The 72,089-nt window shown below is 38.3% G+C and overlaps 1 protein-coding gene and 1 long non-coding RNA gene across 3 annotated transcripts; both read left to right on the top strand.

Moving 5' to 3' along the window:
* The first annotated feature begins 24,786 nt into the window (after nt 1-24,786).
* LOC136675355 (uncharacterized) lies at nt 24,787-34,006 on the top strand. Of its 2 annotated transcripts, none has more exons than XR_010796174.1 (4): nt 24,787-24,838; nt 31,734-31,781; nt 32,310-32,342; nt 33,643-34,006. It is a non-coding gene; the product is annotated as an uncharacterized lncRNA (long non-coding RNA). The 2 variants fall into 2 exon arrangements; XR_010796175.1 differs by lacking the exon at nt 24,787-24,838 and adding an exon at nt 31,094-31,165.
* Nucleotides 34,007-46,482: 12,476 nt separating this feature from the next.
* LOC136675481 (salivary glue protein Sgs-3-like) lies at nt 46,483-63,357 on the top strand. The gene is made up of 14 exons (XM_066652031.1): nt 46,483-46,519; nt 46,946-46,996; nt 47,737-47,781; nt 48,592-48,642; nt 48,808-48,939; nt 52,064-52,114; nt 53,493-53,543; nt 54,282-54,329; nt 55,035-55,085; nt 56,465-56,515; nt 57,253-57,300; nt 59,274-59,459; nt 59,556-59,709; nt 63,303-63,357. Exons 1-14 carry the CDS (start codon nt 46,483-46,485, stop codon nt 63,355-63,357), a joined length of 1,011 nt encoding a protein of 336 aa, XP_066508128.1.
* The last annotated feature ends 8,732 nt before the right edge of the window (nt 63,358-72,089 follow it).

Here is a 72,089-nt window from a genome sequence, read left to right as displayed (position 1 = left end):
CAGCCCGGTCACCTCCCTCCTGTAGGCCTCTTCATCTCCATCAGTGATGCGTCCTATCACTGCAGTGTCATCTGCGAACTTGAGGATGATGCTGTCCTTGTGATAGGCGACATAGTCATGGGTGAACAGGGTGTAAAGGATGGGGCTGAGGACACATCCCTGTGGAACCCCAGTGTAGGTGGTGATACTGGCTGAAGTCCTGTTGCCAAACTTGACTTACTGGGGCCTGCCAGTCAGGAAGTCCAAAAGCCAGTGGCAGAGGGTTGGGTGCAGGCCGAGAGTGGACAGGTTGTGGGTAAGTTTGTGAGGGATGACCGTGTTAAAGGCGGAATTATAGTCCACAAAGAGCATCCTGATGTAGCAGTCTTTGATTTCCAGGTGAGAGAGAGAATAGTGGAGAGCAGCAGCGATGCAATCCGAGGTGGATCTGTTGGCAGGGTAGGCGTACTGCAGGGGGTCCAGGGTATCCGGTATACTGTGCTGGATGTGGGTCAGCACCACTTTCTCAAAGCCCTTCATAATGATCAGAGTGAGTGCCACTGGCCTGTAGTCATTCAGGCAGGTGGTGGTGGTGGGGGGGGGGGGGGGGGGGGGTTGTGGTTTTGTAGCAGATTGGAACGATGCTCTGGCTAAGGGACAGGTTGAAAATGTTAATCCTTCTTAGAGCTATGCATACCTGGCCAGATGATACTGAAGGTGGGGAGGAGAGGGCTTGTAAGGACTCAGTGTGTGTATGCCTCTCGGTGCAGCTGCTGGAGGTCTCGAACCGAGTGTAGAAGATGTTGAGGTCATCCGGTAGGCTGTCTGTGGAGCTGATGGTGTGGGTGGTGGTCCTGTAGTCTGTGATATGCTGCAAGCCTTGCCATATCTGCCTGGAGTCAGCAGTGGAGTAGAAGCTGTCCAGTTTCTCCCTGTACTGCCTCTTGGCTGCTGTGATGGCTTTCCTCAGTCTGTACTTCGCAGCTTTGTACTCAGTTTCATTGCCTGATTTAAATGCCAGAGAGTGAGCCCGCAGCATGTGTCGTACCTGACTGTTGATCCAGGGCTACCTCTTCACCTGTATGGTAGGCATGAAGTTGTTCCCACAAGTTCTGATGTAACCAGACACGTGCTCGGCATAGTCCTGTATATTGACAGTATAGTCCTTCATAGTGGCTGCAGCTTTAAACACATCCCAATCTGTTGTAGCAAAACAATCCTGCAGAATGTCCTCAATCTCCGGCGTCCATAGTTTAACTGCTTTGGTAACAGGGTTTCTTTGTTTAATTCTTCTAATCATCATTTTCTTCTTAAGATAAAAAATTATTTTTAGAGTATTACTCAGTTGTATTCATTTATTTTTGTATGAAACAAACTGATTTTTCCCATTAATTTTCTACTATATTTTTTTGTGATTTTGTTTTCTTACGCTTTAAAACAACTTATTAGTTATCAATAACACAGACGCCTACAAGTAAATTCTACGCAGCTTATGTTAAATTCACTTGATCTCATGACCTGGTCATTTTCATTACTACAATTATAACAACACCATCTCCTACTGGTAAGTTCTAAAATATAATTTAATTTGAAAATGTTCTACATGCTTGGAGAAGACTATTTGCCATTTCTGGTACATCAGATAAGCAAATGCTCATGGTTTGACCAGCACTGTTAGAATTTAAGGTGAGGGGATGATAGTCTTCACTTTATGACATTTTCTTCAGTAAGACCCTGTCCACTAACTATTAATTTTTGTGTTTACTTAGGTTTTTAATGATTTGTTAGATACATAAGTTTAGGTTTTAGAACATACTTGTAGGAGTCTGTGTTGTGTCCCTGTAATAACTACTGAGATAGCTGAAAAAGACATATCAATTCTATTAGGAATTTACTTTCACTTTTTTCTGTTTTGCTTATAACCTTCCAATATTTCTTGGACTGTATGCAAGCTGCTCTAATGCAGTAATACTCCTGTGGGGATTCAACACAATCAACACAATGTTTAATGTTTTTCTGACCAAAACAGTGTAATTGCTAAATAATAATTTATTCTTTAGAACTGCAATGACACTTACAACACAGCCTCTTATTTGTTAGTTCAAAAATGTCATTTCAAACATAAATATTAAACAGTGTCAAAGGTGAACACTTAAATCGCTCTACACATGCATCGTGTTGTTAAGCATTTTTTTCACTGTTGGGGGCATTTATACTCTTTGCTTCATAATTACATTCTCACTCATATGCAGTGAAGTTGCCTTAATAAAGATTTATGTTTTTTGTTTTCATTCCGTTTTCTAATTTTTTAATCAATTTGTCAGATGTATCAACAAATGCGACTACACTGTCAACTACAGCAGAGACTTCTACTGGTAAGGTTTTAAGACTGATATTAAGTGATAATGTTCTGTTCTGTTTATATTCCTCTTTGGTTGCATCAGCTGACACATGCTGGTTTTAGTGATGAGGCAGTGGGAAATTATACTGCTTAGTTCATAGTGTTTTCCTCAATAAAATACAGATTCATTGCTAAACAAGTAATCCATTAATGTTTTGGACTTTTTATGTCAATATGTACAAAAAGTATATATAAAAATAAATAAAGTGTGTTGCCATTCTTACCCACTAACACCCTCTCTGTAATATGACACTTCAAGGACAGCCTTGAAGGAATAGTTAGAGGTAACTGAAAAGTCAGTTGTTGTAAATAAGTGGGCACAGGTTTGATGGAGAAGTGCAGTAAGTGATTGTGCATGTGTAGTGTGGTGGGTAATAATGAGATATGATATATCAGAAATGATAAGGAGTAAGTGTTAAAAGCTGACTTTGAATTAACAAATTAAAAAGCATAATTCACATATGATCTTCAGTTTTATAAATAAATATTGACTATTAAGGAATAGTTAGAGGTTCCTTTTTACCATGAAAATGTTCTTCAAATTGATGGAGAATGTGCAATAGATGGCTCTATATAGCAACATTTAGAAAAGGGTTCTATACAGCACAAAAAAGTGTTCTTCTATTATTATGATTTCAAACTGGTGCCATAAAGAAACATTTTCTACAAGGTGCTATATAGAACCATCTATAGCACATTCTCCATCAATCTGAAGAACACTTTCATGATGCAAAGGAACCTTTATTCATGCAAAGTTTCTTCAAGTGTTCTATATAGAACCATTTTCTTTACTAAAGAACCCTTGTAGAACCATTTTTTAAATGTGAGAATAGGGCACAAACATATAGCAGTTGTTTTCTCACAGATTTCCCCCCTCTCGCTCTAAACTGTTTAATTACTACAGGACTCACACAGAGGTAAAAAAAAAAAAAAAAGTTCAAACAAAGGATGAAAAAAGACAAGTGGCGAAAAGAGTACAACTGGCACATTATCTGTACCATTTGTGTGTGTGTGTGTGTGTGTAAAAAGATGCTATCATGTTGGTATAGACTACAATATATATATATCAGAAGAGGCAATGTAGAATACTTTACAATACTTTAGTGAATCAGTGTTTCATCACTGAGAGCTTCAGTGGCTGTTATAAAAACAACACAATGAACACTCTCGGGTCTCGAATCCACCTCTGTGTGACACAGAAATGTGTGGTTTTCACGTGTAGCCCACTGCACCACTGAGGAACACTGCTGAGAGTTCTCGCCGTCATATTTATAAACTTTTCTGACATATTTAATATCGATTTTTTATAATGATAAATACACTGAAATTTTTTTGTTACAAAACAATCTTTGTCTTTTATTACTGTTATTTCTTTTACTTATAAATATGCATTTATTTTTAATTCAAGTAACGTTATTATTTTTGCTGCTGAGAGTTGCGGTCACAACTCGCATAATTTTACAAAATGTGTGAGTTTTTGCAAGTTTCCCGCTGTGAAAGCCAGACCAAACACGTCTGGAACCATTGTAGTTTGGACTATGGTGGTTTAAACTAATATGGTTCAAACTACTGTGGTACTAACAAAGTATGATGGTTTTGGGAAACAGTTGGACTTCAGATGTTGGTTAGTTTAACAATGCATCGTACCACATTAGTTCAATGCCAGTCCTGTTGTTGTACAGGAAACGTACCCCAATGTGACAGTCTGTTCTCCCCGTGTCCGCATGGGTTTCCTCTGAGTGCTCTGGTTTCCTTTCATGGTCCAAAAACACACATTGGTAGGTGGATTGGAAACTCAAAAGTGTCCATAGATGTGAGTGTGAGTGTGTGTGTGTGTGTGTGTGTGTGTGTTGCACTGTGAAGGACTGGCGCCCCCTCCAGAATGTATTCCTGCCTTGCATCCAATGTTTCCCGTAAAACAATACCATAACACAGTGTTAAGGGAATGAAAGCTGCTAATCTTTAAGTATTGCTCTCCTGTTCCTTCTATACAAAGCTCACACAATGTTCACACGTAATGGTCATTCTTAGTTCAAAACATCATATATATATAAAAAAGGCATGATGGGCTATTTAAAACTAGGGTTTAATTTAAAGCAAAATATACATATAATCTTGGATACAATATTATCCCCAAGAACAGAAAAAAACTGGTGTACAGGTTATTGCAGTAAATACTTACAATTTGTTTATTTATTGTAAAATAAAAGAAACAATATCATTGTTATTACTATGCACCATTCATTCATTCATTCATTATCTGGAACCGCTTATCCAGTTAAGGGTTGCGGTGGGTCCAGAGCCTACCTGGAATCATTGGGTACAAGGGAATCATTGGGAATACACTCTGGAGGGGGTGTCAGTCCTTCACAGGGCAACACACACACACAGACATTCGATCACAAACTCACGCCTTCAGTCACTTTTGAGTCGACAATCCACCTATCAACGTGTGTTTTTGGACTGTGGGAGGAAACCCACACCAACTGGTCACAGACAGTCACTCGGAGCGGAATTGAACCCACAACCTCAAGGTCCCTGGAGCTGTGTGACTGAGACACTAACTGTAATAATTCGGGTGTGTCTGAGTGGTCAAGGAGTAAGGGAAGGGGGTTTATGCAGGATAGATTTATTAACAATAAACAAAAGGTAACTAGACAGATGTAAGCTAACACTAAACAAGGCTAGAGGCTAAACACTAAACACAGGTAAACACTAAACAAAGCAAAACACCAAACAAAGCTAAACCCAAAACAAAGCTAAACACTAAAAAAAGCTAAACCCTAAACGAAGCTTCTAAACATCAAACACGGCTAAGCATTAGACAAGGACTATACAGAACAAAGGGGCGAAACACATAGCAAGCTTAAACAGAGCAAGGCTAAGGACCATTTACATAAGGCAAAGACTGCAAATAAACATACAATGACCCACAAACAGGAAACACTGACAAGGACTATATAAAGACAACACCAACACCAAGAAACACCTGGGTATGAATTTAGACACATGACACTACAAACACAAGGGAATGATATCACATGACCAGGGAACAAGCAGGAAGCAGACACAAGACGGGGGGGGGGGGGGGGGCAGTACCATGACAAGGGGAGCACAAACAAGAACAGAACACAAAGCTAAGCACATTACACTACCTGCTGTGCCACCATGCCGCCCTACTATGCACCAGTTACTATAAAATAAAACATCAGTGGGAGAAAGGTTGCATTTTGAATTAAAACGACACATTAAGAATTTATTAGTACATTGTTTAAAAGTAACTGAAGTATATATATTGTATATTGAAGTATAAAACAGCTGACATGCGGATACATAGCAAATAGCAGAGATGCCACCTCCTCAAAACTCTCCTGTCTTTGACTGTGCCTGTGCAAGAATATCAGGAATAGGACCAAGCACAGCCCAGACAGTGTCCAATGACCACACTGAACAAGCTGAACTTGCAGCTAAGTAAGAGCATACAGAGCTGATCTATGATTCAAAAGCAAGGCTAAAATCTGCATTAATCCTCCAACATTTTAATTTTTTTATTATTATCATCGTTCATTTTTTTTTACTTTTACATTTTTACAATCCATTTAAGAATATGTTTTAACTTAGGGGTAATAGAATTGTTAAAACCAGAAAAAACATCTACATTCCTCAGCTCCTCAGGGTAATTCCAGAATATTTTCTTGAGCACTCACTTCCTTGTAAAACATATTTCTAAGTAGTCATGAGAAAATCATTTTAACTACTTCAGTGCCCCGATCAGTATAATATGAACAACATGAGGAACACATGTTAAAATTCATTATGAAACCTATTATTTACTCATCCTTGATGATGAGTATTGTTTACTCATCCATGATTAAACGTATTCATAATGCATTATAAATGCATTATTAATGCATTATATGATAATCATGTAATATTATGAGTGCTATAAATCTGTAAAATTACTAATTACAATCTGTGAAGGGCTCTCTATGCATGCACTACAGCCTCCCTCTGTTCATTTTACTGTGGTTTTGTGTATTTGGTGTGTGTTATGTGGGTGGGGGATGATTTTTGTGTGTGTGTGTGTGTGCACCAGGTGTGTGATTATTGCCAGGGGCAGAGCAGTATCCACTGTGTGGGAGATGTGTGGTGATGAATGAGGCTCAGGCGTTCATCATCATACACCAAGTCCAAATACTTCCTTGTTCCCTTCTTACCTATTGCCCTAATACTGTAATAAATTATATTTAAAGGCAGAATTGCAGAATTGTTTATGATGAGCCGTGGCTACCACTACACAATTTTTTTTCTCCCAAATTGTCACACACACACACACCCTCAAACACACAAAACAACAACCCATGAGAGATATTTTACCCTCCCACCTTAGCAAATACTTTCAGTTAACAACCACAGATTTACTTCAACACGCTGGCTGTAAGTCAGAAATATGGCAGTCTCTACGTATGTGGTTTTTCTGCTGCTTTTCATCAAAATTAATAGCCAGACAGGTAAACAACTTCCAAACTTCATTTGCATTTTACATTTAAGGATTTTAGCAGACAGTTGTGTAGACTGACATCAAACTTTTACGTGTGTAAAGATAAGCAAATGTATTGTTAGGATTCTTACCTAAGGACTGTTACTGGTCTGTTGTGTGCTTCCCTGAGCAGCGAATTAAAGATAGAATGGTGTGTTTGAAGAAAAATAATCACTGATGTTTGTATGTTGCCAAAATATAACTTCTCTATACGTTTTTATTCATTGTTTGAATTACCACAGAATTTCATTTGTAACATAAGTGATCTCCTGAATTTGGAGGCTTTTCCAAAATAAGTCATCTGATTATATATATATATTATATAATATTTTTAATTGCAATTAAAATCATACTCCGTTTCTTAAGCATTTAAATGTTGCATTTTATAGTGAATGATTTTATCATTTTAATATCATTATATATAATTATGCTGTCATGGACTGCTAGCCATGATTGACTTCAGCATATTCATCAGTGTTTTATTCAATATGAATTATTTCAGATACCTCAGCAGTTATTACTACAGGGACACCAACACAGACGCCTACAAGTATGTTCTAAAATATGATTTTATATGAAGATATAAAAAAAGTATTCATAAAATGTTGTCTGTTCACTTGTAGTCTTCATATTACCTGTCCGGTTTTACAGGAATGCGGCCTGTTTTGTTTTATGAGGTATATATATGTAAAAGTCACATAAAAACTATATTTTACAAAAAGCAGAGCAATGAACATCTCGATTTGTGCTTTTCAACAAAATTAAAAATATATAATATATTTTAATTGCTGCAGTAAAAGACACGGAACTAGAACACATTTTAAATCAGTTCAGATAAAATTCCTTGTAACTTCAGTTGTGCAAACACCAGTTTTTCAAGACTTTCATTTCATACTTTCATTTGTTTGTTATCTGTATTTCTTGTTTAACGTCTTATCTTTTCCAATTCAGTGGCTGCAACAAATTTGACAACTTCAATTTCTGGTAAATTCAAATTTCTGGCTAATTTCTAGCCCTTTTGTAATTAACAAACAGTGTAATTGCTGAACTAACTAATAATGGATATATATATATATATATATATATATATATATATATATATATATATATATATCAGTGGCGATTGCTCTAAGACTGCGAGGGAAGCTCAGCTTCCCCTAAAAAGTGGTTACCACGTTCGCTTCCCAGCGCTGGGATCTTGGGTTCAAGTCCCATCTGGGTGGAGTTTCCATGTTCTCCCCGTGTCTGCGTGGGTTTCCTCTGGGGTCTCCGGTTTCCTCCCACAGTCCAAAAACATGGAGGGTAGGTGAATTGGCTTTTGTCTAATAACTGTCCTGGTTTGTGAGTGAATGAGTGTGTATGTAAATGGATGTCTGTTTGTGTGAATGAATGTGTGTGAGCCCAGATATGGATTGGCACTCTGTCATGGGTGAAATCCTAGTGCCCGATGCAGTCCTCCAGGTGGACGGTCGTTCCTGGTTGAGAGTACGCTGTGCGCGTTTGGCTGCCGCTTCTCGCCAGTGTCTGGATTGAGTGTTCTGAGCAGTGTGGATTGTAAAGCGTCCTTGGGTATCTAGAAAGGCGCTATATAAGTGTAACGGTTGTTGTTGTTCTTTTCCGCAGTTTCACAGTGCTTTAAACAGCGCGGACGCTGAGCGTCCACAGAGTTCAATAGCGAAGCAGCGAAGTGCAGCGAAACGAGACGAGTCATTGGATAAATGCTGGGCTTTGTCCCGCCCATCGGACGCTCTGCGTCTCTGGGGGTCTATGGGGCAGTGGGCTGGCCTCGGCTGGCCCGGACACTCAGCTTCTGCATGATGATTGGATGATCTGTCTGAGGCTGAATCCCATTTTGATTGGCAGCAAAATGAGCGAATCAGCGATCCTTTGGTGTAAAGATCCATGGGAGCACAGGCGGACACACTTCACATGGGCCAAGGCCGTTTAAGCAGCCTAGCTCTGCTGGCCATTGAGAGGACACTAGTCAAGTCCATGGAAAAATGCCTTGTTGGTACGACAGGGTCACAGATCATTTTCTGAAAATGAAAAGGAACGGAGGGTAGAATTTACGTATAAATAAACCGACACATTTTATGATGTAGGCCGAAATTGAGCTTCCCTTCCTTGAAAGACCAGCATCCGCCACTGATATATATATATATATATATATATATATATATATATATATATATATATTAATAACTACAGCATATTCATCAATGTTTTATTCAAAATGAATTACTTCAGACACTTCATCAGTTATTACTACAAGGACACCAACACAGACTTCTACAAGTATGTTCTAAAACATGATTTTACATGAAGATATAAAAAATGTATTCATAAAATTTTGTCTGTTCACTTGTAGTCTTCATATTACCTGTCCAGTTTTACAGGCATGTAGCCTGTTGTGTTTTATTAGGTATATATGTAAAGATAACATTAAACTACGTATAACAATAGAGTCAATGCAAATGTTTGACAGCTGTAGTCTAGTAATGTTTTTCTCTAAGGAACAAACATATGTGGCATTTTTCTATTAATTTAGTTTTCCATGATTTAAATGGAACTTATATTAGGCCAACTTTAACTTCTGACTGCAGATGACGGCAGCATTATTCAAATAATTTTCTTCATCAAAATACAGTTAAATTTTTCATTAAAGACTGGTTTAGTTTGTGTTTTTTGTTTTCTCCCTTTTTAAATTTGTCTTATACGTAAACTGTGCCTACATTTGTTAGCAACTTTTATAGGAAAGCGACTCCTATAGGAAAATTCTAAAACCTGATTTTTAATTAATATGTTAGTATTCAATGTTGTAGTATTCAATTGTTCTACATGCTTAAACCCCTCTCCACATCTCTTGAAACAAATATTCAAGCCGATAAAATTTAAACATATACCACATTTAGGAACATGTCTGATGATTCCCCTAACAACAGCTAATGAAAAACTAGTGCCATATTAAGTTAGCATCTTCCCAATTTACATTATGCACAACTAAGAAAACATAAAAGATGGTTTTACAGCTTGGGACAATTAGGATGTTTTCTTAACAAATTTTGGTTTTTATAGTGTTAATGTTATTATATTATATTACATTTAAATATTTGGCTATGGCACCATAATCATTGTTTACTTCTTGAAAGTACTATATAATTGCTAGATTAATTAAATAATCAATTAAAAATTGTGTGTTTTTTGTTTGTTGTCATTGATTACTACAGTGACATCTACAACACAGACACCTTCAGGTAAATTCTAAAACTTAAATTTATAGGAGAATATTCAGCATGCTTGATGGAGAATATTTACCAATTCTCCTTTTCTGGCAAGAATTGAACTTAAAAAAAAGTGCAGTAGGTCATAGTTTTCACAAGATACAAATATACAAGTTTTAAACAAAGACACATGTTTTCACACTCACAAATATTTTGATGAAATAACAATTGATTGTTTTTGTTTAAATGTTTAATTTTGTTTTAAAATAATTTATCAGATGCAACAATAATTACTACAGTGACACCTGCAACACACAATCCTACTAGAGAGTACATTCATTATCTGTAACCGCTCATGCAGTTCAGGGTCGCTGTGTGTCCAGAGCCTACCTGGAATTGAGTGCACAGTATCGAGTGCCTTCAGTAACTCTGGGCGGATCTCATTCACTTCTGTAGCTATGCCACGGCAAAGCTTTTACACCACCTCAGTGACTTCAGCCAAGGATATGGAATCTGACACTCCAGACATTTCTGGCCCTACCTCACAGCTTGGACAGTACATCTTTTTCTGGAGATGTTTTCCAGAACATCTTAAATAGCATAATTCAAATATTATCTTCAGTCTTATGAATAAATATTGAAGCACACCCCACATCATCATTTTCTTCATCATGCAGTAATAATCCTGTGGGGATTCAACATATCCAACACAATATAACTGTTTTCCTGAGAGTGCATCATAATGTTTTTCTGACCAAAACACAGCGTAATTGCTAAATAATGATTTATTCTTTAGAACTGCAATAACACTTACAACACAGCCTCTTATTTGTTAGTTCAAAAATATAATTTCAAACATAAATATTAAACAGAAATGAATGTGAACACTAAGTGCTAGTTCTGTTACATCGCTCTATACATACATCGTGTTGGCAAGCATTGTTTTTACTGATGGGGCATTGATACTCTTCACTTCATAATTACATTCTCACTCATATGCCGTAAAGTTGCCTTAATAATGATTTATGTTTTTCATTTTTATTCCGTTTTTCATTTTTTTATCAATTTGTCAGATGTATCAACACATGCGACTATACTTTCACCTACAGCAGAGATTTCTACTGGTAAGTTTTTAAGACTGATATTAAATGAAAATGTTCTGTTCTTTTTATATTCACCTTCGGTTGCATCAGCCGACACATGCTGGTTTTAGCGATGAGGCAGTGGGAAATTATACGCTTAGTTCATAGTGTTTTCCTTAATAAAATACAGATTCATTGCTAAACAAGTGATCTATTAATGTTTTGGGTTTTTTATATCAATTTGTACGAAAAGTAAATCACTACATACTGAATATAAATTCAATTATTAGATCATTCATGCAAAATAATTTCAGTGTAAGTAAGTGATTGTGTATGTGTAGTATGGTGGGTAATAATTAGATATATGAGAAATGATAAGGAGTAAGTGCTAAAACTGACTTTGAATTAACAAATTAAAAAGCATAATTCACATATGAGCTTCAGTTATATTAATAAATATTGAAGCACACCCCACATCATTTTCTTCATAAAATAAAATGTTATTTATGGAGTATTACTGAAATGTATACATCTATTTTCATAAGAAACAAACTGATTTTTCACATTCATTTTCTACTATAATATTTTGTGTTTTTTATTTTCTTACATTTTAAAACACCTTATTAGATACATCAATAACACTGATAACTACAAGTCAATTCTATGCAGCTTATTTTAAATTCACTTGAACTCATGACCTGGTAATTTTCATTCCTTTGTTAATTAGCACAGTTTTATTGCTACAGAAATAATTTACTCATGTCTTTTTTTCCGTTTTTGTTTCAAAATTTTAAATCAACAATGACACCTAAAGTAGTAACAACACAGAATCCTGCAGGTAAATTCTACCAGATTTTAAGCATTATTAAGCATTAAACATTACTTGTGTCCAATAGTAAACTTTCTAAGCCACTCCAAAGCCCTTCTAACAAAATTCAGGTGCAGGTCAATTAAATAAATATCTCAATTAGGAACATGTCAGGTGACCTCTACTATTGATCATGAGTAAACAATGTCATAATAAGTTACTGACAGTTCTTCTCTATTAGCTTTAACACCCCAACTTACATGACGTTAACTAACAAAATACAATACTAAACTGAAGGAACATTGTTGATAGCTCCTATTTTTAAAGAAACAAGTTGAATCAGGAATGGTCTGTAGCACATTTATTATCAATTTATTTTTCACAAAATGCAGTGTAACAGCTAGAATATCACTGAATTGGTGTTTTGTGTTTTGATATGAATTTGTTAGATACATCATCAGTTCTTACTTCAAAGACATCTACATCCCAGGCGCCAACTGGTAAGTTCTAAAACCTGATTTTATGTCAATCTTTTAAAATGCATTAAGAAAATAAATTGGTCTCTACTGATCATCTTGTTTGGGAGTTGTATTTTTTATTTTTTTTGGGGGGGGGGGGGGGGGGTACTATGTATAAACTGAAATAGATTTGAATTCTTAATATAGAGTTGAATATATTTTCTTGAGTAAAGAACTGGAATGTGGTATATTTCAGTGAGTGTGTTTTTAATAAATTAAATATAACTTGTATTAAATGATGCCCTCTTGAACTCCTAGCCATAAATGGCTGCAGCATCATTCTGTCAGGTGGGGTGCAATGGTGACCAGGGGGTGGAAGCATGTGTAGAAAATGTTTAGTGAATACTAACAGAGCAAATATGAGTAAATAAAAGTGTTACAAAAGGAGCTGGAATGACACTGAGCAAAAGTAAATACAGGAATATAAACACAGCAAATACAACAAAACACAAAGAAAATGAGTAACAATGACTAACAGGAGAGGGCTTACATCGAGGACATGAACGGTAGCATCTGTGAACACTCGGGGATTATAGGTGTAGGGTATGGCTAGGGAACAGACTGAGAAAAGACACATGACAGGGAATGCAAAACTGAAACATGATCAAAAACTTAGAACATGCCACATTTTTTCATTTTCTTCACTAAATATTTCATTCTAATTTTTAGACTAATGTGTGATTGATTTTTCATGCGTTTTACTTCAACTTCTCAGATACATCAACAACAATAAGTACAATTATAACAACACCAGCTCCTACTGGTAAGTTCTAAAATATAATTTAATTTGAAAATGTTCTACACGCTTGGAGAAGAATATTTGCCAGTTCTGGTACATCAGATAAGCAAATGCTCATGGTTTGACCATCATTGTTAGAATGTAAGGTGGGGGCGGGGGGGGGGGGGGGTGATAGTCTTCACTTAATGAAATTTTCTTCAGTAAGACCCTGTCCACTAACTATTCATTTACATGTTTACTTAGGTTTTTAACAATTTTTTAAATACATTAATTCAGTTCAAAACAGGTTTTAGAACATACTTGTAGGAGTCTGCGTTGTGTCCCTGTGATAACTACTGAGATAGCTGAAAAAGACATACATTCTATTAGGAATTTAGTTTCACTTTTTTCTGTTTTGCTTATACCTTTCTAATATTTCTTGGACTGTATGCAAGCTGCTCTAATGCAGTAATAATCCTGTGGGGATTCACCACAATGTAACACAATGTAAGTGTTTTTCTGAGACTGCATCATAATTTTTCTGACCAAAACAGTGTGATTGCTAAATAATCATTTATTCTTTAGAACTGCAATGACCCTTACTGTCAGGCTCGCAGAGCGGACTGACGGAGGCAGACGCACTTGCTAAAACACAGAATACTTTTATTTCTATAACAGATAACAAAACAGAGACATAATAGGATAATGAGACAGGATACTGATACAAAGAAAGACCAAGACAGAGACTTGAACAGAATGACCTGGACAGAGAGACTTCAACAGAAGGACAATACATGGAGAGCTTAACAGTGGCCTAGACAAAGAACAGAATAAACAGAATAAACTTGAACACAGAAAGCTAAACAGACAAACAAACAGAGGGAACAAAACAGACTAACCTGAACACAGAAAGATAAACAGACTAAAGATACAAACAGACCTGAGACAAGAGACATACAAAATCTGACTTAAAGGGAATGAGTAACAGACAAGACAGATAGACTGGAGAAAGCAAACCGACGGTAGAAAGCCAACCAAAGGTGGAATATACAACAAAGGAGTCAGACAAAGGAACTTAAATATACAACACAGACAAGGGACACCTGAAACAGATAATGAGGGGGCAGGATTACAAATGAGATTTGGATGAGGAGGAGGAACAAAGGCAGGACTAGGGCAGAGACATGAACAATAACAAACAGAGCCATGTGCAAGAGCACATGGCGGGAAAAACAGACAAGACAGGACAGGGGCTTGACACTTACAACACAGCCTCTTATTTGTTAGTTCAAAAACATTATTTCAAACATAAATATTAAACAGAATTGAAGGTGAACACTAAGTGCTAGTTCTGTTACATCGCTCTACACATGCATTGTGTTGGCAAGCATTGTTTTTATTGATGGGTGCATTGATACTCCTCACTTCATAATTTCATTCTCACTCAAATGCAGTGAAGTTGACTTAATAATGATTTATGTTTTTTGTTTTTATTCCATTTTTTATGTTTTAATCAATTTGTTAGATGTATCAAGAAATGCAACTACACTGTCACTTATAGCAGTGATTCTTATTGGTAACTTTTTAAGACTGATATTAAATGAAAATATTCTGTTCTGTATATAGTCCTCTTCAGTTGCATCAGCTGACACATGCTGGTTTTAGCAATGAGGCAGTGGGAAATTATACAGCTTATTTCATAGTGTTTCCTCAATAAAATACAGTTTCATTGCTGAACAAGTAATCCATTAATGGTTTGGGCTTTTTATATCAATTTGTATGAGAAGTAATTCAGTACACACTGAATCTAAATTCAGTTAATAGATCATTCATACAGAATAATTTCAGTGTCACCCAAATAAATAAAGTGTGTTGCCATTCTTACCCACTAACACCCCCCCTGTAACATGAAACTTCAAGGGCAGCCTTGAAGGAATAGTTAGATGTTGTGAATAAGTGGGCACAGGTTGGTTGGAGTAGTGCAGTAAGTGATTGTGCATGTGTAGTATGGTGGGTAATAATGAGATATGATATATCAGAAATGATAAGAAGTAAGTACTAAAAGCTGACTTTGAATTAACAAATTAAAAAGCATAATTCACATATGATCTTCAGTTTTATAAATAAATATTGAAGCACACCCCACATCATTTTCTTCAAAAAATAAATTATTATTTATAGAGTATTTCTCAGTTGCATTCATTTATGTTCATAAGAAACAAACTGATTTTTCCCATTTATTTTCTACTATAATATTTTGTGTTTTTGTTTTCTTATGCTTTAAAACACCTTATTAGATAAATCAATAACACTGACGCCTACAAGTAAATTCTACACAGCTTATGTTATATTCACTTGAACTCATTACCTGGTCATTTTCATTCCTTTGTTTATTAACACAGTTGTATTGCTATAGAAATAATTTACTCATGCCTTTTCTCCTTAAAACCTGATCTTTTAAAATGCATTAGGAACATAAACGTTTCACTACTGATCATCTTGTTTGGGAGTTGTACTTTTTGGGGGGGAAATATACATAAACTGAAATAAGAAAATAGAGTTGAATTCTTAATATAGAGTTGAATATATTTTCTCGAGTAAAGAACTGGAATGTGGTAAATTTCAGTTCATTTGCTTTTAATAAATTAAATGTAACTTGTTTTAAATGATGCACTTTTGAACTCCTAGCTGTACATGGCTGCAGCATTATTCTGTCAGGTGGGGTGCAGGGGTGAAGCATGTGTAGAAAATGTTTAGTGAATACAAATTAAAAGTGTAACAAAAGGAACTGGAATAACACTGAGCAAAAGTAAATACAGGAATATAAAACACAGCAAATACAACATGGCCTGTTCTACAGCTATATTTACTTGTGTTATCTTTTTGTAGGTAGATGTTCAGACTCTCCAGCACTTTGCTGTTTGGAATTAAATAACTCCTGTCATCGTGGCTGCTACTGTGACCAGGCTTGTCTGATTTCCAGTGACTGCTGCCCGGACTACAAACTAACCTGTGCACAAAGTAAGAAGAAACCAATTACCTCATGAGTGTTTAGTGCATTTCTGAAAACAAATGTCTCTTATTTTTTATATCTAATGCCTAGTTTGACTAAACATATAATCAAAAAGATAATTAAAATGATATGGAAATACAAATTTTAAATGAAAATGTGAAATATCATTATGTACTGAAGCAATGTTTCCCAAGAAACAACTGCTTCAAAAATTTCAAAAGTTATGTTTACTAAATAGCGATTATGTGAAGATGTTGAAGAAAGCCTCCACTGACACTGTCTTACTTGAATACATAAAGGTATAAATTTCAAAGAATCAAATTCAAGCACCAGCTTGAGAGAGGTTTCTGAGTCAGTTGCCCTCTGACTAATAGCTATAACTACCCACTTATATAGCTTTTTTTCCAGGTAATTCTATAAGAAAATCTGTGAATTTTCTCATGTCTTTGTTACTAAAAGAGAGGAAGAGCAGGTGTCTGCTGACCTGGACCTCCCTCCACCTCCTTCTCAACTCAGGAAACGGCCTTATGTCTAACCATTCCGTAGACTGAAAAACAACCAGAAAAAAACCCAGAAAAACAATGTGGAAGCTGTCCAGATACCACAGTTACTAGAGGTTCTTCAAGAAGTACAGCAACATCTAGACCAAAGATCACCAACTTACAAACCAGCAAAAAACCATAGCATCTTTAAAATGCAGTCAAATCTCATATTGCATTGAGTAACATCACATATATCTAAATTGAATGGGGCAGAGGGGCAGGTACAGCCTTATAGCAGTTTTAAAAAGAGGGTCCAGAATTTCCATTTTCTTAACATAAATGACACAATAACTAAAAATAATTATTTCTCCCTGATTACAATTTTTAGGCCACCAAGGCCCATACTCCCATACAAGAATTTGCTCGTTTTACAATTATTAGAGTAATAATTGATTATTTAGATTTTAATGTCCATCTTGGTAAAATACAGAATATACAGCATAAAGCATTCAGTTGGCTTTATTCAAAATGGTATTGGGCCCACTCACTACTGCAACCGCTCTGGAATTACTTCGGATCTATCATCATCATCGTCGTCATTATCTTTTCCGCTTGTCCATTTCAAGGTCACGGTGATGACAGGGCAAGCAACATCCACACTCGCAACATCCACCAACACCTGGGGGAGCCCCAGGCATTCCCAAGCCAGCCGGGATATATAATCCCTCCAGCGTGTCCTGGGTCTACCCCAGAGCCTCCTTCCAGTTGGACGTGCCTGGTACAACTCCAGTGGGTGGTGTCCAGGAGGCATCCTGATCAATTTCCCGAACCACCTACACTGTCTCCTCTCAACGCAAAGGAGCAGCGACTCTACTCCAAGGTCCTCCCTGATTCAACTCCTTCACTTCAGGTAGGTTCTCACACCCTGCCTGAAAGGAGCATGCCACTTGTTTCTGGGAGAAAACCATGGCCTCTGACATGGAGGTGCTGATCCGCATACCAACTACTTCACTCTCGGCTGCAGACTGCTCAAGTGAACGCTGGAGGCCTCCATGCGAAGAAGCCAGAAGAACAACATCGTCCACAAAAAGCAGAGATGCCCTCTCCCGAGCCGCTCAATGGAAGCCTTCTTGTCCCAGGCCATGCCTCACCACCCTGTCCATGAATATCAGGAACAGGAGTGGAGATAAAGCACAGCCCTGACCGAGTCCAATTACCACACTGAACAAGCTTGACTTACTGCCGAGGATGTGAGCACAACTCAAACTCAGAATACAAGGACTGTACAGCTCGCCGGAGCAACCCTGGCACCCCGTACTCCCAGAGCACCTCCCACAGAATCTCTTGAGGAACACAGTCATATGCCTTCTCCAAATCCACAAAGCATGTGTAAAGTGGAGTAGCAAATTCCCACACCCCCTGAATCATCTGTGAAAAAGTATAGGGTTGGTCCATAGTTCCACGGCCAGGATGAAATCCACATAGTTCCTCCAAAATCCTAGGTTCGACTATCGGACAGATTCTCCTTTACAACATCTCAGCATAAACTTTCCCAGGGAGGCTGAGAAGTGTAATGCCATGATAATTGACACATATTCTCCGGTCACCTTTTTAAAAAATAGGAACCACTACCCCTGTTTGCCAATCCAAAGGCACCATTCTCCAGGTTCATGCAATATTGTAGAGGCATGTCATCCAAGAAAGCACCACAGTATCGAGTGCCTTCAATAATTCTGGGCGAATAATCCTGCGGGGATTCGACTCAATCAACACAATGTAGCCATTCCATTGGCTAAAATCATTGAGATGGAGATAAAGTGAAGAAACTAAAAGTTTCTTCACTTTATGAGAGTTTTTCAGTAAGACCCTGTCCACTAACTATTCATTTACATGTTTACTTAGGTTTTTGGTGATTTGTTAGATGCATTAGTTCAGTTCAAAACAGGTTTAGAACATACTTGTAGGAGTCTGTGTTGTGTCCCTATAATAACTACTGAGATAGCTGTAAAATACATATACATTCTATTAAAAATTTAGCTCCACTTTTTTCTATTTTGCTTATATCTCTCTAATATTTCTTGGACTGTACGCAAGCTGCTGTTTTTCTGAGAGTGCATCATAATGTTTTTCTGACCAAAACAAAGTGTAATTGATAAATAATCATTTATTCTTTAGAACTGCAATGACACTTACAACACAGCCTCTTATTTGTTAGTTCAAAAACATCATTTCAAACATAAATATTAAACAGAATTGAAGGTGAACACTAAGTGCTAGTTCTGTTACATCACTCTACACATGCATTGTGTTGGCAAGCATTGTTTTTATTGATGGGTGCATTGTTACTCCTCACTTCATAATTTCATTCTCACTCAAATGCAGTGAAGTTGTCTTAATAATGATTTATGTTTTTTGTTTTTATTCCATTTTTTATGTTTTAATCAATTTGTCAGATGTATCAAGAAATGCAACTACACTGTCACTTATAGCAGTGATTCTTATTGGTAACTTTTTAAGACTGATATTAAATGAAAATGTTCTGTTCTGTTTATATTCCCCTTTGGTTGCATCAGCCGACACATGTTGGTTTTTGCAATGTGGCAGTCGGAAAGTATACGCTTAGTTCATAATGTTTTCCTCAATAAAATACAGATTCATTGCTAAACAAGTAATCCATTAATGTTTTGGGCTTTTATGTCAATTTGTACGAAGAGTAATACAGTACATACTGAATTTAAATTCAATTATTAGATCATTCATGCAGAATAATTTCAGTGTCACCCAAATAAATAAAGTGTGTTGCCCATTCTTACCCACTAACACCCCCTCTGTAACTTGGCACTTGAAGGGCAGCCTTGAAGGAATAGTTAGAAGTAACTGAAAAGACAATTGTTTTGAATGAGTGGGCACAGGTTGATTGGAGAATGCAGTAAGTGATTGTGTATGTGTAGTGTGGTGGGTAATAATGAGATATGAAATTTCAGAAATGATAAGGAGTAAGTGCTAAAAGCTGACTTTGAATTAACAAATTAAAAAGCATAATTCACATATAATCTTCAGTTTTATAAATAAATATTGAAACAGGCCCCACATCATCATTTTCTTCATAAAATAAAATATTATTTATGGAGTATTACTCAATTGTATTAATCTAATTTCATAAGAAACAAGCTGATTTTCCCCATTCATTTTCTACTATAATGGTTTGTGCTTTTGTTTTCTTACGTTTTAAAACACCTTATTAGATACATCAATAACACTGATGCCTACAAGTAAATTATATGCAGCTTATGTTAAATTCACTTGAACTCATGACCTGGTCATTTTAATTCCTTTGTTAATTAACACAGTTTTATTGCTACAGAAATAATTTACGCAGACTGAGAAAAGACGTGTGACACGGAATGCAAAACTGAGACATGATCAAAAACTTAAGGGCAAAACACAGGAGAACAGGCGAAGAACATGACTCATTTTTTTCATTTTCCTCACTAATTATTTCATTGTAATTTTTAGACTAATGTTTGATTGATTTTTCATGCTTTTAATTCAACTTCTCAGATACATCATCAACAATATCTACAATTATAACAACACCATCTCCTACTGGTAAGTTCTAAATATAATTTAGTTTGAAAATGTTCTACACGCTTGGAGAAGAATATTTGCCAGTTCTTGTCAGGAATCACGGAGCGGACTGACGGAGGCGGACGCATTTGCTAAAACACGGACAGTTTAATATAGCAAAACAAAGACAAGATACAAAGGAAACAACAAAACACGAAATGAAACGAAACTATCACAGAGACAGACTAGACTGGGAAACGAAACGACGACGAGGGAAACTACGGAGACAGACAGATAACATGACAAAGGAGAAATGTGAATGTGAAATGAACGACAAACAGGACACGAGTCAAGAGGGCTTAAATACTAACACAAACGAGACACACCTGGACAGATAACGAGGGGACGGGTTAACAAATGACAGACGATGCGGCGGGACAGAGGCGGGACGAGGGCGGAGACAAGGACATAAACAAAACATAGCCATGTGCTAAAAGCACATGGCCGGGGACAACAGACATGACAGGACGAAGGCGTGACAGATGCCCCCCCCAAGAACGCACAACTCCCGGGCGCGTACTCCTAAACCCCCCAGGAGCTGGCACAGGAGAGGGCACGGAAAACAAGACAGGACAACAAACCAACGGGTGACAGGACTCAGGACAGGACGGGAACAGACACAGGAGCTGGGGACACGACAGGACCGAATATACGAGACGGGACATGGGACATGACAGGAGACTGACAAAGGGGGGCAGCAAGAGACGAGAACGGACTGGACAGGACAGGAGTGGACACATGGGACTTGACAGGGTTTTTGACATTGGACATGACACTGGATGGAAACAGGGACTGGACAGAAGACGGGACAGGTGACAGAACTTGGTGCTGGGACTGGACGGGAGCAGAGACTGGTGACAAGACACTAGACAGGATAGGAACGTTAGACTGGACAGGGGTACGTGACTGGACAGAAGACAGGACAGGTGACATGACACTAGACTGGAACGGAGACGGGACTGGAGACTGGACAGGGGATTGAAAGGGAAACTGGACCGGAGACAAGACAGGTGACTGGACATTGGACAGATACGGGAACTGGACGTGAGACAAGACAGAGGGTTGAAACGGGGACTGGACAGGACTAACAGGGGACTGGACATGAGACAAGACAGAGGGTTGAAACGGAGACGGGGCTTGAGACTGGACAGGGATTTGAAACAGAGACTGGACAGGGCTGACAGGGGACTGGACATGAGGCAGGACAGGAGACTGGACTGGACTTGGTAGGGGAACAGGGACCAAGACATTCAGGGGGACAGACACGAACACAGTGACAGGGACTGGGACAGACACTAAGGCTGACACGGGTACAGGGACAAGGACAGAGACGGGAACCAGGACAGGGACAGACAAGGGAACCAAAATAACAGGGGGGTGCCCAGGACTGGCTAATGTCTGTGGGGCAGTCTGAGGAACCAGCCTGAGCACAGTTCTGGGGATCGGCCCTGAAGTCCTTCGGGCCGACCTACGGACATGGACAGGAGAGGCCGTAGCCACAGTCACGGGGACAGGAGAGGCCGTAGCCGCCGTCACGGGGACTGGAGCGGCGGGTGCCGCCGTCACGGGGACTGGAGCGGCGGGTGCCGCCGTCACGGGGACTGGAGCGGCGGGTGCCGCCGTCACGGGGACTGGAGCGGCGGGTGCCGCCGTCACGGGGACTGGAGCGGCGGGTGCCGCCGTCACCGACACAGGAGCGGCGGGTGCCGCCGTCACCGACACAGGAGCGGCGGGTGCCGCCGTCACCGACACAGGAGCGGCGGGTGCCGCCGTCACCGACACAGGAAGCCCCGCAGCAACGTCCACGGGGGCAGGGGAACCTGCGACGTCGTCCACGGGGGCAGGGGAACCTGCGACGTCGTCCTTGAAGACAGGAGAGGCGCGCGTCGCGCTCACGAAGACAGGAGAGGCGCGCGCCGCGCTCTTGAGGACAGGTGTTTGTGCTGCTCGCCGGGCTCGCGCTGGAGCTGTAAAGGGTTTAGGGGGTTTCACAGGCGCACCCATTAGATCCCCTCGAGGTGCGCTCCTGTTAGCCTCAGACCTCAGAGCTACGGAGGTGAGGCTAACAGCCCCTACTCTTAACGCCCCCCCAAAAATTTCCCCGGACCTGAGGGGGTAATCCTCCAGCGAGGGGGGAACTCCAGCACGGTTCTTCCGCCGACTCTTTCGACTCCCGCTGGCGCAACTACTCGATTCCCGAGTCGACTCCTCCGCTATAGGATCCGGAACAGCGCCAGGCAGGAGCTGGAGCCGGCGACTCCATTCCGAGGCCGCTTTCAAAGCCTCCCCCACAGGATCTTTGGGGCCTGTGCGGAATGGAGTCCGGCGAACGGCACACCCTTTGAGATAATAATCCGCGCTAGCTGCATCCTTGCGGTCGTTCATTCTGTCAGGAATCACGGAGCGGACTGACGGAGGCGGACGCATTTGCTAAAACACGGACAGTTTAATATAGCAAAACAAAGACAAGATACAAAGGAAACAACAAAACACGAAATGAAACGAAACTATCACAGAGACAGACTAGACTAGGAAACGAAACGACGACGAGGGAAACTACGGAGACAGACAGATAACATGACCGACATGACAAAGGAGAAATGTGAATGTGAAATGAACGACAAACAGGACACGAGTCAAGAGGGCTTAAATACTAACACAAACGAGACACACCTGGACAGATAACGAGGGGACGGGTTAACAAATGACAGACGATGCGGCGGAACAGAGGCGGGACGAGGGCGGAGACAAGGACATAAACAAAACATAGCCATGTGCTAAAAGCACATGGCCGGGGACAACAGACATGACAGGACGAAGGCGTGACAGTTCTGGTACATCAGATAAGCAAGTGCTCATGGTTTGACCAGCATTGTTAGAATTTAAGGTGGGGGGATGATAGCCTTCACTTTATGAAATTTTCTTCAGTAAGACCCTGTCCACTAATTATTCATTTACGTGTTTACTTAGGTTTTTAATGATTTGTTAGATGCATTAGTTCAGTTCAAAACAGGTTGTAGAACATATGTGTAGGTATCTGTGTTGTGTCCCAGTAATAACTACTGAGATAATTGAAAAAGGCATATACATTCTATTAGATACCCCAGTGACTGTCTGTGAAGAGTGTGGTGTGTTCTCCCCATGGGTTTCCTCCGGGTGCTCCGGTTTCCTCCCACAGTCCAAAAACACACGTTGCAGGTGGATTGGCAACTCGAAAATGTCCGTAGGTGTGAGTGAATGTGTGTGTGTCTGTGTTGCCCTGTGAAGGACTGGCGTCCCCTCCAGGGTGTATTCCCGCCTTGCGCCCAATGATTCCAGGTAGGCTCTGGACCCCCCGCGACCCTAAATTGGATAAGCGGTTACAGATAATGGATGGATGAATATCAGTTCAATTAGATCATTCATGCAGAATAATTTCAGTGTCACCCAAATCAATAAAGTGTGTTGCCCATTCTTACCCACTAACACCCCCTCTGTAACATGACACTTCAAGGGCAGCTTTGAGGGAATAGTTAGAGGTAACGGAAAAGTCAGTTGTTGTGAATAAGTGGGCACAGGTTGGTTGGAGAAGTGCAGTAAGTGATTGTGCATGTGTAGTGTGGTGAATAATGACATATGATATATCAGAAATGATAAGGAGTAGGCTAAAAGCTGACTTTTATGAATAAATATTGAAGCACAACCCATATCATCATTTTCTTCATAAAATAAAATATCATTTTTAGAGTATTATTCAATTGTATTCATTTATTTTCATAAGAAACAAACAGATTGTTCCCATTCATTTTCTACTATAATGTCTTGTGTTTTTGTTTTCTTACACTTTAAAACATTTTCATTCCTTTGTTTATTAACACAGTTTTATTGCTACAGAAATAATTTTCTTATTCAATTTTTGTTTCAAAATTTTAAATCAACAATGACACCTAAAGTAGTAACAACACAGACTCCTGCAGGTAAATTCTACCAGATTTTAAGCATTATTAAGCATTAAACATCATTTGTGTATGATAGTAAATGTTTTAAGCCAGTCCACAGCCCTTCGGACAAAATTCATGTGCAGGTCAATTAAATAAATAGCTCATTTAGAAACGTCAGGTGACCTCTTCAACTACTATTGATCATGAGTAAAACAATGTCATAATAAGTTACTGACAGTTCCTCTCTATTAGCTCTAACTCCCCAACTTACATTACGTTAACTAACAAAATACAATACTAACCTGAAGGAACATTGTTGATAGCTCCTATTTTTAAAGAAACAAATTGAATCAGGAATGGTCTGTAGCACATTTATCATCATCATCATAATCATCATCAATTTATTTTTTACAAAATACAGTGTAACAGCTAGAATATCACCGAATTTGTGTTTTGTGTTTTGACATGAATTTGTCAGATACACCATCAGTTCTTACTTCAGAGACATCTTCATCCCAGGCACCAACTAGTAAGTTCTAAAAACTCTGTGATTTTACATCAGTCTTATAAAATGCATTAAGAAAATACTTCTTTCTCTACTGATCATCTTGTTTGGGTGTTGTATTTTTAAGGGGGATCTATGAATGAAGTGAAATAAGAAAATAGAGTTGAATTCTTTATATATAGTCTAATATATTTTCTTGAGTAAAGAACTGGAATGTGGTATGTTTCAGTGAGTTTGTTTTCAATAAATTAAATGTAACTTGGGTAAACATTATATTAATTTATTTATAATTTGCACTATATAAATAAAATAATATAATGTTTACCTAAGATTTAGTACAGAAAGTTTAGAGAAAAGATTATACCTAAATTCAATGTTATTATTATTAAGGTTTATAATGTTTATCTTTCATTTAATTTTATAACAATTATAAAATGGTTTGAAAAAGCCTAGTATTAATACACTGTAGCGTAGTAACAGTATTTGAGTTAGTTATGTTTAATGGTGATTATCACTTATAATTATTATTATCATTATTATTGAATTTAGATGACAACAATATTAATATTTTATTAGGGATTGAAATACTATCAACGCTAGGGATGAGTTCTCAGGATTTTCAGACTCTAAGGAACAAACTCCACACACTGTATTATTTCAAATAATGGAAATACTTTATTAAGAGGAATGATAATAAGTTGATTAACATAGCAAAATCATCACAATCTCACGGAATCAACGCAGGTGAAACCAGTTTGAATTTAATAATTGGCTAGGCTATATGACTTGTGAATAATAGGTGTTGCTAAATGATTTAGGGTTGGGTTCTTGAATCCAAGGCTCTGATCGATCTTTTAGGCTTAATGGCGTCATAAAATTGGGTGTACCACTTAGTGTCATCCTGGGGGTCACTGAAAAGTGTTCTGCTTAGCCTTCTGGCTATCAGATATAGGTGTGTGTGTGAGTTTGTGTGTGTGTGGGTGGGTGGGGGTGCGTAGTCTTTCAGCACGCACACTTTGTGGAATGCAGGTCCCGTCTTCTCCTTTTATGTAAAAGAGAATGGAGAGTCAGAGTCTTAATTTTTTTGAGCTGGATCCATCCTCCACTACAACACAATCAATACAATCATTTAAACCCTGTTTTTAAATACCTCATCATGGTTTTTTATATATACCTGATTTTATGAACTATGAATGACCATTATGAAATACACTGTGTGAGATACATTTTAATAAAAGAAACAGGAGAGCAATACTTAAAGATTAGCAGCTTTCATTCCCTCAACACTGTGTTATGGTATTATTTTCCAGCAATAGTCTCATCTTGTCCCGCTTGAAACAATAATGACATTACATGTTTAATTTATATGTTGGGGATATAATAACTTTAATGTAGTATTTCAAGATGGATTTGAATATTATTTTATCTTCAGTTCACTGAAGGAATGCCAATATTTATTTTAAAAAGATACAGATTTATAAATTCATTCATCACTTAATGCACCACACATCACTTTTCCTGCAGAACTCCTCAAGGATGAGGAGTTGGGGCAGCACGTAAGCCTGATTTACAGGCCTTTTTTGAAGTAGGGAATGGGTAGATGGGATTGCATGCAGAAAGGATCAATAAAGGTCTATAAAGTCAAAAATAGCTACTCATTATACAACCAGTACATTAATTCAAATAAAGAGCAATATTAACCACTTCTGTCTGGTGGGTGGGGGACATTGGGGATCTGAGGAGCTATACACTGCACTGGCAGCAGGTGCTTCAAAGCCAGTGGGTCTCAGTGTGAGGGCCTCTGTGTTGAGGCAGCAGGGTGGGCAGATGAATTCCCAGATAGAGGGGATTCTGAGGTCCAGGGGACAGCCCAGCCCTGGGGGATATGTGGTTCTCTTTAGAACCCTAAACACTCGAAGAACCTTAGTAAGATTAAAGGTGTCAGGAACGCGAAGTCGGACTGATGGAGGCGGACGCACACACTACAACACAAACGTTTATTTAAACAAAATAACAAAACAAACACAAACAGACTTGAGGGCAAACACGAAGCGAGGAACAGATGAGGCAGACTAGAACATGAAACATGACAAGAAACAACATGCCTAGGAATGAGAATGAGAAACAACATGACTAGAAACAGGAACAAAACGAATGACAGATACAAGGAAATGACACCAGGGAACTTAAATACATGATACAGACGAGACACACCTGAAACAGGTAACGAGGAGTATGGACAAGGAGGCGGATCAAAGGCAGGACAAGGGCGAAGACATGGACAATAACAGACAGGACATGACAGGACGAGGGCGTGACAAAAGGTTTCATTTTACCAAGAAAGAGTTCTTCAAATTGATGGAGAATGTGCAATAGATGGCTCTATATAGCAACATTTAGAAAAGGGTTCTATACAGCACAAAAATGTGTTCAAAAATGTGTTCTTCTATTATTATGATTTCAAACTTATAACAATAAGAAGATACTCACAGAAGCGTTTTCTACAAGGTGCTATATAATACCATCTATAGAACATTCTCCATCAATCTGAAGAACACTTTCATAACGCAAAGGAACCTTTATTCATGCAATGATTCTTCAAGTGTTCTATATAGAACCATTATCTTTACTAAAGAACCCTTGTAGAACCATTTTTTAAGTGTGAGATTAGGGCATAAACATATAGCAGTTGTTTTCTCACAGATTTCCCCCTTCTCGCTCTAAACTGTTTAATTACTACAGGACTCACACAGAGGTAAAAAAAAAAAAAAGTTCAAACAAAGGATGAAAAAAGAGAGAGTACAACAGGAATTTTATCTGTACTATTTGTGTGTGTGTGTGGGTGTGTAAAAAGATGCTATCATGTTGGTATAGACTACAAAATATATATATCTGAAGAGGCAACGTAGAATACTTTACAATACTTTAGTGAATCAGTGAGAGCTTCAGTTGCTGTTATAAAAACAACACAATGAACGCTCTCAGATCTCGAATCCACCTCTGTGCGATACAGAAATGTGTGGTTTTCACGTGTAGCCCACTGCACCACTGAGGAACACTGCTGAGAGTTCTCACCGTCATATTTATAAACTTTTCTGACATACTTAATATCGATTTTTTATAATGATAAATACACTGAATTTTTTTTGCTACAAAACAATCTTTGTCTTTTATCACTGTTATTTCTTTTACTTATAAATATGCATTTATTTTTAATTCAAGTAACGTTATTATTTTTGCTGCTGAGAGTTGCGGTCACAACTCGCATAATTTTACAAAATGTGTGAGTTTTTGCAAGTTTCCCACTGTGAAAGCAACAGACCAAAGACGTCTGGAACCATTGTAGTTTGGACTATGGTGGTTTAAACTAATATGGTTCAAACTACTGTGGTACTAACAAAGTATGATGGTTTTGGGAAACAGTTGGACTTCAGATGTTGGTTAGTTTAACAATGCATCGTACCACATTAGTTCAATGCCAGTCCTGTTGTTGTACAGGAAACGTACCCCAATGTGACAGTCTGTTCTCCCCGTGTCCGCATGGGTTTCCTCTGAGTGCTCTGGTTTCCTTTCATGGTCCAAAAACACACATTGGTAGGTGGATTGGAAACTCAAAAGTGTCCATAGATGTGAGTGTGAGTGTGTGTGTGTGTGTGTGTGTGTGTGTGTTGCACTGTGAAGGACTGGCGCCCCCTCCAGAATGTATTCCTGCCTTGCATCCAATGTTTCCCGTAAAACAATACCATAACACAGTGTTAAGGGAATGAAAGCTGCTAATCTTTAAGTATTGCTCTCCTGTTCCTTCTATACAAAGCTCACACAATGTTCACACGTAATGGTCATTCTTAGTTCAAAACATCATATATATAAAAAAAGGCATGATGGGCTATTTAAAACTAGGGTTTAATTTAAAGCAAAATATACATATAATCTTGGATACAATATTATCCCCAAGAACAGAAAAAAACTGGTGTACAGGTTATTGCAGTAAATACTTACAATTTGTTTATTTATTGTAAAATAAAAGAAACAATATCATTGTTATTACTATGCACCATTCATTCATTCATTATCTGGAACCGCTTATCCAGTTAAGGGTTGCGGTGGGTCCAGAGCCTACCTGGAATCATTGGGTACAAGGGAATCATTGGGAATACACTCTGGAGGGGGTGTCAGTCCTTCACAGGGCAACACACACACAGACATTCGATCACACACTCACGCCTTCAGTCACTTTTGAGTCGACAATCCACCTATCAACGTGTGTTTTTGGACTGTGGGAGGAAACCCACACCAACTCGTCACAGACAGTCACCCGGAGCAGAATTGAACCCACAACCTCAAGGTCCCTGGAGCTGTGTGACTGAGACACTAACTGTAATAATTCGGGTGTGTCTGAGTGGTCAAGGAGTAAGGGAAGGGGGTTTATGCAGGATAGATTTATTAACAATAAACAAAAGGTAACTAGACAGATGTAAGCTAACACTAAACAAGGCTAGAGGCTAAACACTAAACACAGGTAAACACTAAACAAAGCAAAACACCAAACAAAGCTAAACCCAAAACAAAGCTAAACACTAAAAAAAGCTAAACCCTAAACGAAGCTTCTAAACATCAAACACGGCTAAGCATTAGACAAGGACTATACAGAACAAAGGGGCGAAACACATAGCAAGCTTAAACAGAGCAAGGCTAAGGACTATTTACATAAGGCAAAGACTGCAAATAAACATACAATGACCCACAAACAGGAAACACTGACAAGGACTATATAAAGACAACACCAACACCAAGAAACACCTGGGTATGAATTTAGACACATGACACTACAAACACAAGGGAATGATATCACATGACCAGGGAACAAGCAGGAAGCAGACACAAGACGGGGGGGGGGGGGGGGGGAGTACCATGACGAGGGGAGCACAAACAAGAACAGAACACAAAGCTAAGCACATTACACTACCTGCTGTGCCACCATGCCGCCCTACTATGCACCAGTTACTATAAAATAAAAAATCAGTGGGAGAAAGGTTGCATTTTGAATTAAAACGACACATTACGAATTTATTAGTACATTGTTTAAAAGTAACTGAAGTATATATATTGTATATTGAAGTATAAAACAGCTGACATGCGGATACATAGCAAATAGCAGAGATGCCACCTCCTCAAAACTCTCCTGTCTTGGACTGTGCCTGTGCAAGAATATCAGGAATAGGACCAAGCACAGCCCAGACAGTGTCCAATGACCAAAATCACTGAACAAGCTGAACTTGCTGCTAAGTAAGAGCATACAGAGCTGATCTATGATTCAAAAGCAAGGCTAAAATCTGCATTAATCCTCCAACATTTTTATAATTTTTTTTATTATTATTATCATCGTTCATTTTTTTTTTACCTTTACATTTTTACAATCCATTTAAGAATATTTTTTAACTTAGGGGTAATAGAATTGTTAAAACCAGAAAAACATCTACATTCCTCAGCTCCTCAGGGTAATTCCAGAATATTTTCTTGAGCACTCACTTCCTTGTAAAACATGTTTCTAAGTAGTCATGAGAAAATCATTTTAACTACTTCAGTGCCCCGATCAGTATAATATGAACAACATGAGGAACACATGTTAAAATTCATTATGAAACCTATTATTTACTCATCCTTTATTAAACGTATTCATAATGCATTATAAATACATTATTAATGGATTATATGATAATCATGTAATATTATTAATGCTATAAATCTGTAAAATTACTAATTGCAATCTGCGAAGGGCTCTACATGCACTACTACTCTATGCATGTACTACAGCCTCCCTCTGTTCATTTTACTGTAGTTTTGTGTATTTGGTGTGTGTTATGTGGGTGGGGGATGATTTGTGTGTGTGTGTGTGTGTGTGTGTGTGTGTGTGTGTGTGTGTGTGTGTGTGTGTGTGTGTGTGCACCAGGTGTGTGATTATTGCCAGGGGCAGAGCAGTATCCACTATGTGGGAGATGTGTGGTGATGAATGAGGCGTTCATCATCATAGACCAAGTCCAAATACTTCCTTGTTCCCTTCTTACCTATTTCCTTAATACTGTAATAAATTATATTTAAAAGCAGAATTGCAGAATTGTTTATGATGAGCCTTACCTACCACTACACAATTCTCCCAAATTGTCACACACACACACCCTCAAACACACAAAACAACAACCCATGAGAGATATTTTACCCTCCCACCTTAGCAAATACTTTCAGTTAACAACCACAGATTTACTTCAACACGCTGGCTGTAAGTCAGAAATATGGCAGTCTCTACGTATGTGGTTTTTCTGCTGCTTTTCATCAAAATTAATGGCCAGACAGGTAAACAACTTCCAAACTTCATTTGCATTTTACATTTAAGGATTTTAGCAGACAGTTGTGTAGACTGACATCAAACTTTTACGTGTGTAAAGATAAGCAAATGTATTGTTAGGATTCTTACCTAAGGACTGTTACTGGTCTGTTGTGTGCTTCCCTGAGCAGCGAATTAAAGATAGAATGGTGTGTTTGAAGAAAAATAATCACTGATGTTTGTATGTTGCCAAAATATAACTTCTCTATACGTTTTTATTCATTGTTTGAATTACCACAGAATTTCATTTATAACATAAGTGATCTCCTTAATTTGGAGGCTTTTCCAAAATAAGTCATCTGATTATATATATATATATATATATATATATATATATATATATATATATATTATATTATATTATATTTTTAATTGCAATTAAAATCATACTCCGTTTCTTAAGCATTTAAATGTTGCATTTTATAGTGAATGTTTATCATTTTAATATCATTATATATAATTATGCTATCATGGACTGCTAGCCATGATTGACTACAGCATATTCATCAGTATTTTATTCAATATGAATTATTTCAGATACCTCAGCAGTTATTACTACAGGGACACCAACACAGACGCCTACAAGTATGTTCTAGAATATGATTTTACATGAAGATATAAAAAAAGTATTCATAAAATGTTGTCTGTTCACTTGTAGTCTTCATATTACCTGTCCGGTTTTACAGGAATGCGGCCTGTTTTGTTTTATGAGGTATATATGTAAAAGTCACATAAAAACTATGTTTAACAAAAAGCAGAGCAATGCACATCTCGATTTGTGCTTTTCAACAAAATTAAAAATATATAATATATTTTAATTGCTGCAGTAAAGGACATGGAACTAGAACACATTTTAAATCAGTTCAGATAAAATTCCTTGTAACTCCAGTTGTGCAAACACCAGTTTTTCAAGACCACATGACAGAAGGTTGGATTCCTTCTTATTGAGAGAATGTAGAGGAAGATCCACTAATGGTTGAGATGAATGAATTAGAATTTGTACCATAATATATTCCTCATATTCTGACAGAAGTCACATCCAGAGATGTTTCAATACTTTCATTTGTTTGTTATCTGTATTTCTTGTTTAACGTCTTATCTTTTCCAATTCAGTGGCTGCAACAAATTTGACAACTTCAATTTCTGGTAAATTCTAATTTCTAGCTCTTTTGTAATTAACAAACAGTGTAATTGCTGAACTAATAATGGATATACATATATATCAGTGGCGATTGCTCTAAGACTGCAAGGGAAGCTCAGCTTCCCCTAAAATGTAAAAAAGTAAGTGATCAAACTGTTGTGTGTACATGTCATTGAATAAATATGCACTACAACACGTTCAACTTTTGTTCAGAATCAGCTTCTTGGGCGGCACGGTGGCTTAGTTGTTAACACGTTCGCCTCCCAGCGCTGGGATCTTGGGTTCAAGTCCCATCTGGGTGGAGTTTCCATGTTCTCCCCGTGTCTGCGTGGGTTTCCTCCGGGGTCTCCGGTTTCCTCCCACAGTCCAAAAACATGGAGGGTAGGTGAATTGGCTTCTGTCTAATAACTGTCCTGGTTTGTGAGTGAATGAGTGTGTATGTAAAAGGATGTCTGTTTGTGTGAATGAATGAGTGTGAGCCCAGATATGGATTGGCACTGTGTCCTGGGTGAAACCCTAGTGCCTGATGCAGTCCTCCAGGTGGACGGTCGTTCCTAGTCGAGAGTAAGCTGTGCGCGTTTGGCTGCCGCTTCTCGCCAGTGTGTGGATTGAGTGTTCTGAGCAGTGTGGATTGTAAAGCGTCCTTGGGTATCTAGAAAGGCGCTATATAAGTGTAACTGTTGTTGTTGTTCTTTTCCGCAGTTTCACAGTGCTTTAAACAGCGCGGACGCTGAGCGTCCACAGAGTTCAATAGCGAAGCAGCGAAGTGCAGCGAAACGAGACGAGTCATTGGATAAATGCTGGGCTTTGTCTCGCCCATCAGACACTCCGCGTCTCTGGGGGTTTATGGGGCAGTGGGCTGGCCTCGGCTGGCCCGGACGCTCAGCTTCTGCATGATGATTGGATGATCTGTCTGAGGCTGAATCCCTTTTTGATCGGCAGCGAAATGAGCGAATCAGCGATCCTTTGGTGTAGAAATCCATGGGAGCACAGGCGGACACACTTCACATGGGCCAAGGCCGTTTAAGCAGCCTAGCTCTGCTGGCCATTGAGAGGACACTAGTCAAGTCCCTGGAAAAGACGCCTTGTTGGTATGACAGGGTCACAGATCATTTTCTGAAAATGAAAAGGAACGGAGGGTAGAATTTACGTATAAATAAACCGACACATTTTATGATGTAGGCCGAAATTGAGCTTCCCCTCCTTGAAAGACCAGCATCCGCCACTGATATATATATATATATATATATATATAAATAACTACAGCATATTCATCAGTGTTTTATTCAAAATGAATTATTTCAGATACTTCATCAGTTATTACTACAGGGACACCAACACAGACTTCTTCAAGTATGTTCTAAAACATGATTTTACATGAAGATATAAAAAATGTATTCATAAAATGTTGTCTGTTCACTTGTAGTCTTAATATTACCTGTCCAGTTTTACAGGCATGTAGCCTGTTGTGTTTTAATAGGTATATATGTAAAGATAACATTAAACTATGTATAACAATGAGTCAATGCAAATGTTTGACAGCTGTAGTCTAGTAATGTTTTTCTCTAAGGAACAAACATATGTGGCATTTTTCTATTAATTTAGTTTTCCATGATTTAAATGGAACTTTTATTAGGCCAACTTTAACTTCTGACTGCAGATGACGGCAGCATTATTCAAATAATTTTCTTCATCAAAATACAGTTTTTCATTAAAGACTGGTTTAGTTTGTGTTTTTTGTTTTCGCCCTTTTTAAATTTGTCTTATACGTCAACTGTGCCTACATTTGTTAACAACTTCTATAGGAAAGCGACTCCTATAGGAAAATTCTAAAACATGATTTTTAATTAATATGTTAGTATTCAATGTTGTAGTATTCAATTGTTCTACATGCTTAAACCCCTCTCCACATCTCTTGAAACAAATATTCAAGCCGAAGAAATTTAAACATATACCACATTTAGGAACATGTCTGATGATTCCCCTAACAACAACTAATGAAAAACTAGTGCCATATTAAGTTAGCATCTCCCCAATTTATATTATGCACAACTAAGAAAACATAAAAGATGGTTTTACAGCTTGGGACAATTAGGATGTTTTCTTAACAAATTTTGGTTTTTATAGTGTTAATGTTATTATATTAAATGACATTTAAATGTTTGGCTATGGCACCATAATCATTGTTTACGTCTTGAAAGTACTATATAATTGCTAGATTAATTAAATAATCAATTACAATTTGTTTGTTGTCATTGATTACTACAGTGACATCTACAACACAGACACCTTCAGGTAAATTCTAAAACTTAAATTTATAGGAGAATATTCAGCATGCTTGATGGAGAATAATTACCAATTCTCCTTTTCTGGCAAGAATTGAACTTAAAAAAAAGTGCAGTAGGTCATAGTTTTCACAAAATACAAATATACAAGTTTTAAACAAAGACACAAGTTTTCACACTCACAAATATTTTGATGAAATAACAATTGATTGTTTTTGTTTAAATGTTTAATTTTGTTTTAAAATAATTTGTCAGATGCAACAATAATTACTACAGTGACACCTGCAACACACAATCCTACTAGAGAGTACATTCATTATCTGTAACCGCTCATACAGTTCAGGGTCGCTGTGTGTCCAGAGCCTACCTGGAATTGAGTGCACAGTATCGAGTGCCTTCAGTAACTCTGGGCGGATCTCATCCACTTCTGTAGCTATGCCACGTCAAAGCTTTTACACCACCTCAGTGACTTCAGCCAAGGATATGGAATCTGACACTCCAGACATTTCTGGCCCTACCTCACAGCTTGCACAGTACATCTTTTTCTGGAGATGTTTTCCAGAACATCTTAAATAGCATAATTCAAATATTATCTTCAGTCTTATGAATAAATATTGAAGCACACCCCACATCATCATTTTCTTCATCATGCAGTAATAATCCTGTGGGGATTCAACACATCCAACACAATATAACTGTTTTCCTGAGAGTGCATCATAATGTTTTTCTGACCAAAACAAAGTGTAATTGCTAAATAATCATTTATACTTTAGAACTGCAATGACACTTACAACACAGCCTCTTATTTGTTAGTTCAAAAACATCATTTCAAACATAAATATTAAACAGAATTGAAGGTGAACACTAAGTGCTAGTTCTGTTACATCGCTCTACACATGCATCGTGTTGGCAAGCATTGTTTTTACTGATGGGGGAACTGATACTCTTCGCTTCATAATTTCATTCTCACTCATATGCACTGAAGTTGCCTTAAAAATTATTTATGTTTTTTGTTTTTATTCTGTTTTCTATTTCATAATAAATTTGTCAGATGTATTAACAAATGCGACTACACTGTCACCTACAGCAGATATTTCTACTGGTAAGTTATTAAGGTTGATATTAAATGATAATGTTCTGTTCTGTTTATATTCCTCTTTGGTTGCATCAGCCGACACATGCTGGTTTTAGCGATGAGGCAGTGGGAAATTATACAGCTTAGTTTATAGTATTTTGCTCAATAAAATACAGATTCATTGCTAAACAAGTAATCCATTAATGTTTTGGTTTTTTTGTTTCAATTTGTACGAAAAGTAGTTCAGTACATACTGAATATAAATTCAATTATTAGATCATTCATGCAAAATAATTTCAGTGTCACCCAAATAAATAAAGTGTGTTGCCATTCTTCCCCACTAACACCCCCTCTGTAACATGACACTTCAAGGGCAGCCTTGAAGGAATAGTTAGAGGTAAACGAAAAGTCAGTTGTTGTGAATAGGTGGGCACAGGTTGGTTGGAGTAGTTCAGTAAGTGATTGTGCATGTGTAGTATGGTGGGTAATAATTAGATATGATATATCAGAAATGATAAGGAGTAAGTGCTAAAAGCTGACTTTGAATTAACAAATTAAAAAGCATAATTCACATATGATCTTCAGTTTTATAAATAAATATTGAAGCAGGCCCCACATCATCATTTTCTTCATAAAATAAAATATTATTTATGGAGTATTACTCAATTGTATTCATCTATTTTCATAAGAAATAACCTGATTTTCCCCATTCATTTTCTACTATAATGTTTTGTGCTTTTGTTGTCTTACGTTTTAAAACACCTTATTAGATACATCAATAACACTGATGCCTACAAGTAAATTCTACACAGCTTATGATAAATTCACTTGAACTCATGTCCTGGTCATTTTAATTCCTTTGTTAATTAACACAGTTTTATTGCTACAGAAATAATTTACTCAGACTGAGAAAAGACGTGTGACAGAGAACGCCAAACTGAGACATGATCAAAAACTTAAGGGCAAAACACAGGAGAACAGGCGAAGAACATGACACATTTTTTTCATTTTCTTCACTAATTATTTAATTGTAATTTTTAGACTAATGTTTGATTGATTTTTCATGCTTTTAATTCAACTTCTCAGATACATCATCACCAATAACTACAATTATAACAACACCATCTCCTACTGGTAAGTTCTAAAATATAATTTAGTTTGAAAATGTTCAACACATTGGAGAATAATATTTGCCAGTTCTGGTACATCAGATAAGCAAATGCTCATGGTTTGACCAGCATTGTTAGAATTTAAGGTGGGGGGAGGATAGCCTTCACTTTGTGAGATTTTCTTCAGTAAGACCCTGTCCACTAATTATTCATTTACGTGTTTACTTAGGTTTTTAATTATTTGTTAGATGCATTAGTTCAGTTCAAAACAGGTTGTAGAACATACTTGTAGGAGTCTGTGTTGTGTCCCAGTAATAACTACTGAGATAACAGAAAAAAACATATACATTCTATTAGGAATTTAGCTCCACTGTTTTCTGTTTTGCTTATATCTCTCTAATATTTCTTGGACTGTATGCAAGCTGCTCAAAAGCAGTAATAATCCTGTGGGCATTCAAGACAATCAACACAATGTAACGGTGTTTTTCCGAGAGTGCATCATAATGTTTTTCTGACCAAAACAAAGTGTAATTGCTAAATAATCATTTATTCTTTAGAACTGCAATGACACTTACAACACAGCCTCTTATTTGTTAGTTCAAAAACATCATTTCAAACATAAATATTAAACAGAATTGAAGGTGAACACTAAGTGCTAGTTCTGTTACATCGCTCTACACATGCATCGTGTTGGCAAGCATTGTTTTTACTGATGGGGGTATTGATGCTCTTCACTTCATAATTTCATTTTCACTCATATGCACTGAAGTTGCCTTAAAAATTATTTATGTTTTTTGTTTTTATTCTGTTTTCTATTTCATAATAAATTTGTCAGATGTATTAACAAATGCGACTACACTGTCACCTACAGCAGATATTTCTACTGGTAAGTTATTAAGGTTGATATTAAATGATAATGTTCTGTTCTGTTTATATTCCTCTTTGGTTGCATCAGCCGGCACATGCTGGTTTTAGCAATGAGGCAGTGGGAAATTATACAGCTTAGTTTATTGTATTTTGCTCAGTAAAATACAGATTCATTGCTAAACAAGTAATCCATTAATGTTTTGGGTTTTTTGTTTCAATTTGTACGAAAAGTAGTTCACTACATACTGAATATAAATTCAATTATTAGATCATTCATGCAAAATAATTTCAGTGTCACCCAAATAAATAAAGTGTGTTGCCCATTCTTACCCACTAACACCCCCTCTGTAACATGACACTTCAAGGGCAGCCTTGAAGGAATAGTTAGAGGTAAACGAAAAGTCAGTTGTTGTGAATAAGTGGACACAGGTTGGTTGGAGTAGTTCAGTAAGTGATTGTGCATGTGTAGTATGGTGGGTAATAATTAGATATGATATATCAGAAATGATAAGGAGTAAGTGCTAAAAGCTGACTTTGAATTAACAAATTAAAAAGCATAATTCACATATGATCTTCAGTTTTATAAATAAATATTGAAGCAGGCCCCACATCATCATTTTCTTCATAAAATAAAATATTATTTATGGAGTATTACTCAATAGTATTCATCTATTTTCATAAGAAATAACCTGATTTTCCCCATTCATTTTCTACTGTAATGTTTTGTGCTTTTGTTTTCTTACGTTTTAAAACACCTTATTAGATACATCAATAACACTGATGCCTACAAGTAAATTCTACACAGCTTATGATAAATTCACTTGAACTCATGACCTGGTCATTTTAATTCCTTTGTTAATTAACACAGTTTTATTGCTACAGAAATAATTTACTCAGACTGAGAAAAGACGTGTGACAGGGAACGCCAAACTGAGACATGATCAAAAACTTAAGGGCAAAACACAGGAGAACAGGCGAAGAACATGACAAATTTTTTTCATTTTCTTCACTAATTATTTAATTGTAATTTTTAGACTAATGTTTGATTGATTTTTCATGCTTTTAATTCAACTTCTCAGATACATCATCACCAATAACTACAATTATAACAACACCATCTCCTACTGGTAAGTTCTAAAATATAATTTAGTTTGAAAATGTTCTACACATTGGAGAAGAATATTTGCCAGTTCTGGTACATCAGATAAGCAAATGCTCATGGTTTGACCAGCATTGTTAGAATTTAAGGTGGGGGGAGGATAGCCTTCACTTTGTGAGATTTTCTTCAGTAAGACCCTGTCCACTAATTATTCATTTACGTGTTTACTTAGGTTTTTAATTATTTGTTAGATGCATTAGTTCAGTTCAAAACAGGTTGTAGAACATACTTGTAGGAATCTGTGTTGTGTCCCAGTACTAACTTCTGAGATAACAGAAAAAGACATATACATTCTATTAGGAATTTAGCTCCACTGTTTTCTGTTTTGCTTATATCTCTCTAATATTTCTTGGACTGTATGCAAGCTGCTCAAATGCAGTAATAATCCTGTGGGCATTCAAGACAATCAACACAATGTAACGGTGTTTTTCTGAGAGTGCATCATAATGTTTTTCTGACCAAAACAAAGTGTAATTGCTAAATAATCATTTATTCTTTAGAACTGCAATGACACTTACAACACAGCCTCTTATTTGTTAGTTCAAAAACATCATTTCAAACATAAATATTAAACAGAATTGAAGGTGAACACTAAGTGCTAGTTCTGTTACATCGCTCTACACATGCATCGTGTTGGCAAGCATTGTTTTTACTGATGGGGGTATTGATGCTCTTCACTTCATAATTTCATTCTCACTCATATGCAGTGAAGTTGCCTTAAAAATTATTTATGTTTTTTGTTTTTATTCTGTTTTCTATTTCATAATAAATTTGTCAGATGTATTAACAAATGCGACTACACTGTCACCTACAGCAGATATTTCTACTGGTAAGTTATTAAGGTTGATATTAAATGATAATGTTCTGTTCTGTTTATATTCCTCTTTGGTTGCATCAGCCGGCACATGCTGGTTTTAGCAATGAGGCAGTGGGAAATTATACAGCTTAGTTTATTGTATTTTGCTCAGTAAAATACAGATTCATTGCTAAACAAGTAATCCATTAATGTTTTGGGTTTTTTGTTTCAATTTGTACGAAAAGTAGTTCACTACATACTGAATATAAATTCAATTATTAGATCATTCATGCAAAATAATTTCAGTGTCACCCAAATAAATAAAGTGTGTTGCCCATTCTTACCCACTAACACCCCCTCTGTAACATGACACTTCAAGGGCAGCCTTGAAGGAATAGTTAGAGGTAAACGAAAAGTCAGTTGTTGTGAATAAGTGGGCACAGGTTGGTTGGAGTAGTTCAGTAAGTGATTGTGCATGTGTAGTATGGTGGGTAATAATTAGATATGATATATCAGAAATGATAAGGAGTAAGTGCTAAAAGCTGACTTTGAATTAACAAATTAAAAAGCATAATTCACATATGATCTTCAGTTTTATAAATAAATATTGAAGCAGGCCCCACATCATCATTTTCTTCATAAAATAAAATATTATTTATGGAGTATTACTCAATAGTATTCATCTATTTTCATAAGAAATAACCTGATTTTCCCCATTCATTTTCTACTGTAATGTTTTGTGCTTTTGTTTTCTTACGTTTTAAAACACCTTATTAGATACATCAATAACACTGATGCCTACAAGTAAATTCTACACAGCTTATGATAAATTCACTTGAACTCATGACCTGGTCATTTTAATTCCTTTGTTAATTAACACAGTTTTATTGCTACAGAAATAATTTACTCAGACTGAGAAAAGACGTGTGACAGGGAACGCCAAACTGAGACATGATCAAAAACTTAAGCGCAAAACACAGGAGAACAGGCGAAGAACATGACACATTTTTTTCATTTTCTTCACTAATTATTTAATTGTAATTTTTAGACTAATGTTTGATTGATTTTTCATGCTTTTAATTCAACTTCTCAGATACATCATCACCAATAACTACAATTATAACAACACCATCTCCTACTGGTAAGTTCTAAAATATAATTTAGTTTGAAAATGTTCTACACATTGGAGAAGAATATTTGCCAGTTCTGGTACATCAAATAAGCAAATACTCATGGTTTGACCAGCATTGTTAGAATTTAAGGTGGGGGGAGGATAGCCTTCACTTTGTGAGATTTTCTTCAGTAAGACCCTGTCCACTAATTATTCATTTACGTGTTTACTTAGGTTTTTAATTATTTGTTAGATGCATTAGTTCAGTTCAAAACAGGTTGTAGAACATACTTGTAGGAATCTGTGTTGTGTCCCAGTAATAACTACTGAGATAACAGAAAAAGACATATACATTCTATTAGGAATTTAGCTCCACTGTTTTCTGTTTTGCTTATATCTCTCTAATATTTCTTGGACTGTATGCAAGCTGCTCAAATGCAGTAATAATCCTGTGGGCATTCAAGACAATCAACACAATGTAACGGTGTTTTTCTGAGAGTGCATCATAATGTTTTTCTGACCAAAACAAAGTGTAATTGCTAAATAATCATTTATTCTTTAGAACTGCAATGACACTTACAACACAGCCTCTTATTTGTTAGTTCAAAAACATCATTTCAAACATAAATATTAAACAGAATTGAAGGTGAACACTAAGTGCTAGTTCTGTTACATCGCTCTACACATGCATCGTGTTGGCAAGCATTGTTTTTACTGATGGGGGTATTGATGCTCTTCACTTCATAATTTCATTCTCACTCATATGCACTGAAGTTGCCTTAAAAATTATTTATGTTTTTTGTTTTTATTCTGTTTTCTATTTCATAATAAATTTGTCAGATGTATTAACAAATGCGACTACACTGTCACCTACAGCAGATATTTCTACTGGTAAGTTATTAAGGTTGATATTAAATGATAATGTTCTGTTCTGTTTATATTCCTCTTTGGTTGCATCAGCCGGCACATGCTGGTTTTAGCAATGAGGCAGTGGGAAATTATACAGCTTAGTTTATTGTATTTTGCTCAGTAAAATACAGATACATTGCTAAACAAGTAATCCATTAATGTTTTGGGTTTTTTGTTTCAATTTGTACGAAAAGTAGTTCACTACATACTGAATATAAATTCAATTATTAGATCATTCATGCAAAATAATTTCAGTGTCACCCAAATAAATAAAGTTTGTTGCCATTCTTACCCACTAACACCCCCTCTGTAACATGACACTTCAAGGGCAGCCTTGAAGGAATAGTTAGAGGTAAACGAAAAGTCAGTTGTTGTGAATAAGTGGGCACAGGTTGGTTGGAGTAGTTCAGTAAGTGATTGTGCATGTGTAGTATGGTGGGTAATAATTAGATATGATATATCAGAAATGATAAGGAGTAAGTGCTAAAAGCTGACTTTGAATTAACAAATTAAAAAGCATAATTCACATATGATCTTCAGTTTTATAAATAAATATTGAAGCAGGCCCCACATCATCATTTTCTTCATAAAATAAAATATTATTTATGGAGTATTACTCAATAGTATTCATCTATTTTCATAAGAAATAACCTGATTTTCCCCATTCATTTTCTACTGTAATGTTTTGTGCTTTTTTTTTCTTACGTTTTAAAACACCTTATTAGATACATCAATAACACTGATGCCTACAAGTAAATTCTACACAGCTTATGATAAATTCACTTGAACTCATGACCTGGTCATTTTAATTCCTTTGTTAATTAACACAGTTTTATTGCTACAGAAATAATTTACTCAGACTGAGAAAAGACGTGTGACAGGGAACGCCAAACTGAGACATGATCAAAAACTTAAGGGCAAAACACAGGAGAACAGGCGAAGAACATGACAAATTTTTTTCATTTTCTTCACTAATTATTTAATTGTAATTTTTAGACTAATGTTTGATTGATTTTTCATGCTTTTAATTCAACTTCTCAGATACATCATCACCAATAACTACAATTATAACAACACCATCTCCTACTGGTAAGTTCTAAAATATAATTTAGTTTGAAAATGTTCTACACATTGGAGAAGAATATTTGCCAGTTCTGGTACATCAGATAAGCAAATGCTCATGGTTTGACCAGCATTGTTAGAATTTAAGGTGGGGGGAGGATAGCCTTCACTTTGTGAGATTTTCTTCGGTAAGACCCTGTCCACTAATTATTCATTTACGTGTTTACTTAGGTTTTTAATTATTTGTTAGATGCATTAGTTCAGTTCAAAACAGGTTGTAGAACATACTTGTAGGAATCTGTGTTGTGTCCCAGTAATAACTACTGAGATAACAGAAAAAGACATATACATTCTATTAGGAATTTAGCTCCACTGTTTTCTGTTTTGCTTATATCTCTCTAATATTTCTTGGACTGTATGCAAGCTGCTTAAATGCAGTAATAATCCTGTGGGCATTCAAGACAATCAACACAATGTAACGGTGTTTTTCTGAGAGTGCATCATAATGTTTTTCTGACCAAAACAAAGTGTAATTGCTAAATAATCATTTAATCTTTAGAACTGCAATGACACTTACAACACAGCCTCTTATTTGTTAGTTCAAAAACATCATTTCAAACATAAATATTAAACAGAATTGAAGGTGAACACTAAGTGCTAGTTCTGTTACATCGCTCTACACATGCATCGTGTTGGCAAGCATTGTTTTTACTGATGGGGGAACTGATACTCTTCGCTTCATAATTTCATTCTCACTCATATGCACTGAAGTTGCCTTAAAAATTATTTATGTTTTTTGTTTTTATTCTGTTTTCTATTTCATAATAAATTTGTCAGATGTATTAACAAATGCGACTACACTGTCACCTACAGCAGATATTTCTACTGGTAAGTTATTAAGGTTGATATTAAATGATAATGTTCTGTTCTGTTTATATTCCTCTTTGGTTGCATCAGCCGGCACATGCTGGTTTTAGCAATGAGGCAGTGGGAAATTATACAGCTTAGTTTATAGTATTTTGCTCAATAAAATACAGATTCATTGCTAAACAAGTAATCCATTAATGTTTTGGGTTTTTTGTTTCAATTTGTACGAAAAGTAGTTCAGTACATACTGAATATAAATTCAATTATTAGATCATTCATGCAAAATAATTTCAGTGTCACCCAAATAAATAAAGTGTGTTGCCATTCTTACCCACTAACACCCCCTCTGTAACATGACACTTCAAGGGCAGCCTTGAAGGAATAGTTAGAGGTAAACGAAAAGTCAGTTGTTGTGAATAAGTGGGCACAGGTTGGTTGGAGTAGTTCAGTAAGTGATTGTGCATGTGTAGTATGGTGGGTAATAATTAGATATGATATATCAGAAATGATAAGGAGTAAGTGCTAAAAGCTGACTTTGAATTAACAAATTAAAAAGCATAATTCACATATGATCTTCAGTTTTATAAATAAATATTGAAGCAGGCCCCACATCATCATTTTCTTCATAAAATAAAATATGATTTATGGAGTATTACTCAATTGTATTCATCTATTTTCATAAGAAATAACCTGACTTTCCCCATTCATTTTCTACTGTAATGTTTTGTGCTTTTGTTTTCTTACGTTTTAAAACACCTTATTAGATACATCAATAACACTGATGCCTACAAGTAAATTCTACACAGCTTATGATAAATTCACTTGAACTCATGACCTGGTCATTTTAATTCCTTTGTTAATTAACACAGTTTTATTGCTACAGAAATAATTTACTCAGACTGAGAAAAGACGTGTGACAGGGAACGCCAAACTGAGACATGATCAAAAACTTAAGGGCAAAACACAGGAGAACAGGCGAAGAACATGACAAATTTTTTTCATTTTCTTCACTAATTATTTAATTGTAATTTTTAGACTAATGTTTGATTGATTTTTCATGCTTTTAATTCAACTTCTCAGATACATCATCACCAATAACTACAATTATAACAACACCATCTCCTACTGGTAAGTTCTAAAATATAATTTAGTTTGAAAATGTTCTACACATTGGAGAAGAATATTTGCCAGTTCTGGTACATCAGATAAGCAAATGCTCATGGTTTGACCAGCATTGTTAGAATTTAAGGTGGGGGGAGGATAGCCTTCACTTTGTGAGATTTTCTTCGGTAAGACCCTGTCCACTAATTATTCATTTACGTGTTTACTTAGGTTTTTAATTAATTGTTAGATGCATTAGTTCAGTTCAAAACAGGTTGTAGAACATACTTGTAGGAATCTGTGTTGTGTCCCAGTAATAACTACTGAGATAACAGAAAAAGACATATACATTCTATTAGGAATTTAGCTCCACTGTTTTCTGTTTTGCTTATATCTCTCTAATATTTCTTGGACTGTATGCAAGCTGCTCAAATGCAGTAATAATCCTGTGGGCATTCAAGACAATCAACACAATGTAACGGTGTTTTTCTGAGAGTGCATCATAATGTTTTTCTGACCAAAACAAAGTGTAATTGCTAAATAATCATTTATTCTTTAGAACTGCAATGACACTTACAACACAGCCTCTTATTTGTTAGTTCAAAAACATCATTTCAAACATAAATATTAAACAGAATTGAAGGTGAACACTAAGTGCTAGTTCTGTTACATCGCTCTACACATGCATCGTGTTGGCAAGCATTGTTTTTACTGATGGGGGTATTGATGCTCTTCACTTCATAATTTCATTCTCACTCATATGCAGTGAAGTTGCCTTAATAAAGATTTATGTTTTTTGTTTTTATTCTGTTTTCTATTTTATAATAAAATTGTCAGATGTATTAACAAATGCGACTACACTGTCACCTACAGCAAATATTTCTACTGGTAAGTTATTAAGGTTGATATTAAATGAAAGTGTTCTGTTCTGTTTATATTCCTCTTTGGTTGCATCAGCCGACACATGCTGGTTTTAGCGATGAGGCAGTGGGAAATTATACACTTCGTTCACAGTGTTTTGCTCAATACAATACAGCTTCATTGCTAAACAAGTAATCCATTAATGTTTTGGGTTTTTTGTTTCAATTTGTACAAAAAGTAGTTCAGTACATACTGAATATAAATTCAATTATTAGATTATTCATGCAAAATAATTTCAGTGTCACCCAAATCAATAAAGTGTGTTGCCATTCTTACCCACTAACCCCTCCTCTGTAACATGATACTTCAAGGGCAGCCTTGAAGGAATAGTTACAGGTAAACGAAAAGTCAGTTGTTGTGAATAAGTGGGCACAGGTTGGTTGGAGTAGTGCAGTAAGTGATTGTGCATGTGTTGTGTGATGGGTAATAATTAGATATGATATATCAGAAATGATAAGGAGTAAGTGCTAAAAGCTGACTTTGAATTAACAAATTAAAAAGCATGATTCACATATGATCTTCAGTTTTATAAATAAATATTGAAGCACACCCCACATCATCATTTTCTTCATAAATTAAAATAATATTCATGGAGTTTTATTTAGTTGTATTCATCTATTTTCATAAGAAACAAACAGATTGTTCCCATTCATTTTCTACTTGAATGTTATGTGTTTTTGTTTTCTTACGTTTTAAAACACCTTATTAGATACATCAATAACACTGATGCCTACAAGTAAACTCTACGCAGCTTATGATATATTCACTTGAACTAATGACCTGGTCATTTTAATTCCTTTGTTAATTAACACAGTTTTATTGCTACAGAAATAATTTACTCATGTCTTTTTTTCCCTTTTTGTTTCAAAATTTTAAATCAACAATGACACCTAAAGTGGTAACAACACAGACTCCTACAGGTAAATTCTACCAGATTTTAAGCATTACTAAGCATTAAATATTACTTGTGTACGATAGTAAACTTTCTAAGCCACTTCACAGCCCTTATAACAAACATCATGTGCAGATCAATTAAATAAATAGCTAATTTAGAAACATGTCAGGTGACCTCTTCAACTACTATTGATCATGAGTAAACAATGTCATAATAAGTTACTGACAGTTTCTCTCTATTAGCTCTAACACCCCAACTTACATGACATTAACTAACAAAATTTAATACCAAACTTAAGGAACATTGTTGATAGCTCCTATTTTTAAAGAAACAAGTTGAATCAGGAATGGTCTGTAGCACATTTATTATCAATTTATTTTTTCATAAAATACAGTGTAACAGCTAGAATGTAACTGAATTGGTGTTTTGTGTTTTGACATGAATTTTTCAGATACATCGCCAGTTCTTACTTCAGAGACATCTACATACCAGGTGCCAACTGGTAAGTTCTAAAACCTGATTTTACGTCAATCTTCTAAAATGCATTAGGAACATAAACATGTCTCTACTGATCATCTTGTTTGGGAGTTGTGTTTTTTTGGAGGGAACTGCGCATAAACTGTAATAAGAAAATACAGTTGAATTCTTAATATAGAGTCAAATGTTTTTTCTTGAGTAAAGAATTGGAATGTGGTATATTTCAGTGAGTTCGTTTTTAATAAATGAAATTTAACTTGTATTAAATGATGCCCTCTTGAACTCCTAGCCATATATGGCTGCAGCATCATTCTGTCAGGTGGGGTGCAGTGGTGACCAGAGGGTTGAAGCATGTGTAGAAAATGTTTAGTGAATTCAAAAAGAGCAAACATGAGAAAATTAAAGCGTAACAAAGGGAACTGGAATAACACTGAGCAAAAGTAAATACAGGAACATAAAAACAGCAAATACAACAAAGAAAATGACTAACAATGACTAACAGGAGAGGGCTTACATAGAAAATATGAACAGGAACACCTGTGAACACTCGGGGATTATAGGTGCGGAGTATGGCTAGGGACCAGACTAAGAAAAGACACATGACAGGGAACGCAAAACTGAAACATGACTAAAAACTTAAGGCCAAAACACAGGAGAACAGACAAAGAACATGAAACCTTTTTTCGATTTCTTCACTAATTATTTCATTCTAATTTTTAGACTAATGGATGATTGATTTTTCATGCTTTTAATGCAACTTCTCAGATACATCAACAATAACTACAATTATAACAACACCATCTCCTACTGGTAAGTTCTAATATATAATTTAATTTGAAAATGTTCCACACGCTTGGAGAAGAATATTTGCCAGTTCTGGTACATCAGATAAGCAAATGCTCATGGTTTGACCAGCATTGTTAGAATTTAAGGTGGGGCGATGATAGTCTTCACTTTATGAGATTTTATTCAGTAAGACCCTGTCCACTAATTATTCATTTACGTGTTTACTTAGGTTTTTAATGATTTGTTAGATGCATTAGTTCAGTTCAAAACAGGTTGTAGAACATACTTGTAGGAGTCTGTGTTGTGTCCCAGTACTAACTACTGAGATAGCTGAAAAAGACAAATACATTCTATTAGGAATTTAGCTCCACTTTTTTCTGTTTTGCTTATATCTCTCTAATATTTCTTGGACTGTATGCAAGCTGCTCAAATGCAGTAATAATCCTGTGGGCATTCAAGACAATCAACACAATGTAACAGTGTTTTTCTGAGAGTGCATCATAATGTTTTTCTGACAAAAACACAGTGTAATTGCTAAATAATCTTTTATTCTTTAGAACTTCAATAACACTTACAACACAGCCTCTTATTTGTTAGTTCAAAAACATCATTTCAAACATAAATATTAAACAGAATTAAAGGTGAACACTAAGTGCTAGTTCTGTTACATCGCTCTACACATGCATCGTGTTGGCAAGCATTGTTTTCACTGATAGGGCATTGATAATCTTCGCTTCATAATTTCATTCTCACTCATATGCAGTGAAGTTGCCTTAATAATTATTTATGTTTTTTGTTTTTATTCCGTTCTCTATTTATTAATCAATTTGTCAGATGTATCAACAAATGCAACTACATTGTCAGCTACAGCAAATTTTTCTACTGGTAAGTTTTAGAGATTGATATTAAATGAAAACATTCTGTTATGTTTATATTCCTCTCAAAATGAACTGCACTAACGATGAGTAAAAGTAAATACAGGTATATAAACACAGCAAATACAACATGGTCTGTTCTACAGCTGTGTTTACCTGTGTTTTCTTTTTGTAGGTAGATGTTCAGCCTTTCCAGCACTGTGCTGTTTGGGATTAAATAACTCCTGTAATCGTGGCTGCTACTGTGACCAGGCTTGTCTGAATTTCAGTGACTGCTGTCCGGACTACAAACTAACCTGTGCACAAAGTAAGAAGTGCAAACTAACCTGTGCACAATTACCTCATGAGTATTTATTGCATTTCTGAAGAAGAAAAAATTCTCTTATTTTTTTTTTTATTTCTACTGTGTATTTTGACTAAACATTTAATCAAAAGGATAATTAAAATGATATGGAAATATAAACTTTAAATGAAAATGTGAAATTATGTACTGAAGCAATTTTTCCCAAGAAACAACAACTGCTTCAAAAATTTCAAAAGTTATGTTTACTAAATAATGATGATGTGAAGATGTTGCAGAAACCCTCAACTGACACTGACTTATTTGGATACAGAAATGTTTATTTCAAAGATTCAAATTCAAGCACCATGGATTGCTTGAGAGAGGTTTTTGAGTCAGTTGCCCTCTGACTAATAGCTATAACTACCCACTTATATAGCTTTTTTTCCCCCATACTATTTAATAAGAACATCTGTGAATTTTCTCATTTCTTTGATACTAAAAGAGAGGAAGAGCAGGTGTCTGCTGACCTGGACCTCCCACCAACTCCTTCTCAACTCAGCAAACGGCCTTATATCTAACCATTCCATAGACTGAAAGGCAACCAGAAGAAACCCAGAAAAACAATGTGGAAGATGTCCAGATACTACAGTTTCTACAGGTTCTTCAAGAAGTACAGCAACATCTAGATCAAAGATCACCATCTTACAAACCAGCAAAAAACCATAGCATCTTTAATATATACAGTTACATCAAACAGAGTTTAGGTTAATTATGTAACCCCAGAGGGTTGAATCAGGAGAAATGGAAGTGGCTATGGAATCACGTCTATCAGGTACCTGAAAGACAAATCACAGCAGTGATACAGGTACACCCACACCCTATATGAGCAGATGCCTCTCCTAGTTTTGCCATTTTCTAAGTATGCAATTATCAGAGATATTTCACTCTTAATTCATAGACCTAGGTGTACACAAGTAAAATAGCATTCACTTTTATCATTCCAGCAGTATCTTACTATGGGGAAAATGCAGTTAAATCTCGTATTGCATTGAGTAATATCACATATATCTAAATTGAATAGGGCAGAGGGGCAGGTACAGTTTTATAAACAGGGTCCAGAATTTCCTTTTTCTTAACATAAATGACCCAATTACCAATAAGAATTATTTCTCCCTGATTACAATTTTTAGGCCACGAAGGCATATACTCCATACAAGAATTTGCTCGTTTTACAATTATTACAGTAATAATTGATTATTTAGATTTTAAAGTCAATCTTGGTAAAACACAGAATATACAGCGTAAAGCATTCAGTTGGCTTTATTCAAAATTATATGAGGCCCACTCACTACTGCAACCGCCCTGGAATTACTTCGGATCTTTCATCATCATCATCTTTGTCCATTTCAAGGTTGCGGTGGTGACAGGGCGAGCAACATCCACACTTGCAACATCCACCAACACCTGGGGGAGCCCCAGGCAAGCCGGTATATATAATCCCTCCAGTGTGTCCTGGGTCTACCCCGGGGCCTCCTTCCAATTGGACGTGCCTGGTATACACCAAGGAGGTGTCCGGGAGGCATCCTCAACAAATGCCCGATCCACCTCAACTGACTCCTCTCAACGCGTAGGAGCAGTGACTCTACTCCAAGCTTCTCCCTGTTTAAACTCCTTCACTTGGGGTAGGTTCTCACCCTCTACCTGAAAAGAGCATGCCACCTGTTTTCGGGAGATAACCATGGCCTCTGACATGGAGGTGCTGATCCGCATACTGACCACTTCACTCTCAGCTGCAGACTGCTCAAGTGAACGCTGGAGGCCTCCATGCAAAGAAGCCAGAAGAACAACATTGTCCATAAAAAGCAGAGATGCCATGTCTTGAGCTGCTCAATGGAAGCTTTCCTGTCCTAGGCCACACCTCACCACCCTGTCCATAAATATCAGGAATAGGAGTGCAGATAAGGCACAGCCTTGACCGAGTCCAATACCCACACTGAACAATCTTGACTTACTGCCGAGCATGTAAGCACAACTCAAAATCAGAGTACAAGGACTGTACAGCTCGCTGGAACAACCCTGGAACCCCGTACTCCCAGAGCACCTCCCACAGAATCTCTTAAGGAACACAGTCATATGCCTTCTCCAAATCCACAAAGCATGTGTAAAGTGGAGTAGCAAATTCCCACACCCCCTGAATCATCTGTGAAAAAATATAGAGTTGGTCCATAGTTCCACGGCCAGGATGAAATCCGCATTGTGCCTGCAAAATCCTAAATTCAACTATCGGACAGATTCTCATTTACAACACCTTAGCATAGACTTTCCTGGGGAGGCTGAGAAGTGTAATGCCACGATAACTGCTCACACATTCTCCGGTCCCCTTTTTTAAAAATAGTAACCACCACCCCTGTTTGCCAATCCAAATGGACCATTCCCGAGGATCATGCAATATTGTAGAGGTATGTCATCCAAGAAAGCACCACAGTATCGAGTGCCTTCAGTTATTCTGAGCGAATCTCATCCACTCCTGGAGCTTTTTCACAACCCCAGTAACTTCAGCCAAGGAAATGAAATCTGACATCCCAGACATTTCTGTCCCTACCTCACAGCTTGGACAGTAACCCCCGCTCCCCTTCCTGAGCTGTTGGAGTGTTTTCCAGAACATCTTAAAAAGCATAATTCACATATTATCTTCAGTTTTATGAATAAATATTGAAGCAGACCCCACATCATTTTCTTCATTATGCAGTAATAATTCTGCAGGGATTCAACACAATTAACACAATGTAACTGTTTTTCTGAGAGTGCATCATAATGCTTTTCTGACCAAAACACAGTGTAATTGCTAAATAATCATTTATTCTTTAGAACTGCTATAACACTTACAACACAGCCTCTTATATGTTTCTTCAAAAACATAATTTCAAATATAAATATTAAACAGAATTAAAGGGGAACACTAAGTCCTGGTTCTGTTACATCACTTTACACATGCATCATGTTGGCAAGCATTGTTTTTACTGATGGGGGCATTGATGCTCTTCACTCCATAATTTCATTCTCACTCATATGCAGTGAAGTTGCCTTAATAATGATTTATTTTTTTTTTGTTTTTATTCTGTTTTCTATTTTATAATAAATTTGTCAGATGTATCAACAAATGCAACTACAGTGTCACCTACAGCAGATATTTCTATTGGTAAGTTATTAAGGTTGATATTAAATGAAAATGTTCTGTTCTGTTTATATTCCTCTTCGGTTCCATCAGCCGACACATGCTGGTTTTAGCAATGAGGCAGTGGGAAATTACACACTTAGTTTATAGTATTTTGCTGAATAAAATACAGAGTCATTGCTAAACAAGTAATCCATTAATGTTTTGGGTTTTTTGTTTCAATTTGTACAGAAAGTAGTTCAGTACATACTGAATATAAATTCAATTTTTAGTTCATTCATGCAGAATAATTTCAGTGTCACCCAAATCAATAAAGTGTGTTGCCATTCTTACCCAATAATACCCCCTCTGTAACATGACACTTCAAGGGCAGCCTTGAAGGAATAGTTAGAGGTAACTGAAAAGTCTTTTGTTGTGAATAAGTGGGCACAGGTTGGTTGGAGAAGTGCAGTAAGTGAATGTGCATGTGTTGTGTGATGGGTAATAATTAGATATGATATATCAGAAATGATAAGGAGTAAGTACTAAAAGCTGACTTTGAATTAACAAATTAAAAAGCATAATTCACATATGATCTTCAGTTTTATAAATAAATATTGAAGCACACCCAACATCATCATTTTGTTCATTAAATAAAACATTATTTATGGAGTATTACTCAGTTGTATTCATCTATTTTCATAAGAAACAAACAGATTGTTCCCATTCATTTTCTACTATAATGTTTTGTGTTTTTGTTTTCTTGCATTTTAAAACACCTTATTAGATACATCAATAACACTGATGCCTACAAGTAAACTCTACACAGCTTATGTTAAATTCACTTGAACTCATGACCTGGTCATTTTAATTCCTTTGTTAATTAACACAATTTTATTGCTACAGAAATAATTTACTCATGTCTTTTTTCCCTTTTTGTTTCAAAATTTTAAATCAACAATGACACCTAAAGTAGTAACAACACAGACTCCTGCAAGTAAATTCTACCAGATTTTAAGCATTATTAAGCATTAAATATTACTTGTGTATGATAGTAAACTTTCTAAGCCACTCCACAGCCCTTATAACAAACATCATGTGCAGATCAATTAAATAAATAGCTCATTTAGAAACATGTCAGGCGACCTCTTCAACTACTATTGATCATGAGTAAACAATGTCATAATAAGTTACTGACAGTTCCTCTCTATTAGCTCTAACACCCCAACTTACATGACGTTAACTAACAAAATACAATGCTAAATTGAAGGAACATTGTTGATAGCTCCTATTTTTAAAGAAACATATTGAATCAGGAATGGTCTGTAGCACATTTATTATCAATTTATTTTTTCATAAAATACAGTGTAACAGCTAGAATGTAACTGAATTGGTGTTTTGTGTTTTGACATGAATTTCTCAGATACATCGCCAGTTCTTACTTCAGAGACATCTACATACCAGGTGCCAACTGGTAAGTTCTAAAACCTGATTTTACGTCAATCTTTTAAAATGAAGTAGGAACATACACGTCTCTACTAATCATCTTGTTTGGGAGTTGTTTTTTTTGGGGGGATCAATGCATAAACTGAAATAAGAAAATAGAGTTGAATTCTTAATATAGAGTCAAATATTTTTTTCCTGAGTAAAGAATTGGAATGTGGTATATTTCAGTGTGTTCGTTTTTAATAAATTAAATTTAACTTGTATTAAATGATGCCCTCTTGAACTCCTAGCCATACATGGCTGCAGCATCATTCTGTTAGGTGGGGTGCAGTGGTGACCAGAGGGTTGAAGCATGTGTAGAAAATGTTTAGTGAATTCAAAAAGAGCAAACATGAGAAAGTTAAAGCGTAACAAATGGAACTGGAATAACACTGAGCAAAAGTAAATACAGGAACATAAAAACAGCAAATACAACAAAGAAAATGACTAACAATGACTAACAGGAGAGGGCTTACATAGAGAACATGAAAGGGATCACCTGTGAACACTCGGGGATTATAGGTGCCGAGTATGGCTAGGGACCAGACTGAGAAATGACACATGACAGGGACTGCAAAACTGAAACATGATTAAAAACTTAAGGACAATACACAGGAGAACAGGCGAAGAACATGACACATTTTTTCATTTTCTTCACTAATTATTTCATTGTAATTTTTAGACTAATGTTTGTTTGATTTTTCATGCTTTTAATTCAACTTCTCAGATTCATCATCAACAATAACTACAATTATAACAACACCATCTCCTACTGGTAAGTTCTAAAATAAAATTTAATTTGAAAATGTTCTACACGCTTGGAGAAGAATATTTGCCAGTTCTGGTACATCAGATAAGCAAATGCTCATGGTTTGACCAGCACTGTTAGAATTTAAGGTGGGGGGATGATAGTCTTCACTTTATGAAATTTTCTTCGAGTCTGTGTTGTGTCCCTGTAATAACTACTGAGATAACTGAAAAAGACATATACATTCCATTAGGAATATAGTTAGACTTTTTTTCTGTTTTGCTTATATCTCCCTAATATTTCTTGGACTGTGTGCAAGCTGCTTAAATGCAGTAATTATCCTGTGGGCATTCAAGACAATCAACACAATGTAACAGTGTTTTTCTGAGAGTGCATCATAATGTTTTTCTGACAAAAACAAAGTGTAATTGTTAAATAATTATTTATTCTTTAGAACTGCAATAACACTTACAACACAGCCTCTTATTTGTTAGTTCAAAAACATCATTTCAAACATAAATATTAAACAGAATTGAAGGTGAACACTAAGTGCTAGTTCTGTTACATCGCTCTACACATGCATGGTGTTGGCAAGCATTGTTTTTACTGATGGGGGTATTGATGCTCTTCACTTCATCATTTCATTCTCACTCATATGCAGTGAAGTTGCCTTAATAATGATTTATGTTTTTTGTTTTTGTTCTGTTTTCTATTTTATAATAAATTTCTCAGATGTATTAACAAATGAGACTACAGTGTCACCTACAGCAGGTATGTCTACTGGTAAGTTATTAAGGTTGATATTAAATGTAAATGTTCTGTTCTGTTTATATTCCTCTTCGGTTCCATCAGCCGACACATGCTAGTTTTAGCGATGAGGCAGTGGGAAATTATACAGCTTAGTTTATAGTATTTTGCTCAATAAAATTCAAATTCATTGCTAAACAAGTAATCCATTAATGTTTTGGGCTTTTTGTTTCAATTTGTACAGAAAGTAATTCATTACATACTGAATATAAATTCAATTATTAGATCATTCATGCAAAATAATTTCAGTGTCACCCAAATAAATAAAGTGTGTTGCCATTCTTACCCACTAACACCCCCTTTGTAACATGACACTTCAAGGGCAGCCTTGAAGGAATAGTTAGAGGTAAACGAAAAGTCAGTTGTTGTGAATAAGTGGGAACAGGTTGGTTGGAGTAGTTCAGTAAGTGATTGTGCATGTGTAGTATGGTGGGTAATAATTAGATATGATATATCAGAAATGATAAGGAGTAAGTGCTAAAAGCTGACTTTGAATTAACAAATTAAAAAGCATAATTCACATATGATCTTCAGTTTTATAAATAAATATTGAAGCACACCCAACATCATCATTTTGTTCATTAAATAAAACATTATTTATGGAGTATTACTCAGTTGTATTCATCTATTTTCATAAGAAACAAACAGATTGTTCCCATTCATTTTCTACTATAATGTTTTGTGTTTTTGTTTTCTTGCATTTTAAAACACCTTATTAGATACATCAATAACACTGATGCCTACAAGTAAACTCTACACAGCTTATGTTAAATTCACTTGAACTCATGACCTGGTCATTTTAATTCCTTTGTTAATTAACACAGTTTTATTGCTACAGAAATAATTTACTCATGTCTTTTTTCCCTTTTTGTTTCAAAATTTTAAATCAAAAATGACAACTAAAGTGGTAACAACACAGACTCCTGCAAGTAAATTCTACCAGATTTTAAGCATTATTAAGCGTTAAATATTACTTGTGTACGATAGTAAACTTTCTAAGCCACTCCACAACCCTTATAACAAACATCATGTGCAGATCAATTAAATAAATAGCTCATTTAGAAACATGCCAGGTGACCTCTTCAACTACTATTGATCATGAGTAAACAATGTCAAAATAAGTTACTGACAGTTCCTCTCTATTAGCTCTAACTCCCCAACTTACATGACGTTAACTAACAAAATACAATGCTAAATTGAAGGAACATTGTTGATAGTTCCTATTTTTAAAGAAACATACTGAATCAGGAATGGTCTGTAGCACATTTATTATCAATTTATTTTTTCATAAAATACAGTGTAACAGCTAGAATGTAACTGAATTGGTGTTTTGTGTTTTGACATGAATTTCTCAGATACATCGCCAGTTCTTACTTCAGAGACATCTACATACCAGGTGCCAACTGGTAAGTTCTAAAACCTGATTTTACGTCAATCTTTTAAAATGAAGTAGGAACATACACGTCTCTACTAATCATCTTGTTTGGGAGTTGTTTTTTGGGGGGGATCAATGCATAAACTGAAATAAGAAAATAGAGTTGAATTCTTAATATAGAGTCAAATATTTTTTTCCTGAGTAAAGAATTGGAATGTGGTATATTTCAGTGTGTTCGTTTTTAATAAATTAAATTTAACTTGTATTAAATGATGCCCTCTTGAACTCCTAGCCATACATGGCTGCAGCATCATTCTGTCAGGTGGGGTGCAGTGGTGACCAGAGGGTTAAAGCATGTGTAGAAAATGTTTAGTGATTTCAAAAAGAGCAAACATGAGAAAATAAAAGCGTAACAAAGGGAACTGAAATAACACTGAGGAAAAGTAAATACAGGAACATAAAAACAGCAAATACAACAAAGAAAATGACTAACAATGACTAACAGGAGAGGGCTTACATAGAGAACATGAACGGGATCACCTGTGAACACTCGGGGATTATAGGTGCCGAGTATGGCTAGGGACCAGACTGAGAAATGACACATGACAGGGACTGCAAAACTGAAACATGATTAAAAACTTAAGGACAAAACACAGGAGAACAGGCGAAGAACATGACACATTTTTTCATTTTCTTCACTAATTATTTCATTGTAATTTTTAGACTAATGTTTGTTTGATTTTTCATGCTTTTAATTCAACTTTTCAGATACATCATCAACAACAACTACAATTATAACAACACCATCTCCTACTGGTAAGTTCTAAAATATAATTTAATTTGAAAATGTTCTATACGCTTGGAGAAGAATATTTGCCAGTTCTGGTACATCAGATAAGCAAATGCTCATGGTTTGACCAGCATTGTTAGAATTTAAGGCGTGAGGATGATAGTCTTCACTTTATGAGATTTTCTTCAGTAAGACCCTGTCCACTAACTATTCATTCACGTGTTTACTTAGGTTTTTAATGATTTGTTAGATGCATTAGTTCAGTTCAAAACAGGTTGTAGAACATACTTGTAGGAGTCTGTGTTGTGTCCCTGTATTAACTACTGAGATAACTGAAAAAGGCATATACATTCCATTAGGATTGTAGTTAGACTTTTTTTTCTGTTTTTCTTATATCTCTCTAATATTTCTTGGACTGTGTGCAAGCTGCTTAAATGCAGTAATTATCCTGTGGGCATTCAAGACAATCAACACAATGTAACAGTGTTTTTCTGAGAGTGCATCATAATGTTTTTCTGACAAAAACAAAGTGTAATTGTTAAATAATTATTTATTCTTTAGAACTGCAATAACACTTACAACACAGCCTCTTATTTGTTAGTTCAAAAACATCATTTCAAACATAAATATTAAACAGAATTGAAGGTGAACACTAAGTGCTAGTTCTGTTACATCGCTCTACACATGCATCGTGTTGGCAAGCATTGTTTTTACTGATGGGGGTATTGATGCTCTTCACTTCATTTCATTCTCACTCATATGCAGTGAAGTTGCCTTAATAATGATTTATGTTTTTTGTTTTTGTTCTGTTTTCTATTTTATAATAAATTTCTCAGATGTATTAACAAATGCGACTACAGTGTCACCTACAGCAGGTATTTCTACTGGTAAGTTATTAAGGTTGATATTAACTGAAAATGTTCTGTTCTGTTTATATTCCTCTTCGGTTGCATCAGCCGACACATGCTGGTTTTAGCGATGAGGCAGTGGGAAATTATACAGCTTAGTTTATAGTATTTTGCTCAATAAAATAAAAATTCATTGCTAAACAAGTAATCCATTAATGTTTTGGGCTTTTTGTTTCAATTTGTACAGAAAGTAATTCAGTACATACTGAATATAAATTCAATTATTAGATCATTCATGCAGAATAATTTCAGTGTCACCCAAATAAATAAAATGTGTTGCCATTCTTACCCACTAACACCCCCTTTGTAACATGACACTTCAAGGGCAGCCTTGAAGGAATAGTTAGAGGTAAACGAAAAGTCAGTTGTTGTGAATTAGTGGGCACAGGTTGGTTGGAGTAGTTCAGTAAGTGATTGTGCATGTGTAGTATGGTGGGTAATAATTAGATATGATATATCAGAAATGATAAGGAGTAAGTACTAAAAGCTGACTTTGAATTAACAAATTAAAAAGCATAATTCACATATGATCTTCAGTTTTATAAATTAATATTGAAGCACACCCAACATCATTTTGTTCATAAAATAAAACATTATTTATGGAGTATTACTCAGTTGTATTCATCTATTTTCATAAAAAACAAACAGATTGTTCCCATTCATTTTCTACTATTGTCACGCCTTCGTCCTGTCAGTCTGTTGTCCCCGCCATGTGCTTTATTTGCACATGGCTCTGTTTTGTTTATGTTCGAGTCTCCGCCTTTGTTCCGCCTCCTCGTCTGTCATTTGTTAACCCGTCCCCTCGTTATCTGTCCAGGTGTGTCTCATTTGTGTTTGTATTTAAGCCCTCTTGTCTCGTGTCCTGTTGGTCGTTCATTTCGTTCACATTCTCTTTTGTCATGTCAGTCATGTTATCTGTCTGTCTCTGTAGTTTCTCTCTTCGTCGTTTCGCTCCCCAGTCTAGTCTGTCTAAGTGTTAGTTTAGTTTCATTTCGTGTTGTGTTGTAACTACTGTTTCCTGTCGTTGTTTTGTTATTCCTTTCATTATAATTAAAATACCGTGTTTTAGCAAATGCGTCCGCCTCCGTCAGTCCGCTCCGTGAATCCTGACAGAATGAACGACCCACTAAAGGACGCAGCTAGCACGGACTATTTTCTCAACGAGGCGTTCAGGAGAGTACAGGAGTTTCTAGCGGCAAAGGTGGGCGATCAACCTGCTGCCCTGCAATCTCATATGGGAGTTCCCCCCGAGTTTGAGGGGACTTCAAACGTTGAGGGTTTTCTGCTCCAATGCCGCTTATACTTTGACTATCTGACTGTTCCTGCGCCACACGAATTTATTAAGGTAATGTTCATGAGATCTCTTCTTAAAGGGATAGCACTGCAGTGGGCTGATCGCGTGCTGAGAGAGAGAGGCCTGCAGATTTCGGTGGAGACTTTCAGAGATCTATTGAGAGCCAGATTCTCCCGATCGGCTCTCGAGGTCAGCTCCGCAGGACCCTCTGTTCCCGAGGATTGCCCCCTCAGGTCCGGGGAAATTTTTGGGGGGGCGTTAAGGGTAGGGGCTGTTAGCCTCACCTCCGTACCTCTGAGGCCTGAGGCTAACAGGGGCGCACCTCGAGGTGATCTAATGGGTGCGCCTGTGAAACCCCCTAAACCCTTTACAGCTCCAGCGCGAGCCCGGCGAGCAGCACAAACCCCTGTCCTCGAGAGCGCGGCGCGCGGCTCTCCTGTCTTCGTGAGCGCGACGCGCGCCTCTCCTGCCTCCTTGGACGTCGTCGCAGGTTCCCCTGCCTCCTTGGACGTCGTCGCAGGTTCCCCTGCCTCCGTGGACGACGTCGCAGGTTCCCCTGCCTCCGTGGACGACGTCGCAGGTTCCCCTGCCTCCGTGGACGACGTCGCAGGTTCCCCTGCCTCCGTGGACGACGTCGCAGGTTCCCCTGCCTCCGTGGACGACGTCGCAGGTTCCCCTGCCTCCGTGGACGACGTCGCAGGTTCCCCTGCCTCCGTGGACGACGTCGCAGGTTCCCCTGCCTCCGTGGACGACGTCGCAGGTTCCCCTGCCTCCGTGGACGACGTCGCAGGTTCCCCTGCCTCCGTGGACGACGTCGCAGGGCTTCCTGTCTCGGTGATGGCGGCACCCGCCGCTCCTGTCTCGGTGATGGCGGCACCCGCCGCTCCAGTGTCCGTGATGGCGGCACCCGCCGCTCCAGTGTCCGTGATGGCGGCACCCGCCGCTCCAGTGTCCGTGATGGCGGCACCCGCCGCTCCAGTGTCCGTGATGGCGGCACCCGCCGCTCCAGTGTCCGTGATGGCGGCACCCGCCGCTCCAGTGTCCGTGATGGCGGCACCCGCCGCTCCTGTCCCCGTGATGGCGGCACCCGCCGCTCCTGTCCCGGTGATGGCGGCACCCGCCGCTCCTGTCCCGGTGATGGCGGCACCCGCCGCTCCTGTCCCGGTGATGGCGGCACCCGCCGCTCCTGTCCCGTTGATGGCGGCACCCGCCGCTCCTGTCCCGTTGATGGCGGCACCCGCCGCTCCAGTGTCCGTGATGGCGGCACCCGCCGCTCCAGTGTCCGTGATGGCGGCACCCGCCGCTCCAGTGTCCGTGATGGCGGCACCCGCCGCTCCAGTGTCCGTGATGGCGGCACCCGCCGCTCCAGTGTCCGTGATGGCGGCACCCGCCGCTCCAGTGTCCGTGATGGCGGCACCCGCCGCTCCTGTCCCGTTGATGGCGGCACCCGCCGCTCCTGTCCCCGTGACGGCGGCATCGGCCGCTCCTGTCCCCGTGACGGCGGCTACGGCCTCTCCTGTCCCCGTGACGGCGGCTACGGCCTCTCCTGTCCCCGTGACGGCGGCTACGGCCTCTCCTGTCCCCGTGACGGCGGCTACGGCCTCTCCTGTCCCCGTGACGGCGGCTACGGCCTCTCCTGTCCCCGTGACGGTGGCTACGGCCTCCCCTGCCCATGTCCGTAGGTCGGCCCGAAGGACTTCAGGGCCGATCCCCAGAACTGTGCCTAGGCTGGTTCCTCAGACTGCCACACAGACATTAGCCAGTCCTGGGCACCCCCCTGTTATTTTGGTTCCCTTGTCAGTCCCTGTCCTGGTTCCCGTCTCTGTCCTTGTCCCTGTACCCGTGTCTGCCTTTGTCTCTGTCCCTGTCCCGGTCACTGTGTTTGTGTCAGTCCCTGTAAATGTCCTTGTACCTGTTCCCCTACCAAGTCCAGTCCAGTCTCCTGTCAGCCCTGTCCAGTCTCTGTTTCAGACCCCTGTCCAGTCTCAAGTCCCGTCTCCTGTCCAGTCCCCGTTCCAACCCTCGGTCCTGTCTCAAGTCCCGTCTCCTGTCCAGTCCCCTGTCAGTCCTGTCCAGTCCCTGTTTCAACCCTCTGTCTTGTCTCACGTCCAGTTCCCGTATCAGTCCAATGTCCAGTCACCTGTCTTGTCTCCGGTCCAGTTTCCCTTTCAATCCCCTGTCCAGTCTCCAGTCCCGTCTCCGTTCCAGTCTAGTGTCATGTCACCTGTCCTGTCTTCTGTCCAGTCACGTACCCCTGTCCAGTCTAACGTTCCTATCCTGTCCAGTGTCTTGTCACCAGTCTCTGCTCCCGTTCAGTCTCAGCACTCAGTCCTGTCATCAGTCCCGTCTCCATTCCAGTCCCCTGTCCTGTCACCTGTCCATGTCCAGTCTTCTGTCCCCAAACGTGTCCAGTCTCCGTATCCGTCCCACGTTCAGTCCCCTGTCTTGTCTTCCGTCAATTCCCATGTGTCCACTCCTGTCCTGTCCAGTCCGTTCTCGTCTCTTGTGGCTTCCCTTTGTCAGTCTCCTGTCATGTCCCATGTCCCGTCTCGTATATTCGGTCCTGTCGTGTCCCCAGCTCCTGTGTCGGTTCCCGTCCTGTCCTGAGTCCTGTCATGTTTTTCGTGCCCTCTCCTGCGCCAGCTCCTGGGGGGTTTAGGAGTACGCGCCCGGGAGTTGCGCGTTCTTGGGGGGGGCATCTGTCACGCCTTCGTCCTGTCAGTCTGTTGTCCCCGCCATGTGCTTTATTTGCACATGGCTCTGTTTTGTTTATGTTCGAGTCTCCGCCTTTGTTCCGCCTCCTCGTCTGTCATTTGTTAACCCGTCCCCTCGTTATCTGTCCAGGTGTGTCTCATTTGTGTTTGTATTTAAGCCCTCTTGTCTCGTGTCCTGTTGGTCGTTCATTTCGTTCACATTCTCTTTTGTCATGTCAGTCATGTTATCTGTCTGTCTCTGTAGTTTCTCTCTTCGTCGTTTCGCTCCCCAGTCTAGTCTGTCTAAGTGTTAGTTTAGTTTCATTTCGTGTTGTGTTGTAACTACTGTTTCCTGTCGTTGTTTTGTTATTCCTTTCATTATAATTAAAATACCGTGTTTTAGCAAATGCGTCCGCCTCCGTCAGTCCGCTCCGTGAATCCTGACAACTATAATGTTTTGTGTTTTTGTTTTCTTACGTTTTAAAACACCTTATTAGATACATCAATAACACTGATGCCTACAAGTAAACTCTACACAGCTTATGTTAAATTCACTTGAACTCATGACCTGGTCATTTTAATTCCTTTGTTAATTAACACAGTTTTATTGCTACAGAAATAATTTACTCATGTCTTTTTTCCCTTTTTGTTTCAAAATTTTAAATCAAAAATGACAACTAAAGTGGTAACAACACAGACTCCTGCAAGTAAATTCTACCAGATTTTAAGCATTATTAAGCGTTAAATATTACTTGTGTACGATAGTAAACTTTCTAAGCCACTCCACAACCCTTATAACAAACATCATGTGCAGATCAATTAAATAAATAGCTCATTTAGAAACATGCCAGGTGACCTCTTCAACTACTATTGATCATGAGTAAACAATGTCAAAATAAGTTACTGACAGTTCCTCTCTATTAGCTCTAACTCCCCAACTTACATGACGTTAACTAACAAAATACAATGCTAAATTGAAGGAACATTGTTGATAGTTCCTATTTTTAAAGAAACATACTGAATCAGGAATGGTCTGTAGCACATTTATTATCAATTTATTTTTTCATAAAATACAGTGTAACAGCTAGAATGTAACTGAATTGGTGTTTTGTGTTTTGACATGAATTTCTCAGATACATCGCCAGTTCTTACTTCAGAGACATCTACATACCAGGTGCCAACTGGTAAGTTCTAAAACCTGATTTTACGTCAATCTTTTAAAATGAAGTAGGAACATACACGTCTCTACTAATCATCTTGTTTGGGAGTTGTTTTTTTTGGGGGGATCAATGCATAAACTGAAATAAGAAAATAGAGTTGAATTCTTAATATAGAGTCAAATATTTTTTTCCTGAGTAAAGAATTGGAATGTGGTATATTTCAGTGTGTTCGTTTTTAATAAATTAAATTTAACTTGTATTAAATGATGCCCTCTTGAACTCCTAGCCATACATGGCTGCAGCATCATTCTGTCAGGTGGGGTGCAGTGGTGACCAGAGGGTTGAAGCATGTGTAGAAAATGTTTAGTGAATTCAAAAAGAGCAAACATGAGAAAATTAAAGCGTAACAAATGGAACTGGAATAACACTGAGCAAAAGTAAATACAGGAACATAAAAACAGCAAATACAACAAAGAAAATGACTAACAGGAGAGGGCTTACATAGAGAACATGAACGGGATCACCTGTGAACACTCGGGGATTATAGGTGCCGAGTATGGCTAGGGACCAGACTGAGAAATGACACATGACAGGGACTGCAAAACTGAAACATGATTAAAAACTTAAGGACAAAACACAGGAGAACAGGCGAAGAACATGACACATTTTTTCATTTTCTTCACTAATTATTTCATTGTAATTTTTAGACTAATGTTTGTTTGATTTTTCATGCTTTTAATTCAACTTCTCAGATTCATCATCAACAATAACTACAATTATAACAACACCATCTCCTACTGGTAAGTTCTAAAATAAAATTTAATTTGAAAATGTTCTACACGCTTGGAGAAGAATATTTGCCAGTTCTGGTACATCAGATAAGCAAATGCTCATGGTTTGACCAGCACTGTTAGAATTTAAGGTGGGGGGATGATAGTCTTCACTTTATGAAATTTTCTTCGAGTCTGTGTTGTGTCCCTGTAATAACTACTGAGATAACTGAAAAAGACATATACATTCCATTAGGAATATAGTTAGACTTTTTTTCTGTTTTTCTTATATCTCCCTAATATTTCTTGGACTGTGTGCAAGCTGCTTAAATGCAGTAATTATCCTGTGGGCATTCAAGACAATCAACACAATGTAACAGTGTTTTTCTGAGAGTGCATCATAATGTTTTTCTGACCAAAACAAAGTGTAATTGTTAAATAATTATTTATTCTTTAGAACTGCAATAACACTTACAACACAGCCTCTTATTTGTTAGTTCAAAAACATCATTTCAAACATAAATATTAAACAGAATTGAAGGTGAAAACCAAGTGCTAGTTCTGTTACATCGCTCTACACATGCATCGTGTTGGCAAGCATTGTTTTTACTGATGGGGTATTTATGCTCTTCATTTCATAATTTCATTCTCACTCATATGCACTGAAGTTTCCTTAATAATTATTTATGTTTTTTGTATTTATTCTGTTTTCTATTTCATAATAAATTTGTCAGATGTATCAACAAATGCGACAACAGTGTCACCTACAGCAGATATTTCTACTGGTAAGTTATTAAGGTTGAAATGAAATGTAAATGTTCTGTCCTGTTTATATTCCTCTTTGGTTGCATCAGCTGACACATGCTGGTTTTAGCGATGAGGCAGTGGGAAATTATACAGCTTAGTTTATAGTATTTTGCTCAGTAAAATACAGATTCATTGCTAAACAAATATTCCATTAATGTTTTGGGCTTTTTGTTTCAATTTGCACGAAAAGTAGTTCACTACATACTGAATATAAATTCAATTATAAGATCATTCATGCAGAATAATTTCAGTGTCACCCAAATCAATAAGGTGTGTTGCCATTCTTACCCACTAACACCCCCTCTGTAACATGATGTAAGGGGCGCGGGGTGCGGACTGACGGAGGGCGGATGCAAATGCTAAGAACACAGACTTAGTTGAACAAAACAAACACAAACGAACTAGAACAGGAAGCGAGCATGAAACGGGCGTGAGACGAGCCAGAGAAACGAACACGAGAGACGAGCAAGAGAGACGAACAACACTACCAAGAACACGAAGAATAATGAACGCGAAACACGGAACAATGAAACTAAACTAGGAACAAAGAACAATGAACCACAACAGGAAGTGAGGGAACGGGACTTAAATACGACAACAAACAAGAAACACCTGAAACGGATAACAAGGGAAAAGACGAGGAGGCGGAACAAAGGCGGGGCATGAACAAACAAAACAAAGCCATGTGCTGAGAAAACAGACCAGACAGGACGTGAGTGTGACAGATGCCCCCTCCTGAACGCGCAACTCCCGGGGCGCGTAAACTAGACCCCCCAGAACCTGGCGCAGGAGGGAGCAGGGAAAACAAGACAGACTAGGAAAACCAGGAACTGTAGGAGACAGGACAGGACGGGAACAGACACGGGAAATGGAGCTGAGAACAAGGGACTAGACAGTAAAGGACGCTGGACAGAACTCGAAACAGGAGACGGGAATCATGAGAAGACAGGAGACAAGGCAGGAACAGACACAGGTGACTGAACAGGGTGCTGGACATGACTAACAGGGGACTGAACATGAGACAGGACAGAAGATTGAAACGGGGACTGATGCAGGACAGGGGCAGAGATGGGAGACTCAAACTTGGACTGGACAGGAGATGGGACTTGTGACAGGAAAGGACTAGACTGAAAGGGAGTGATCACATGAGATTGGACGGGAGTGGACAAATGTGACTGGACGGGGTGCTTAACGTAGGAAGGGAACAAGGAACGGACGTGAGACAGGACAGAGGGTTGCAAAGGGGACTGAACAGGAGACGGGACCGGTAACGGAATGGGGAACTGGGACTGGACATGGGCTTGAAAAGGGGCCTGGACAGGACTAACAGGGGACTGGACCGGACTAAGCAGGGGAACAGGGACACTCACAGGAACAGACACGAACACGGTAACAGGGACAGGAATCGAAATGAAAGCAGACACGGGTACAGGGACAAGGACAGAGACAGGAACTAGGACAGGGACAGACAGCGGAATCAAAACAACATGGGGGTGCCCAGGACTGGCAAATGTCTGCGGGGCAGTCCGAGGAACCAGCCTGGGCACATTTCTGGGGATCGGCCCCTACGGGTACGACCGGAAGCGGCCGTATCTACAGTCACCGGGGCAGACACGGCCGTAGCAACAGTCTCGGGGGCAGAAACGGCCGTTGAAGCCGCTTTCACGAGCAGAGGAGCGGCTGGCTGGGCCGCTTTCACGAGCAGAGGAGCGGCTGGCTGGGCCGCTTTCACGAGCAGAGGAGCGGCTGGCTGGGCCGCTTTCACGAGCAGAGGAGCGGCTGGCTGGGCCGCTTTCACGAGCAGAGGAGCGGCTGGCTGGGCCGCTTTCACGAGCAGAGGAGCGGCTGGCTGGGCCGCTTTCACGAGCAGAGGAGCGGCTGGCTGGGCCGCTTTCACGAGCAGAGGAGCGGCTGGCTGGCCCGCGCTCACGAGCAGAGGAGCGCCTGGCTGGGCCGCGCTCACAAGCAGAGGAGCGGTTGAGGGAGCCGCACTCATGGAGACTGGAGACCCTGCGACGACGTCCACAGAGGCAGGGAGCCCTGCGACGACGTCCACGGAGGCAGGGGGCCCTGCAGCGACGCCGTCCACGGAGGCAGGGGGCCCTGCAGCGACGACGTCCACAGAGGCAGGGGAACCTGCAACGACGACGTCCACGGAGGCTTGTGCTGGAGCTGTAGAGGGTTTAGGGGCCTTGACGGGCACACTCCCGCGATCCCCTAGAGGTGCGCCCCTGTTAGCCTCACCTCCGTCGTCCTGAGGCTGAAGGCTAACAGCCCCTACCCTTAACCCCCCCCAAAAAAATTTCCCCGGACTTGAGGGGGCAGTCCTCGGGAGCAGAGGGTCCTGCGGAGATGTCCTCGAGAGTCGATCGGGAGAATCTGGCTCTCAATAGTTCGCTAAAAGTCTCCACTGTAATGTGCAGGGTTCTCTCTCCCAGCACTCGATCAGCCCACTGCAATGCTATCCCTTTGAGAAGGGATCTCATGAACATTACCTTAACGAATTCACGTGGTGCAGGGACAGTCAGGTAGTTAAAATACAGGTGGCACTGAAGCAGGAAACCCTCAACGTTTGAAGTCCCCTCAAACTCGGGGGAACTCCCATAAAGGACGGCAGGGCAGCAGGTTGATCCCCCACCTTTACCGCTAGAGACTCCTGTACCTTCCTGAACGTCTCTTCGAAAAAATAGTCCGTGCTAGCTGCGTCCATGTGTGGGTGGTTCATTCTGTGAGGGGCGCGGGGTGCGGACTGACGGAGGGCGGACGCAAACGCTAAGAACACAGACTTTATTGAACAAAACAAACACAAACGAACTAGAACAGGAAGCGAGCATGAAACGGGCGTGAGACGAGCCAGAGAAACGAACACGAGAGACGAGCAAGAGAGACGAACAACACTACCAAGAACACGAAGAATAATGAACGCGAAACACGGACCAATGAAACTAAACTAGGAACAAAGAACAATGAACCACAACAGGAAGTGAGGGAAGGGGACTTAAATACGACAACAAACAAGAAACACCTGAAACGGATAACAAGGGAAAAGACGAGGAGGCAGAACAAAGGCGGGGCATGAACATAAACAAAACAAAGCCATGTGCTGAGAAAACGGACCAGACGGGACGTGAGTGTGACACATGACACTTCAAGGGCAGCCTTGAAGGAATAGTTAGAGGTAACTGAAAAGTCAGTTGTTGTGAATTAGTGGGCACAGGTTGGTTGGAGAAGTGCAGTAAGTGATTGTGCATGTGTAGTATGGTGGGTAATAATTAGATATGATATATCAGAAATGATAAGGAGTAAGTGCTAAAAGCTGACTTTGAATTTACAAATTAAAAAGCATAATTCACATATGATCTTCAGTTTTATAAATAAATATTGAAGCACACCCAACATCATCATTTTGTTCATAAAATAAAATATTTTTATGGAGTATTACTCAGTTGTATTCATCTATATTCATAAGAAACAAACAGATTGTTCCCATTCACTTTCTACTGTAATGTTTTGTGTTTTTGTTTTCTTACGTTTTAAATCACCTTATTAGATACATCAATAACACTGATGCCTACAAGTAAACTCTACGCAGCTTATGTTAAATTCACTTGAACTCATGACCTGGTCATTTTAATTCCTTTGTTAATTAACACAGTTTTATTGCTACAGAAATAATTTACTCAGACTGAGAAAAGACGTGTGACAGGGAACGCAAAACTGAGACACGATCAAAAACTTAAGCGCAAAACACAGGAGAACAGGCGAAGAACATGACACATTTTTTTCATTTTCTTCACTTATTATTTCATTGTAATTTCTAGACTAATGTTTGATTGATTTTTCATGCTTTTAATTCAACTTCTCAGATACATCATCCACAATATCTACAGTTATAACAACACCATCTCCTACTGGTAAGTTCTAAAATATAATTTAGTTTGAAAATGTTCTACACATTGGAGAATAATATTTGCCAGTTCTGGTACATCAGATAAGCAAGTGCTCATGGTTTGACCAGCATTGTTAGAATTTAAGGTGGGGGGGATGATGGCCTTCACTTTATGAGATTTTCTTCAGTAAGACCCTGTCCACTAACTATTCATTTACGTGTTTACTTAGGTTTTTAATTATTTGTTAGATGCATTAGTTCAGTTCAAAACAGGTTGTAGAACATACTTGTAGGAATCTGTGTTGTGTCCCAGTAATAACTACTGAGATAACTGAAAAAGGCATTGTGTGATGAGGTCAGTGAATTGGACCCATCACCAAGACTGGAATATACATTAAGGAATGTATATTGGTATTATTGCTTACCTTGTGTTTCAGTTCCTGTTCTTAGGGGAATGGCAGCGAATTTCCTGTCTCTCTTTGTGCTAGCCGAAGGGCCCACGGTGAGGTACAGAGAGGGGGAGGGAAGAGCTGGATTCAGGAACCTGTGAAAGGGAAAAAGCAAATAAGTAAAACTATTAACAAACTATGTACATAGATAAACACTTACCAGTGAAGCTGGAATGAGATGTGCGGGGGATATCTGTTAATGGTTATATTGAAAGGAACAAATATCTTCCTGTGAGTAACTTTCTTACCCCTTTGCCAGAGTTGGGTTAGTCCAATTAAGAGAGGGGTGGGGCAAAGTTCCTAAAAGGAGGGGGATTTGACTGCAGTAGCCAGGTAAAGGTAGAGGGAACTGCAGTATGGACAAACTTTGTCTGTTTAGTTCCAACGCGCTCTTTTTATTTTCTTTTCATTTCTTTTCGGGTACCTCTCTTATTGTGACGTCATCACGTGTGCTACGTTTGAATAAATTCTCACGGAAATAATTATTTTGAGTCCTGCCTGCTCCTTGCTGAGTGAACCCACATTTCTTCATCCGTACCCTCCACACTACAATTTTAACATCCATTCCACAAATGGTGGCAGTGAAAGCAGTCTAGGAGTGCTGAACTTCACAAGTGGTAGAAACGCAAGAGGACGCAGCCTTGATCGCCATTGACTTGGGATAGAGTAGCAACAGTGGAGGCTGTCGACAGTAGCGCCTACCAATTTCAGCAAGACAAACTCAGCAACAGTAAGGATGGCTCCCAAAAAAGCTCACATAACCTCAAGTGCACAACAGAGAGATCTACCAGATGAAGAATATAACACGCAGAGCCGGCCAGAAGTAGAAGCGTCAAGCAGCTCTCCCGGAGAAATAGAGCAGGTCAGTGGTTTGCTCCGGAGCTTCATTAGAGAGCAGCGAGAGAAAGATGAACTCCTACGAAAAGAAGCAGTTAAACAAGAGCAAAGATGGCACGCTTTGCAGCACCAGTTTAACCTGCTACAAGGGGAAGTTCTGAGGACACACCAGAAAGGGTTCTGTAAGAGTGATGAAGGAGACGAAGCGGGTACAGCTCCACAGCCCCAGATCCTGCGACGCTCCCAAACGGCGTTAGTAGCACAAGAGTCTTACACGGAATGGCAACAAGAACACCAGCAGGGCATGAATTCTATCTGGCCGACACCGAGATTGCCCATGCTTAAAGAAACAGATGACGTTGAACATTACCTGACCATGTTTGAAAGGATGGCACAAGCAGCCAGATGGCCCGTGGAAAATTGGGCTTTACACCTTGTTCCACTCCTTGACGGTAAGTCTAGAGCAGCTTATGTGGCTATGGATGGAGAAGACATCGGTGACTACGGTAAAATTAAAAACGCGATCCTTAAAAAGTATGAAATCAACAAAGAAACTTATAGACAACGCTTCAGAGACACCACAGTTCTTGAAGATGAGATACCGAAAGAGCTCTACACCAGGTTGAAATCACTATATGAGAGATGGATGACACCACGGGAAAAGACAAAAGAAGAAATAGGAGACACCATCATATTAGAACAGTACCTGAGCATGGTAAAACCTGAACTGAGAACTTGGATCATCGAACGCGGGCCGGTAACAGCTAAGCAAGCAGTGGAATTAGCTGAAGCATTCACCGCCGCACGGCGAGCAGATGCAGAGTTCAGGATTGGCGCCAGCGGCTTCAACAAACCAAGCCAACAGCGGGTGCTCAGTAAGTCTTTGGATGGATTATGCAGTGGTCTGAAGCCGCAATTTAATAAACAAGCCGCACAGGGGCGCTGGCGTAACACTAATTGGAGAGTAGGAAAGGAACAAAGTAATAATAAAAGTCGCCCAAAGAACTCATGGAAATGTTTTAATTGTAATCAAACTGGCCATAAATTAAATGCATGCCCAAAATTGCAAAATAGTGCTAGTCAACTGTGTTACATACCAAAGAAGGAGAGAAGCTTCGAACCAGTTGATAATACTAATGATAATCAGATTACAGTTAAAATAGGTAATAAAACGGTTAAAGCTCTCATTGACACAGGAGCCAGTCAAACCCTAGTTTCAGAAAAAGTTGTGTTGAAGTCTCAGATAAAGCATGAGTCAAAACTTAGGGTTAAATGCATACATGGTGAAGAGCAAATCTACCCTACAGCCGAGGTTAACATTGAAATAAATGGACAGGGGTACTTATTAAATGTTGGCATACTGCAGAGAACACCTTATGCAGTTATACTAGGTAGAGACATGCCTATACTTATCGATTTATTAGCTGCAAAACTGAAAAAAGTGGAGGTAATGGTAGCTACTAGATCTCAAAGTAAGCAAAAAGAAATAGATGAGCGAAAGGCTTTGCTTGAAACATTACCTTATGGCAACGAGGGAAAGGACAGGAAACCACGCAGAATAAAACGGCAAGAGAAAGTTAAAGGTACTGCCTTAACAGAACAAGTAAAAATCCCTGAAGACAATACTGAGCAAATACCGGGTAACATAACTGAGTTGCAAGCACAGGATGAATCTCTTAAACCCCTGTTTTTAAAGAGTAGTAAAGAGAGCATTGTAAACGGAAGAGAGAACCAGTTCATTATAAAAGATAACATTTTATACAGGATCAAAAACAATATCAATCAGTTAGTGCTACCAACTAACTTAAGGCAAGAAGTACTTAAATTAGCACATTCAGAGCCTTGGGCAGGACACCTGGGTCAGGCTAAGACACTGAGCAGGATAGCTGGCAGGTTTTACTGGCCTAGATTATATCTCGATGTAGTCGAATATTGCAGAACATGTCCTGAATGTCAATTAACATCTCCTCAGAAAAACTCGGATAAAGTCCCTATGATAAATATGCCT

This window comes from Hoplias malabaricus, chromosome X1 (assembly GCF_029633855.1).
Source record: "Hoplias malabaricus isolate fHopMal1 chromosome X1, fHopMal1.hap1, whole genome shotgun sequence".
Classification (NCBI taxonomy): domain Eukaryota; kingdom Metazoa; phylum Chordata; class Actinopteri; order Characiformes; family Erythrinidae; genus Hoplias; species Hoplias malabaricus.
The sequence above is the reverse complement of the archived record's forward strand: the minus strand, read 5'-3'. Positions and strand labels throughout refer to the sequence as shown.

Coding starts and splice junctions, on each gene's coding strand:
- LOC136675481 (XM_066652031.1), top strand. CDS start 46,483: ATGACACCTAAAGTGGTAACAACACAGACTCCTACAG. Junction 53,544..54,281: donor TACATACCAGGTGCCAACTG/GTAAGTTCTAAA, acceptor TCAACTTCTCAG/ATTCATCATCAACAATAACT. Junction 55,086..56,464: donor TACAGCAGGTATGTCTACTG/GTAAGTTATTAA, acceptor TGAATTTCTCAG/ATACATCGCCAGTTCTTACT.